The sequence below is a fragment of the Ambystoma mexicanum genome, chromosome 4p, assembly GCF_040938575.1.
Source record: "Ambystoma mexicanum isolate Mex_15411 chromosome 4p, UKY_AmexF1_1, whole genome shotgun sequence".
NCBI lineage: Eukaryota > Metazoa > Chordata > Amphibia > Caudata > Ambystomatidae > Ambystoma > Ambystoma mexicanum.
In genome coordinates this window covers 1255129017-1255201105 of record NC_090927.1, presented here as the reverse complement: position 1 = coordinate 1255201105, position 72089 = coordinate 1255129017, and the positions used below count along the sequence as shown (strand labels likewise).

Sequence of the window (72089 nt, the reverse complement as noted above, 5' to 3'; positions counted from 1 at the left end):
CTGCAAGCTGCGATAGTGTGTATGGAGGAGTGGTGTGGGAAATGGGGCTTTTTGGTGTCTGTGGACAAAAGTGTGAGTATGGTTTTCTCAAGGAGAAGAGTTCAGCAAGGGTTGCACTTAGTTTTGAAAGGTGAGAGGGTGAAAGGCGTGGAAGAGTTTCGGTACTTGGGGTGATCTTGGATAGGAAGTTAAACAGGAATTTGCAGGTGAATGGTATGGTGGAGAAGTGTAAACGTAGGTTGAATTTGCTGCGGGCGGTGACTGGGAAAGAGTGGGGTGCACAGAAGAAGTGTCTACGAATGTTGTATAAGGGGTTGATTCTGAGTGTGATGGATTTTGGATGCCAGGTGTCAGTGGGTTTCACGGCGAGTATGAAGTTGCGGTTGGATAGGGTACAGGCGAGGGCATTGAGGGTGTGTTCGGTTGTGATGAGGTCCTCTCCAGTGAATGCGGTTCAGGTGCTTGTGGGGGAGATGCCGTTAGGGTTGAGGAGGGATGCGTTGAATATGAGATGGTGGGTGAAGTGCAGTGCGAAGAATGTGGCTCAACCGGTGCGTGAATGTTTGAAGTATAATTGGAGGTTTGACTATTATAGGGACCGGTGGAGGAGGAAGGGGGGCACTTTTGGGTTCCACATGTGGGAGAAGGGAGTGCAGTGGGGTGTGGGCGATTTGATGACTGTGACGGGTACGGATTTGGAGAGATGGCCGAGGTGGATGATGGGGTCTCCAAAGGTGTGTTTGGGGTTGGCGTATGTGGCAGGAAAGGAAGGATGCAAGGTGTTAACGGATGGTTCGAAAGACCCTGTGTCTGGGAGAGTGGGTATGGCGTATTATCTGGAAAGCACTGGGGAGTATAAAGTGGGACGATTGACGAATGATGTGTCGATCTGTACGGCTGATTTGGTGGCGATTGCATTGGCGATTGATAGGGTGTGTGAGTTGGGGTATGAGAAGGTGTTGGTGTTCTGGGATTCATTGAGTGGGTTGCAGGCAATTGTGGCAGGGGATGGTGATAGGAAGGATGTGATTTTGGATATCAGGAGGAAGATTGATCGGTGTGTACGTGGGGGAATGGATTTGGAGTTGGCGTGGTTCCCCAGTCACAGTGGCATTTTGGGTAATGAGTTGGTGGATCTGGCGGTGGGTGAGGGTATGAAGAAGGGAGCGGTTGATGTGAGGTTGCCTTTGAGTGTGGATGAGGTGAAGGCTGTGATGGTGAGATGGGTCACGGATGAGTGGCAGGAGAGGTGGGTGAGTGGGGTGAAGGGCAGGTGGATGTTTGGTGTTCGTGGGAAAGTGTCGGTGAAGTTGGATGCGGGGAGTCTGGAATGGAGGAGGGGGGGAGGTGATGCTGAATCGGTTGATGATAGGGCATGTGGGGCTGAATGGCTGTCTGTTTCGAGTGGGGAAGCGTGAGTCGAGGGACTGTGCAGTGTGTGGGGTGCCTGAGACTGTGGGACATTTTTTGCTTAGGTGTGAGAGACATGTTGAAGAGAGAGAATTGATGAGGGTTTGGTTGACTGCGCTGGGTGGGGCTGAGCTGAGTGGGAGGGCTTTGCTGGGAGGTGACGGGGTGAGAGGCAGGAGGAGGAGCAGTGTGATGTTGGATTTTGTGAGGCAGATGGGGCGGTGGGAGGAGTTGTGAGTTTATGTGTGCTAAGTATTGATTGGTGGGTCTGGTGCACATCATCCTTTAGGATGGGGAAGCGCCTGCGTGGATCCGCCCAAGCCTCCAATAATTGAGAAGAAGAAGCACACTTGCAGAACAGGAGCATGGAGCTGACTGCCCGGCCCAGGCAAAAAGCAGGTTGAAGCCACCCCCTGGACAGGTGAGAAATACCTGTGTGCACCACAACACAGGAACATTGATGCCACAAGAGTAGTAAGAAGGGCAGAGCCCAACATACATTACCCCAAACAGGGACAACAGCACTAGAGAGTCGCCACAAAAGGGCCACAACCACAACTGCACCAGGCGACAAACTAAAGAGCCTGCAAGTAGACATCATGTCGGAAGGACAGCAGGCTGCTAGCTCCCCCAGCCCGAGGCCTCAGGAGAACCCCTGAGCTTGCAGGCTCCATAACCTGAGAGAAATACGTGGCATGACTCTGCCCAAGGAGCGTTCATGAAACCATTTGACCAATATGCGGAGGGTGCAGCCATTTGGTGGGAAATCTGGCTCCAACAATTTGAGCTACACATCAAATCCAAGAGAATCATCGCAGAGGAGGAGAAGCGCACCCTGTTCATGCTAAATCTTGCCATGCTTGCACTGCGGCTCTTCAACACACTGCCAACCAGGGGCCAGGAGGACGACTACCAGGCTGTGAAAAACGCACTGAATGGAAAATTCTGTCCACAACTGAATCCTGACTATGAGTGGTTTCAGCTGAGCTTAGCAAGGCAACGGCCTGCAGAAACAATCGACGACTTCCACTCGAGAATTAATTAAATGGCCATAGGCTGCGAGTTCCCAATGAAGAATTCTCTGTGAGACAGCAGATCATCCACAGAGTCCTGTCTGAGAAGCTCTGGAGAGACATTCTATCCGAAAGAAACATTCCACTTGATCGCATTCAGAGAGAGAGAACGAAAACCCATGCGGGGCCAGGAACAGCGGCCGTCACAGCAGTCGACACAAAAAGGCGTCCACCAGGGGGGAACCCCACTCTCCCAGTGTGGTCAGTGCACAATCAAAGATCATGTAAATGGTGCGGAGGAGCATGGCAACGCAATGAACCCTGCCAGGCGATCAGAGCCCTGTGCCGGTCGTGTGGAAAACTAAACCATTTGCCTCAGTCAGCCTTAGCGCAGGCCCCCGAAGAGAAGGCCCAGAAACCCCCTCGGATGAGCGACATCGACCAAGAGGCAGTCGACAAGCAAATTGCAAAGGCAAAGCAAGAACAGTCGAGTGGAGAGCGCGCACAAGCAGCAGTGAAAGTGAAGCGAACAAGGGTTCGGGTGCCAAAATGCCCCAGGGATGGCACACGGGGCCCCGCAAACAGCGCACCGAAAGGGTACCCCTAATTTCGCCAGTAGTGCCATACAAAAAGTCAAAGAGAACGACACTGAAATTCCAATCAACCTGCACGGTGCTCATGAATGGCATGCCGACCAGAGTTATCATCGACACTGGAGCAACAGTTAACGTCATACCGCTCACCAGACTCTCGACCATGCACATGAAACTCGTGTTGCAGCACAAGACAGTTTGCTTGTACGCATGTGGGAGCAAAACCCCCTCCCCGTATGAGGATCATTCAAGCGGGTCATTGTGTACAATGGCGAAGCCTGCAGAACCAGATTCTGCTTAGGGGATGCTGGCGTTGAGAATTTACTAAGCTGTAGAACAGCGAAGAAACTGCAGATCATCCATTTCGCCCTCCAGCTCTGTCAACCAGAGCTAGACAACATCATTGCAAAACACACAAAACTCTTCAACGGCATTGGCTGCCTGAAAAACAGGACGGTGACGCTCCACATTGACCCAACCATCGAGCCAAAAGGAGTACGGCATCGGAGGGTGCCGTTCCATCTATGTGCGCTGTTGAGGAGGAACTAAAAAGTCCCCCATATCATAGAAAACACTTCAGGACCGCACCACTGGGTCTCCCCGACGGTAGTTAAAAAAAAAACCTTAGCAGCCGAATGCAGTCTGGATTTGTATTGACATGAGACTCCCAAGCTTGGCCATCGGGAGTGAACGTCACATTACGCCAACAATCGATGAACTGATTGTCAACCTAACCGGGGCGACAATGTCAACTGAATCTCTGCTCTGGCTACAACCAAATCCGGCTGGCGAAGGAATCCAGATATATAACAACTTTTTGGTCACACCTCTGACTCAGACGATACCGCCGGCTGAACTTCGGCATCTCATCAGTGGCGGAAGTCTTCCAACATGGGATTCGAGAGTTCTGCAAGACCTGCCAGGGACAACAAACGTAAGCGATGATATCCTGGTTTACGGTGCCTCCGAAGAAGAGCACAACTCACAGCTAGCTGCTGTCCTGGCGTGCCTAGAGGAATCTGGCCTCACCCTACATGCCGAAAAATGTGAATTTGGCAAAACAGAACTCTCATTCTTCGGTTATTTCTTTAACGTGAGAGGAGTGTCCCCCAACCCAGCCAAAGTCAAGGATAACCAGAAGGCCTGCCCGCCGGCCACTGTGTTGGAAGTGCAGACTTTCATGGGGTTGTAGCCTATTGCAGCAGCTTCATCCCAGACCTGGCAACCATCGCAGCCCCACTTCGACAATTGACACAGAAGGACGTTCCCTGGACCTGGGTGCCAGAACTAGCAGAGGCATTCCAGAAAATCAAAGTGTCCCTGCTGTCCAACACCACAATGGCGTTCTTCAACACTGCATGCAAAACAGAACTGTTAGTCGCTGGCAGCCTGATAGAACTAGGGCCGTGCTCACCCAAATAGACCAAGAGGAGAACGCACACTGCATAGCATTTACTAGCCAGGCACTGACCAGCACGGAACAGAGGTGTGCCTGTATAGAGCGAAAGGCCTGGCCATCCTGTGGGGGTGCTGCCACTTCCAGGTATACTTGCTGGGGAACCGCGCAACAGTATACACAGACCACAAAACCCTTGTCCCCATATTCAAGGGTTCTGCCCTGCATCCACTAGCCAGACTCAAGCGCAGGATGCTATAACTTCAGCCCTTTGACATCGACGTAGCATACCGCTCAGGAAGGGACAACCCGGTGGACTACCTGAACCGGCACCCCCGGCCAGCAATGCCGGTGGAACAAGATTACACCCAGGAAACAGACAAGCACGTGTGCCACATAATCGCATTCGCCAGGACAAAACGGATGTAACTGGAAGAGATCATCAAAGAAATAGACCAGGACTCATGTCTCCAGCGAGTCAAGGTGTCCATCCTGTCAGAAAAGTGGAAGGACCTGCTAGCAGCAGCAACTAATCAGACAGCGGCAGCCCAAGAGATGCTGCAACACCTACTGGGGGTGCAGCACGAGCTGTCAGTGTCCGCAGAAGGAGTCATACTGAAGGGACACCCGAAAAGTGTTACCCTTAGCATTGGAGGAAAGAGCCCTGCAGCTAGCTCATGAAGGGTATCAGGGCATCACCAAGACTCAAGCCTTCCTCAAGTCAAGAGTGCGGCTGCCAAACACACAGAGGTAAGTAATAGCACTAGTAATTGCAAGTGCAGCCTGCCAAGCAGCGCTGTTAGCAAGTCTGTCGGAACCCATCGCCTGCCTCCCTTGGATCCAACAGAGGTGGGACACGATCAGTCTGGACTTCTGTCCAGTAGCCAATGAGGCGTATCTTCTGGTTGCCATCGATGAGCTCAGCAGATACCCCGAAGTCGAACAAGTCTGATCAACAAACGCAGCCTCAGTCATTACAGTAACGGAGAAAATGTTTGCCATGCATGGCATACCTAACAGAGTCAAAAGCAACAACAGGCCCCCATTCAAATGGCGAGAGCTGCCGAACTTTCTAGACAACCTAAACGTTCAACACCATCATGTCACTTCATACTGGCCTCAGGCAAATGGGGAAGTGGAACGCTTTATGGCAGAGGTCTTCAAACTGTGGGGCGCGCCCCCCAGGGCAGTGCGGCCGCAACCCAGGGGGGGCGCCAGAGCCCAGCATGAAATGTAAAAAAATGTTTTATTTTTTATTTTTTTAGATTGGAGGAAATGGGAAGGGGCAGCTCACATGGTCAGACTGGACCATAAAACGGTCTTAGGCACCAATGAAAAAATGGCCAGCAGTTGCAAATGGATATTCAGTCCTTTAGTCACAGACTGTTTGAATAGTACCCAATGGGTTGTTTTTTGTTCAAATGTAAACAAATGGTGATATTTAAAGAATATTTATTCAGCAACAACGGTCAAAACTACTAGCTGCATAGTGAAGTAACTCCTCAAAGTGGCCCACATTGGCCAAAAAAAGTGGCCCATTTTGACTGGCCTACATTAGCATTTTACATTTTTGGTACAGTCATCGCCCTATTGCCCTATAGGCCAGTCCAAGCCTGCCGGCTCATCCATTATGGGTGAAACACTGAGCACTCCCTCAGCTGCTTTTTCCAGCTGAGCAAGTGCTCCTGGGCTGGCTGAACTGTCAAAGGGAAACACTGTTTGCCTTTGACATTTCATTTCCCCAGCCGCACATGATCACTGAGCCATGCAAAGATGGGGGTGTTTTACTTCGCCAGCCTTGCATAGCTCACTGGAAATGCTGGCTGGGGCACTGCATGTGTGTATGTGCGATGGTGTGCTCCTGTGCCTCCTCGCACATACGGGCAGAGCAACCTGGAGCGGGGCATTTTAGCAACCACGCGCGTCCTTGCAGAAGGTACGTTTATGGCGATTTATTTTTTATTTAAATGTGTATGGATGTGTGTATGCTTGTGTTATGGGACTGTGGTGGGAGCAGGATGGGCGGCAGCACTGGGATAGTGGTGGGAGTAGGGTGGGGAGAGCCCAGGGTCTGTACTGGGAGTAGGGTGCGGTGATGGCACGCAAAAGTTCATAGCGATTTCTACATACTGTCCATCTGGCACGTTTGGGGGGGCCCGGCCTTCCCAGACTTTGCTCAGGGGTGGCCCAGGACAAAAAGGTTTGAAGACCACTGCTTTATGGCCTCTTTTAACAAAGTGATCTGCATCGCGAAGGAGCAATGGATCATGTGGTTGCCAGAAGTCTACAGTTCCTGCAGATGTACCGGCAGATGCATCACTCATACATCCAGGTCAGCCGAGCTGCCCTAATGTTTGGATTCCCATCGCAAGTAGGACTGCCAGCACACAACAGTTGGACTGCACCTCAGCCAGACCGGGAGCACATAGAGGAAGACTGGAGAGCTAGGATTGAAAGGGAAAGCCGCACCTGCAGAGCCATCACCAGTGACATCACTGCAGGGGACAGTGTATGGGTGAAGAACATAGAGCCCCGGACTAAGCTAGCACTCTCATATGAATCATACCCGTGGGTAGTCACGAAAAACGACCACGGAATGGTAAAAGCCCAACGAGATCAAGAGTCGGTAGCGAGGAACGTGTCCCACTACCGGCGAGTGCCGGCTACCATGTGTGAAGAAGGTAGCAGCGCCACCAGCCGCAGGCCAGGCCGACCCCCAGATGACACCACGGCAGTATAGCAGCCAGGAAAGGGATGAAGAGACTGTCGGCACAGCAAGGGAGTCTACAAGAATGGCCGGCCCTGAACCAGAGCATGTTGCGCCGTCCCCCACCTACCACGGGCACTGCATCAAAGTATGCGCTGAGAAAACGCCCGCAGGCATAGACGAGACTGGGAGGTTTTGTCCTGCATGGCGTCCACTATCGAAAAGTAAGCCTGAGTGCAATGCCACCTGACGTGACAGCAATAGTGCTTCATGCCACCTGCTTTATTTTCAGTTGTCATGTAAGTTGGGGAGAGGTTCGGTATGTTGAGAAAAGGCTCCAGAGGCATCCTGACATTGCAACGTGTCTGTCGTTTGTTCTCCCCAACACTCCATGCTGTGCCCAGCCGGCGCCTGCGCCTAACACAGTGATCACTACACATCCAAGGCCTGCATTCCCGGGAGTCAGGATGTGCAGAAAGGAAACTGGGGAGTCGAGAAATGGGGAGTGTGTGAGCAATTCACATTAACCTTGAAATCTCTGAGAAAATGTGCATGCAGGTTCCCCACCCAATATTCGACCAGTGCGGTACTACGCCAACCCGCCCCAGCCCCCAACTCCCACCTCTGTATTTTGGTGCCACTCACTGCAGCGGCTGGGTCCCACATGTGTTAGGGCAGAATGCAAGGACCACCCCCACCGCTACAACCAGTGGCGTACCGAGCGGGGGAACAGTGGGGGAAAGCTGCCCCCCGCCCACAGACTATTTTGAGAGCCTGAGCAGGACTTTTGTGAGTGGGACGCCTCTCCCGTTCGGCACCTCAATGAGGGTGCCCAATGGGAAAGCTGTCCCGCTGGGAGGACAATATGTGTTGAGCAATTCCTGCTCAGAACACGCATTGTCCTGGCAGCAGGACACCTTATCCTTTCCGAACAGGAGAGGTGTCCTGCTGCCAGGACAATGCCCCAAGGAGCTCCGGGCAGCAGAGGGGCTCTCACACGTTGATCTGTGTAAACAGAGCATTCGAATGTGAGCCATTAGGCACTGATGGGAGGTAGTTAGGGCTATTAGCAGGGACTTTTGTCCCTTCAGAAATGTGAATGGGAGGAAGGGATCAGCAGTGAGAAGGGTGCATAATTCTGCAGGCTTTATGAAATAATTATTATGGCTTTACCCAAGGGGGATTTGTTAGGGATTTGTTAGGCTCACATTAATCTGCATGATGCTATTGTGACTTTGCATGCAGGATGGGGAGAGTAACACTAAAGTCATCTTCTTATTGCTGAATATATTTCTATTATGTACATAATGTAAAGTTACTTATGAATGGATAGTTTATTGTGTTATGTGCTTTGCTGTGAAGGCATTGCTATAAATCAAGTATTAGTTGAAGCACATTAAATGCCACTGGAAACCTTAATAAATATCTATATAAACTAAACCCATGAAGATGTGCTCAGTTGCTTAAATTGTCCACATCCCAGTTTCACCATTTAACCAAAGTGTGTGATCCTAGGCAGATCATTTAATCACACTGTCTTATCTGCAGCTCTGTAAGTGTTTCACTTCAGAGTTTATGTTAATATATCATGCTGTTATTTAAAAAAAACCTGACTATAGAGTTGCTCCATATATAACTTTAGTACCCGGCGAGGGTCCATGAGCTTGTAAAATGCAAGCACAATGGCCCTCGCCTGGGCCTTACCTTCCCCAGAAGGCTCAGAGCTACGCGTGCCCAGAGTTCTTCCCGCGACTGCCCGCCATGGAAAGGGAGAAGGGACTATGTATAGTCCCATCTCCCTGTTCCATGGCAGCCATTTTTTATGTTTACTTTTTTTTTCAATATACTTCAATGGCTGCTGCATTTTCTTAGTTTACTATGGCCACCACAGAAAGAGAAAACGGACTGTGTTTTCTTTCTGCGGCAGGCATTTTTTTTACTTTTATTTTTTCAGGCTGTGAGACGGGAAAAAAAACATCAGTACCCCGGTCTAATGGGGCCTTCATTAAGACCCTTGCTACGCTCTGGCCTGTCACTAATGGCCCGGGGGCATTACCTTATGCGGTAATGGCCCGCAGTCTCAGGGCATGTTGCCTAATTAGTACCTGGCAAGGGACAATGAGATTGTAACATTCAATCTCATTGGCCCTCACAGGGGCGTTAGCCGACCGGGAATCTTTCTCCCCATAATGCTCCTTCCTTTCTGTCCCCAGCGGGGGTGAGAGTGGTGTGGCAGCCACTCAGCCAATGAGGAGGCTTGGAACAGAGTAATCTCCGCTCCGAGCCACCACACGGCTGGAGGCTGCCATCTTCCCCAGAGGTAAGTGTTGTTCCCTCCCCTCGCTCCCCCACCAATCCAAAGAATCCCCTCCCAACCCCATGTTCCTTTTTTTGTCCATTTCGGGAGCGGCCGCACTGGGAACACTTCTGTCTCCCTATTTTTTGATTGGCCGCCATGGAAAGGGAGAAGGGATTTCTTGTAGTCCCTTCAAATGCTCTTAGTACCTCAGGGCTTACGGGCCAGGGTACTAATAGCAATAGGCCCATTGCAGGGCCTGTAACTATGGCTCCCAGGGCATTACCTGAAGTGGTAATGCCCCCCCCCTGCTCGGGGCCTATTGCTTAAATAGTGCAATTTAGGTATTTTGTGCCACAAAGTTATTTGCCACTTGGATTACTTATGGCAACTTATTCTAAAGTCACTTCCATGGTGCCTCCAAGCATCAAAAACTGGTGATGCTCCTTGAAATGTCATTTTCTTTGAAGTCACTTCTGTTGGTGCAATCCATATGCACATTTGGACGTATGCATGTATTTTGCCACAGAGGGCCTCGTCAGAGCTGAAATAGATGAGTTTCCTGCATCTGTAATGATTCTGCAGTTTTCTTTTTTTTTGTTATGTGTTAAAATGCCATCTGCCACTAATGTTACTAAAAAGTCGATTGTAGCAGGGGTGGGTGGTTTGTGGGCACGAATGAGACCATATGGAATTGCGTGCACTGCATTTGGAGAGAAAGTAGCAGGACATTTTTCGTGGCTCGCTCCACACGATTGCAATGCTGAATACTCCCCTGCCTACAACTATGCCACGCACCCTCCAAGCTCTGCACGCCACCCACAGCCTGAACCACAAATGCACCTGGCAATAGTGTTTCATCGAGTTCCCCCCCAACATTACAGACTGCTTCCCAAGATCACATGACAACACAGAGCCACACGAATCGCACCGTGGGCAAATCCCCCCCCACGTCCAATGGCAAACTACAAGTCCCAGAATGCACGCCACTTCCAACCCGATAACTCCACTGTGGCCAGCACCCCCAGCAAACCCGACACGAGACCCACAAATTTACTCAACAAATTATGACCCCCCCACTGAATATTTAGCACTGTTTAAATCACCTCATGTTCCTCCTAACGTCGTCTTCCCTGCCCCCATTACAAACCTACACAGCTTCTACTCTGGATGTCGCGATGGAACTCGTGGCCTCATACGACCATTTTAAGCCCTCCAAACTCAACCCCAAACCCTGGGACCAACCACTAACCCGTTTGCGTGCCAGCAACTGAAGGTCCCAAGTTCCCTTCCTTGAATCACCGGCCCCCGGACAGCACAAGCATCCATCCCCTACACCGTACCTCGCACAAATTCTATGTCAAGACAGGAGGCTTCAAAATGTGCATTAATTCATTACTTCTGACACCACAGCATCAAAGAAAAAAAAAAAACTTTACAAACAAAAAAGTTTGTTCAACAGAAAACAGAAAACATAACTTAAGAGTCAATCAAGGGGGAAAAAAAAACAATCCAATATGGATGCCAGGCCATGCCCTGTAGCTAACCCATGGGCAGGGTAGTCTTTTACTCCAATCCCAACTCCTTTTCTTTGCTGCTAATGCCACCAGCTAAGTCACTCCTTCTAGTTGTGAACTTTATGGCTAGTCAGTAGTTTGTCAGTGCTTGGTAACATTGTAGGGCTGTATATTCTGTCATTACTAGTGACGCGATCACTTCATGCTTGCCTTTCTTTAGAATTCCCCATTGTTGTAACGGTTTATTGCAGTTACTTTGTTATAAATCATATTTCTGTTTAGCATGCGACCGCCACTTTAATTTTTCACAGCTGTATCGGTTGCACACTTGACGGGCTCCGCCTTCAGACGGGGACTCCTGTGGTGCAGGCGCAACGTGCGCAAGCCTGTTTTACTAATTCTATCATTCTGGCCCGATGCGCACAGGCCTATTATTGATATTCTGTTACGTTCAGCCCTCGCCTCAGAGGGACTTTACAGCATTGGCTGCCCACCCACGCTGCTAGCGTGCCAGAGCCTGCTCGGCCTCAGGCTTTGCCTGGTGATATTGCGAGGCATTTCCCTCATGTGCTGCTAGTGCCACACCCTGCTGGGGTGAGCCGCTTTCTGGAGTTCGCCTGCTCAGCATTTTTCTGTTACCGTATCGTGTATGCCGTGTCTCAAGTCTCCATTAACCCTTTGGCTGCTGGGTTGCAGTTAAATACATACTGAAAAATATTTTTCTGTCAAGTGTGATTTGGTGTTTTGTCTTACCCTTTCCCACATTGGATGCTTGCACTGCCATGGCTACTAGAGGGTCTGAAGGGCCCTCTTCCGCTGATGCCAGCACCCAGGTTAGGCCTTCCAAAAAAAGTGAGAGGTTGGGGGAGGATGCAGTTAACAGGCCTTCAAGGGATCCATCCCTTCCCAACAAGCCATCTGTGGCTCAAGTGATACAGACATCCTTAGATACTGCCCTTGAGGATTTCAATTTTACATTGGCCTCAGCCTTTGATAGGATTATTAAAAAGATTTCTGATTTTCACCCTTCACCTGAGAAGGGTTCTGAGATACCAGTACAGGTCCCCTGTAAGTGTACAAGAAAATCCAAACATTTACAAGGACAACTCAGTCCGTCTAGCCCCCCATTTCAGGTATCTCCCATGTGAAGGGGTCAGAAGCATAAGTTGAAGGGGTCCCATCAGTCCCAGTTAGTCCCCACTTGGTCGGGTAACTCTCAGCTTCCCACAAATGCCCCTTCAGTCCCCATTCCGTCGGAGGATAGTTCAGAGGATTCAGACTCTTCGCCAAAAAGGCGCAAGAGAAAGGGTGACCCTGTGGTTCCTTCCCAAGGTCCCCTGTTGAATTTTAGTTGGGTCCCGTTCTTCGACCCATCCCTGATTCAGCATCCAAGGTCAGCGGAGTGGCACTCCTCGGGTGCTGTGTCTGCCTTTTTGAATTATTGGGTTAGACGCCCCTTATCCAAAAAAGACAGGAACAAGTTAAGTTCTGAGTGCCCTAGACCTGTGGTTCCAGACAAGGTGGCCCTTACTCCTGACATCGACCAGTCTATGGTCTATTTTCTATCCCAGAAGGGGCAAGACCCCAAGAAGGGGGTGGATAAAGCCTGGAGGACCTGCCAGGACAAGTTGTTAGATGTATTGGGGCCGGTGACCCAGATTTTTGAATTGGCAGAGGAGGCAGCACTTTCCAATTCCCCTATTGATGTGCAAGCCCTTCGGGGCTGGATTCAGAGAACGGTTTGCCTGCTCGACAACACTCACGCTGCCAATTCTAGGGAGCGGTGCAAGTCCCTCCTTATGTGTCTTGATTCCAAGTTGGCGGACATGACAGAAGGGGAGGCGGGTCCTAAGGCCCAAGGTAACTTGTTTTGTGATCATTTCATCAAAGACCTATCTGCCTATGTGCACACTTTCACAGCCTTGGATAAGGCTCAGGTCAATATAAAGAATCCTTTCGCCCCCAAGATTTTTTATAGGGCCGGAAGAGGTAGAGCCTGCTCCTGTGGCCATTTCTCCGAGGGCTCTACCCGCCCCAACAATACGCATCAAGAGGTGCACACAATTCCTCCTATGCCCGAGGAGCACAAGCTGAGTTTTATCCCCAGCGGGGTTTCAACTGGAGAGGACGTACCGGCAGAGGTGCTGGTAGAGCGAGGGAAGCTCCAGGTAATGCCACACGTTTTAAATGTTTCTTCCCACAAAGGCTTAGGTGGCAGGTTGGCCAGGTTCTTTCCTTAATGGGAGGTACTCACCTCAGATCCCTGGGTGTTGCAAACGGTGAGGGGATTCCAAATAGAGTTTTATTCTCCCCCTTGTCAGCTTTCCTTACCCTTTCCCCTCGCATTCGACAAAGACAAGCAAAAATGGATAGATGCAGAGGTCAGCGACCTCATTTTCAAGGGAGCAGTTGTCCCGACTTCCTTCACAGCCTCCCAGTTCCTGAGCACGATATTTGTAGTCCCTAAGCCCAAAGAGGGTTTTTTCGCCCAGTCATAAACTTGCGAGCCCTCAACTCATTTATAGTGTATCATAACTTCAGGATGGAGGGAATTCACCTACTCAGGGACACCCTTCTCCCAGCAGATTGGATTGTCACGATAGACCTCGAGGATGCGTACCTGGTAGTACCAGTCTTTCCTCCCCATCAGGAGTTTCTACAGTTCCAATGGGAGTCTCGCACTTTGTAGTTCTCCTCCCTTCCATTTGGACTCTTGTCAGCACCATGGTGCTTCACGAAGTTAATGAAGCCAGTGATGGCTCACCTCAGGTCCCAAGGGATGCGCATAATAATGTATCTAGACAACATGCTTCTTCTGACTCAGAGTTCTTAGATTCTTCACACTCATCTGGATTTAACAGTGTCTCTGTAACAAGCAGTAGGCTTTGTTATAAATGTAAAGAAGTCCATATTCCAACCTACACAATGTATCCAATTTCTGGGCTTCAATATAGATTCCAAGCTGTGCATCCTTTTCCTCCCGGACTGCAGGCTCTTCAAGAAACGGAAGGAAATCTGTCTCCTCCTCAAGAGTTGGAGGGTCTCTCTCAGGCAACTAGCCAGGGTTGTGGAGATGTTGTCAGCCTCCATTCAGTCCATTTATCCAGCCCCCCTACATTACAACGCCTCAAGGCCAAACACCTTCGCAAAGGTCTGTCTTACTTGCAGTTAGTGGTTCTATCTCACAAGGCCAGGTTGGAACTCCTTTGGTCGCTCAGACACATGGATGCCTAGAATGGCAGAGCGATTTTTGGTCCCTCTCCGAATGTCATCCTGGAGTCAGATGTCAGCAGAGCGGGCTGGGTTGCCAGAATAGGGCAGGTGTCCACGGGCGGAAAGTATTCCACATTAGAGAAGAGGCTGCATATCAACTGTCTTGAGTTGTTAGTGGGCTCCTTTGCAGTCAAGAGTCTTCTCAAGGATCAGGGGAATTGATGTGTCCTTCTGCGGATGGACAATATTTAAGCAGTTTGATACATAAACCATCTTGGGGGCACTCAGTCCAAGGCTCTAGCAGATCTAGTGAGTGAATTCTGGCATTTTTGCCTTGAACAGGACATTGTGTTGAAAGTGGAGTATCTTCCGGGAGTCAACAACGCTGTCGCGGACTCGAATTCCAGACACCTCCAGGACAGGAGCGACTGGATGTTGGACAAAACTCTTTTTGCCAAGATCTTGTTCTCTGGTGTCCGATTCAGGTGGATCTCTTTGCCTCGAGACTCAACTGTCAAGTTCCCCAGTTCTACAGTTGGAGACCGGATCCCAGTGCGCTAGCAATCGACGTGTTCCTCCAGGATTAGTCGGGCCCCCTTTCCTGTGCCTTCCCTCCCTTTGCCATGATAGCCAGGGTCCTAGTTCAAGTGCGCAGACAGGTGGCGACGCTGGTGTTGGTATCCCCATTTTGGCCTTCCCAGGTGTGGTTGGAGTTGGATATTCCTCGTCTTATCCCTCTCCACCCATGGCTGCTGACGGGCCTGTCGGGTCTCCCTCACGAGGTGGTCCTAGAGGGGCATGTCTCCCTTATGGTTTGGAAGATTGCAGCTCTTCCTGGTGCTTCCAGGGACTTTCACAAGACTCTATCTGTGTTATCAAGGAAACCTGGACAGCCTCTACCAAGTCAGGTTACTCTTCAGCGTGGAACAGCTGGGTTAGCTGATGTGCGGCTCAACACTTCGATCCTGATTCCACCCATCCAGTAGAGATGGTTCATTTCTTAGTGGAGTTGTTTAAGGAGGTCGAGGCTTACAGAACTATAAATGGTTTTAGATCTGCTATTTCAGCTGGGCATGTGTTGGTAAAAGGTGAACCAGTGGTAGGCACTTCCTGGTGCGCATAGCCCTCAAATCTATACGCATCAAGTTTCCGCCTAAAGATAGGTATTCTATTTTATGGCATGTTAATATGATGCTGGATCTGTTTCGCTCTTGGCCTGCTTATGAAGATTTGTCTTTGCAACAACTATTTTCCAAATTAGCCATGTTATTATGCCTTGTTTATATTAAGAGGGCTTCTGATATTAGGGCTTTGGATGTGGATAACAAGGTGTTCACCCCACAGGGGGTTACCTTGTTTGTTTCCAGGAGAACTAAGTGTTTGATTGCCTCCATTTCTTATCCAGCTTTTCCAGAAGATTCCAAGCTGTGGGTGATACAATGCTTAAAATCTTTTGAGTTGAAGACAGAGGCTCTTCGGCCTCCTAATACCTCTACGCTGCTCATTTCCTATAGGAAACCCCACAAACCTGTGTCTCCAGCCACTTTAGCCAGATGGATCAAGTGGGTTATGAAAGAAGCGGGGGTGGACACTTCCTCTTTTGGTTCCCATTCAGTTGGAGCTATGGCCTCTAAGGCCGCTTTCCTGGGGGTAGCCTTCAACAAATTTTGAAAGCAGATGATTGGTCTAGGGAATCAACATTCAAAACAATTTATCACAGACTTATTGATCATGTTGCAATTAATGTGATGCAAGGGCTTTAAACTTGCATAATATGAAGCCTCCTGTCTTGAAATAGAATGGTTAATACCCCTCACTAACGTGAGAGGGGGTTTAGATTCTATTAAAGACATGGAGGCAAGTATTATCCCATCCGCCCACCCTTTGTCTTTTGTTTTGCATCCAGCTATGGGGTGAGGTGGTCCGTTCAAGTCAGGAAGAGTTCTCCACAGTTCCAGGTGCCACGGGGTTGAGATCCTCTGAACCACTCATGGATCCTGTCTCCGTGCTACAAAGTCTTGAGGGTTGGAGTCCGGTGCAATGCAGCTGCAGAAGAGGAGTTGGGATTGGAGTAAAGGACTTATATGGGGCGGGTCCCTGCCCTTTGGTTACCTACAGGGCATGACCTGGCCTCCATGTTGGATATGGGGTTTTTCCCCTTGATTGAGTCTTATGTTTTCTGTTGAACAAACTTTGTTTTTTGTAAAGTTTTTTTTCTTTGCTGCTGTGATGTCAGAAGTAAAGAATGAATGCATAATACTCGCCTCCTTATCTTTAACAGAATCTAAACCCCCTCTTGCGTTAATGAGGGGGATAACCATCATCCCTGGTGTCACTGTCACACAGGTGTTTTATGAGAGGGGGCAGGCGCCTAGAGTGTTATTTCTTTGTATCAGCAGACAGTTTATCTCTCTTACCCATCAATCTCTCTGGGATGTTTCCGAGATGAAGGGGAAATGGTGGGTGTGTCGTCTGGCCTGGAATTACTTCATGGAACCTGTAAAACTGCCCTTTGATAGCAATAAGATTAAGCTGTTATCTAGCGCTCCATTACAGCCTGTAGGCACTCGGATGGGACCGATTTACCAAGTGTTTTATTTTTGGGGAATTGCACCATTGAATTGCTTTTGTAAATCAGGCCCTGATACAGCTGATGTTATCTCCCCATTTAATGGCAATTGAGTTACCAACCTCATAAGGATGAAGGGCTGAGGTGGCTTTGCCAAGATTCTTGAAAATTATAGGCGTGCTGCATGTCAGAGGCCAGCACTTGAGCTATCACTCTCGTGGCAGTCCACTTATCAGAACTCAAAATGTATTGACAAAGTGATTCTATCAGTTCCCTTTCTTGCACTAACTGCCCTGCACAGCGCAAGCCTCTTCGTCCCCCACACCGGCCGGGTGACCCCCCCTGGTGCCACAGAGGCTGTGAATGATTCAGTTAAAAACGATCTTGTTATGATGAAGAGGCAGGGCCATGGCAGTGTGTGAAATGAGTGATGTCAGCACTTTGACACATAATAAAAACAAGTGCAACAATACGCCCTTCATTGGGCTAATATGCAGACAAAAACCACGGCAAGCGACCTCCAATTATTATAAGTGACTTTGGGGAAATAAAGCCCAAAGTCGCTTATGATAAGCGGATCTGGCAACATTGAAACGCATATATTATTACGATACTAGTTCCCATCCCAGAAACTGACCTTTGGTTGCTAGGGCCATTTCTCAGATGGGAAATAGCTGCTTCAATGTGAGTAGGCTAGTTCCCATTAGATAATTGGCCCTTTTTGCCCCTTGTGGCCAAGTCCTGCATAATAATGGGCTTTAGATTACTCACACTGAGAAGGCTAGTTCCCATTAGATAAATAGCCCTTTTTGCTCCCCTAGTGGTCAGGTCCTGCATAATAATGGGTTTTAGATTACTGTCACTAAGATGGCTAGTTCCCATTAGAGAAATTGCCCTTTTTACTTCTAGTGGTCAAGTCCTGCATAATGATGGGTTTTAGATTATTCTCACTGAGAAGGCTAGTTCCCATTAGACGAGAGGACCTTTCTGCCTCTCCAGGTCGGAGGGCCGTTTCTCTAATGGGGAATAGCTGCTTCAATGTGTGTGGGCTAGTTCCCATTAGACGAGAGGACCTTTCTGCCTCTCCAGGTCGGAGGGCCGTTTCTCTAATGGGGAATGGCTGCTTCAATGTGAGTAGGCTAGTTCCCATTAGATAATTGGCCCTTTTTGCCCCTTGTGGCCAAGTCCTGCATAATAATGGGCTTTAGATTACTCACACTGAGAAGGCTAGTTCCCATTAGATAAATAGCCCTTTTTGCTCCCCTAGTGGTCAGGTCCTGCATAATAATGGGTTTTAGATTACTGTCACTAAGACGGCTAGTTCCCATTAGAAAAATTGCCCTTTTTACTTCTAGTGGTCAAGTCCTGCATAATGATGGGTTTTAGATTATTCTCACTGAGAAGGCTAGTTCCCATTAGACGAGAGGACCTTTCTGCCTCTCCAGGTCGGAGGGCCGTTTCTCTAATGGGGAATAGCTGCTTCAATGTGCGTGGGCTAGTTCCCATTAGATAATTGGCCCTTTTTGCCCCTTGTGGCCATGTCCTGCATAATAATGGGCTTTAGATTACTCACACTGAGAAGGCTAGTTCCCATTAGATAAATAGCCCTTTTTGCTCCCCTAGTGGTCAGGTCCTGCATAATAATGGGTTTTAGATTACTGTCACTAAGAAGGCTAGTTCCCATTAGAAAAATTGCCCTTTTTACTTCTAGTGGTCAAGTCCTGCATAATGATGGGTTTTAGATTATTCTCACTGAGAAGGCTAGTTCCCATTAGACGAGAGGACCTTTCTGCCTCTCCAGGTCGGAGGGCCGTTTCTCTAATGGGGAATAGCTGCTTCAATGTGTGTGGGCTAGTTCCCATTAGACGAGAGGACCTTTCTGCCTCTCCAGGTCGGAGGGCCGTTTCTCTAATGGGAAATAGCTGCTTCAGTGTGAGTAGGCTAGTTCCCATTAGACGATAGGACCTTTCTGCCTCTCCAGGTTGGAGGGCCGTTTCTCTAATGGAAATAGCTGCTTCAGTGTGAGTAGGCTAGTTCCCATTAGACAATAGGACCTTTCTGCCTCTCCAGGTTGGAGGGCCGTTTCTCTAATGGAAATAGCTGCTTCAGTGTGAGTAGGCTAGTTCCCATTAGACAAGAGGACCTTTCTGCCTCTCCAGGTTGGAGGGCCGTTTCTCTAATGGGAAATAGCTGCTTCAGTGTGAGTCGACTAGTTCCCATTAGACAAGAGGACCTTTCTGCCTCTCCAGGTGGGAGGGCCTTTTCTCTAATGGGAAATAGCTGCTTCAGTGTGAGTAGGCTAGTTCCCATTAGATGAGGGGACCTTTCTGCCTTTCCAGTTCGGAGGGCCGTTTCTCTAATCGGAAATAGATGCTTCAGTGTGAGTAGGCCAGTTCCCATTAGACGTGAGGACATTTCTGCCTCTCCAGGTCGGAGGGCCGTTTCTCTAAAGGGAAATAGATGTTTCATTGTGAGTAAGCTAGTCCCTATTAGATGATAGGACCTTTCTGCCTCTCCAGGCCAAAGGGCAGTTTCTCTAATGGGAAATAGGTGCTTCAGTGTGAGTAGGCTAGTTCCCATTAGATGAGAGGACCTTCTGCCTCTCCAGTTTGGAGGGTCATTTCTCTAATGGGAAATAGCTGCTTCAGTGTGAGTAGGCTAGTTCCCATTTGACGAGGGGACCTTTCTGCCGCTCCAATGGGAAATAGCTGCTTCAGTGTGAGTAGGCTAGTTCCCATTAGACGAGAAGACCTTTCTGCCTCTCCAGGTCGGAGGGCTGTTTCTCTAATGGGAAATAGATGCTTCAGTGTGAGTAGGCTAGTTTCCATGAGATGAGAGGACCTTTCTGCCTCTCCAGGTCTGAGGGCCGTTTCTCTAATGGGAAATAGATGCTTCAGTTTGAGTAGGCTAGTTCACATTAGACAAGGGGACCTTTTTGCCTCTCCTGGTTGGAGGGCCGTTTCTCTAATGGGAAATAGATGCTTCAGTGTGAGTAGGCTAGTTCCCATTCAACGAGGGGACCACTTGCTCTCCTGTGGATCATCAACTTGTCCCGAATGTACTCCTTCTGATAATGTTCAAAACAACACTTTAGAGCCAACCCTCACAGTGCTGTAATAAACTCCTCAACGGTCTCACAATATTTCTGTTATCTGTTGGCAAATTGATAACAAGCCAAAATGTTATTCCCCTTCACCTCGTAACGCTTGTCCATCTTGGCTATGCATATATCAAACTGAGTCGGTTGCCCATCTCGATAAATTCAGGTAGTTTTAAGAAATTGTTGTCCAGCCCGACCTCGACAATGAAACAGTGCCTCTTTCTTTTTACTCAAATAATTAGGACCATATACTGCCAACATATACTTCAGGGATCTTGCTTTCCATTTAATAACCTAGGAATAACCCAGTGCCTGGTATATTTGCCATAATCTTTGAATTTGTTTATGTTGCTCGGTATTTGTCAGCTTGTTCACAGGGAACAATTTCTGTGATCTCCCTTTTAAGGTCCAAAAAGAAAACTATGAGGAGGCCCCCTTTCTTCCTCTAGCCACTTTCCGTTCTAATATTATTCAACTAGAGTTGTATTGCCAAGTGTGAATGGTTCAGTTAGTCCCACTCTAGTGCTCTATATGAACATGGGTTGACCAACCTAGGATTGACGACGCATTGGCCCTATTAGGCATGAAGATTTGTTTGCTCTCCTGTCCAGAAAGACCATTTGTCTGTCCTGAGCTTGAAGACGTGCTGGCACTCCTAGGCTTGAAGACAAAGATAGGCCCTTCCAGGGGCCAGAAACTGATGATGTGATGCATCAGCAGGGCCAGAAACCGAAGAGAGGCACCACCCACCTTGGTGATGAGAGTTAAACAACAGTCACGTTGGTTTACTGAGGGTACTGCACTCCTCCTCGTCCTTCCACTACCCCTCTCTACTTTTGATGGGCTAGTTATTAGGTTAAGATGTACAACCAGGTGCCAGCTAGCACATTTCTTAATGGACACAGGCCTTCTTCCATAGTATTTACCTTATTTTCAGGGTCCACCTTCTGCACTTCTTCCTTCCTCCACCTCGCTTTTCTTCCTCAGTACCTCTCCCAAAATGTTCCTCCATCGGTGGCCCTCATCTTCCTACACCGATTTTGTCTGTACCTTTCAAACCGTTCTCCAAGTAATTTCCTCCTTTCTCTTGTCTCACTGTTAGGGAGAATTATCATAAATGGCTGATTTCCCTTACCTAATGAGTCCCTCCGCAGCTTTGCTGGATTTCTAGGATTTATTTTTTTCACCTGGTAAGAGTGTGAGCCTTTTTCCCACTCTTACATGTGTTTTGCTGTGTGTGGTTTTTACCATTTCTGTGTTCTTGGGCTCTGGAGCCTCACCTACTCCATGAGCACCACATTTTGTGTGTGTTACACAGCACCTTCAGTGCAGTGACACAGGGTTGTCTTTAAGACTTCCCATTGACTCAATGTTTCTGGGACTGACTACTGTCCCCCAGAAACATGTAAAGTTGCCATTAACTTTATATAGTCACTTTAAACCACAGACCCAGTACACCCCATCTTACATGGAGTATTGGAAAGGGTTAACTCTTACCCCTTTTTGTCTGTGCCTCTTAGAGCATTGTTTCGCTCCCTTTACATTAAGACTTGGCTGGTGGCAGTGGTATCTACCCTAACTTTTCTACCGCGATTATCTTATATAAACGTGGTAAAGTTTTAGGCTATTATATTAGCCTCGAACATAAACCCGCTTGGCCAAATACATTTTATTTTGGCTCCGGCTGGGTTTATTTGCCATTTCTTTTTATTAAAGTCTTCTCATGTTTTTCTCTGCCCGCCAAACCGGGGATGATTCCTTTGTTCGCTGTCTTTTCGCAGTCTTCTGCACAGAAGCCCTCCTTAAGGCGCCTGAAAGTCTAGGTAGGCAGGATGTGAGGGAGGGATCTTCAGAACGCTGCCATGGGTTCCCTTGGTAACCCAAGTCACACTCCTATTTGATTGGCTGAGGGGACTGTCCTTGCCAGTACAGCCGCCCTGCTGTGTGATTGACAGCCAGGCTGTATGAATGGGAGAAAACTGCATAAAAAGTAGGTCTCTGGGACTGGAAAGGCAGAGTCGCCACTGGAACAAAAGAACCAATGAGGAACTGGAAGAAGAGGACCCCTACAACGACTGAACTGCCCGGTGAAGCCCTGCTGCAGGAACGAATCTTCAGAATCCGACGACAGAGAAGATCCTCCAGGAAACTTCTTCCCTTGAGCTGGTGGGACCAACAAGTTCGCCTAAACTACAAGCCAGAACGCCTCCTCTGGCCGAATTCGCTGCACAGAGCTACAGTGGGCCGGATAGCCAGGAAGGTTGGATACTGCTTGGGTTTTAAGGAGTGCACCTTTTATCTGTTGTTTTGCTCTGCTGCTGGCTTCTCCCCTGGGTGGCGCAGGACCCTCCAGTCTTTTTACTTCGTGTCAGTCCGACAGTCGCTACAGGAACCGTGAGCCTGCAGGAACCACCAGGAACGTCCGCCTCAGCTACAGCTCCCACTCCATTTTAAGGTACTGTGCAAATCCGGTTGTCCGTTTCATTCAGCCGCGGTGAAAGTGTTTGAAATCTTTCTCCAATCCGAGGGCTTGTCCTCCTCTTCTCTTTGACCTAACTTTTCTCTCAACCAACCTCATCCGGAATCCGTGCCACGAACTTTACCGCGAACTACCCTGAACTGTGTGATCTTGAGCAAAAGACTTTTGAACCATTGACTTTGGCCTTAAGCCTTTTCTAGCTGATCTCCTCTCTGAAGTTCCTCTTGTTCAATTGCCCTGAGTACTTACCTGTTGGGTTTGAGTTCATTTCTAATAACTTTGTCTTCCCCTCCCTTTTAAATTGCTGGAGTGCCATTCTGCTCCCACTTCATTTTGGGAGCTTAACTTGTCTGAAATTTAAGGGAAGTGGTGTTGTGTATTTATGACTGTGATTTTTAACCTGCTTATAACAGTGAAATGTTATACAACTGTTGAGTAAATAAATATATATTTATACTTCGAAACCTTGAGTCAGTGTTTGCCTGAACCATAGTAATTGCTGTCCTTTGTGTAGCTGTTTGATACTGCTCACTTACTATTGAGATAAGTCTGGCTGCTCTGCTACTGCTACCACTTTAACTGTGTAGTACAGGCTTGTACCAAAGGTGAAATTGTACTGTCACTTGTAGTCCTAATTGTGTGTGGTGTTCCAAAAGGGTAATGCATATAATTCTGCCTAACACTGGTGTACAGCGGTGGGATAAAAGTATAGTGATTACACTTAGAGTGCTGCTATTACCTTGGATCAACTAACCACAAGGTTAACATCACTAAAAAGCAAAAATAATCATGTCTGATATGGATAGCCACAGCCAGGAGACCCTCCTGAGTTACACTGCTGATTACTTAAGAAACGTGTAAAGAAAGGAAACTCTCTGCCAAAGGCAAAAATATTGAATTAGTTGAAACGTTGTTAAAGAACCAAAGTCTGGGGGGTGGGTCTGAAATTCCTGACTTCCTAGCAAATGTGGAAAGTATTGAGGATGATAACATGTCTGTTTATGATGAGTTGGAAGAAGTTAATGTGTCTCCCAATGTAGGCCTCACTACTCCCTTGCCTGCTCACCAACCTCAGCCCTTGTCCACTGGGACCCCCACAGGTCCTACACTCAGTCCTGAATTCATTGCTCTAGAGAAAAAGAGGCTTGAACTGGAATTCAAATGTTTAAATGCTCAAACTGAACAAAAACACCAAGAACTTAAGCTCAGAGGAATGGGGTTGAATCATGAACTTGAAATGAAGAAATTGTCTCTTGAAAATGCTTCTCTCCCAGAGTCTTCTAGGTCCTCCAGTCCTAAGAGACCCTGTATGCCTAAAGAAATTATGGGTATGTATGAGGTTAAGCTTGATATTCTGGATTGGTTAGCAATGTTTGAATATAACCATGGTATTCAAGGTCTTTAAGGGAATCAATTTCTTCCCTGGCTATTCTCTAGGCTACCCACTGTTGCATCTGATGTTGTGATGGAGTTGTGAGAGGTGGATAGGATGGATTATGAGTGTGTGAAGCTAGCTTTAATTGCTAAATTTGGGAAGATCCCTTCCCAGTACCTTAAGAGGTTTAGGACCCTCAAAAAGCATGATGGTACCCCTTGGGCTACCTGGGTATGTGAGTGTTTGAAAAACTTAGATGGTTGGATTAAGGGTTACAGAGTAAACACTTATGAAGGAATGAGAAATGTTGTTATGTTGGAGTCTATTTTTGATGTCTGCTCTCCTGAGCTCAGACAGCATTTGGCTGATTCTAAGGAGATAGATCCAAAGAAGCTTGCTAAGGCTACTGACTTGTGGGTTGCTAACAGGGCTACTCACAAGGATTCTGGGGCTACTCGGAAAAAGGATGAGGGGAAACAGCCAAAGAAAGAAAACAAGTAGAATTCCAATACCTCCAATCCAAAAGAGGGCCACAAACAGCAACATAAGGGTAAACCACAAGGGAAACCAAATCAGGCTAGTGTACCACCTGGACCCAAACCAGATGGAGGTCAGAACAAACCCCCATCCATCAAACCATTTGGGAAATGTTATGTTTGTGGGTAAACTGACCATGTGAAAGGGGATCCCAGATGTAAGGGTAAACCTTAAGGGGCCCACACTGTCTCCTTAGCCTTCTCCCCAGAGGAAGAAGTACCTGTGGCAAGTGGAAACTTTCACCTACTTGCTGATGAACCCATGAGAGTCTCAGCCAGTGTTTCTTTAGTGTCCCTGGGCTTGTGGGAACAACAGAATTTAGATGTCTATAATTGAATCCCAGATAATACGAAAGAGTATTATAAAGATAGTGTTCTTGTGAATGGTCAGGAAACCCCTGCCATCAGAAACACTGGAGCCAGCATAACTGTGGTGGATGAATCATTCTTCAAAGTGGTGAAAGAGGCCCCTAGGGGTCTCTCGTGCTATGGAAACAAGGCAATAACCATACACGAAAAGATGCGCCAGACACGAGGTTCAAATTCCCAATGCTAGGGTTTATTGCAAGCAAAAAATAGTATCAATTGGCCAATTCTGATCTCACGCCGCGCGACGTGAGTTTCCTAGACCTCGAGGGACGCAAGAGAGCGAATTACGTACATCAGTTACATATATACAAAATGCATATCATACAATCAGCAATGTCATGTTTAACACCCCTCTTTATTAAGTTCCTTTGAACTCAGGATGACAATGGACATATCCGACGAGTATGACGATTATGACATTTTCGATGTCTATTCTAGTAACAATGTGCAATTAGAAAGTGCGGAGGCATCTTTTAGTTGTTGAACAGAACACGGTGGTTCTGTTCTGTTCTTGGAAGCAAGCTGCACACGGGGGAGAGCCACATTCCAAGCTTTGCTATCTATGAGGTACTATTCGTGTCCTGGGAGCAGACACGTTCTAAAGGGTTTTGCGAAGGGGGGCCGTAGGAAGAGCATAATTCAAGCCTTTAGCTGTTTTATTCTAACATATACTACCATCGTACGAGACTGGCTGGCAGCTGTGAAGTGATTAAATGCCCTGCAGCTCTCTCCCAAGGCTACAGAGAGGGAGCGTGGGCATTCCTCTCTGGGCTACTCATGAGGAGTTTCAACAAACTCTTCAGTCCCACGACCTTGTCCTTTCATATTCAGACAACAATGTTAACAGTTGAGCAGAGTAAGCAGAATCCACAAGAATTGCAAGCTGCAAAGCAGTTTTCAGACAGAAAGCAATTAGCAATGGTTAACAAGCAAAATGGCGATTCTTGCTACATTTAAAATGGCCGCTCGTTGGTCATGCATAGCAGTTTATATTTCTATAATTCGGTGCATAAGAAGGTTGGCCCACAGCCATTAAGTTACGTCTATCATTCAAATGAAGGGTATTCATTTTTCCAGATTGACAGTGGAGTTTGTTGCTAAGGCACCCAAACGCCTCACCAAGTTAGCTCGAGGCCCTGTGCAAATGCTTCCCCAGTTACCAGCTCTCATCCAGTGTAATGATATGACTGTCAAAATACCTGTAAGTGTGCAGGGTGAAGTGCCTGGGAGAGTCCTGTTGGGTAATGACCTTAAAACACTTGGAGTTGTGTCAAGCACCCCCAGTCCTCCCAGTAAAAGGAGACAGGAGCTAACGAGGTCTGCAAGGGAGAGAACCTTGAGAGGCTCTCCAGAGGAGCTGATTGAGGAAACTATCACTTCCACTCCACAGGAGTTGCTCACTGCTATTTCTAGGAAAACAGAGGCAAAGGGGAACCCAAGACCTCCAAGAAAAAGTCAGACAGCACCCTTGTGCTACCAACAAGGACATCACCAAGACTGTCCAAAATCACTCCTGTGACTTCTCCACCTGCTGAGACAGAGTGTGAGGTGCAACCTTGTGTGGTTGAGCCAGCATCTGAAGAGTCAGATCTGGAAGAAGACACTGTTTTAGTTGGAGATCTTGACCTTGTTGACCATCCTGAGCTGCAGTCTTTACTGGCAGAAGGTGGGCCCAACAGGGCAGACTTTAGCAAAGGTCAGAGAGAGTTTCCTACTCTTGAAGGTCTTCGACAACAGGCTGCTAACCAACTTGATGGGCAAGAAGTTGGGAAGCACAGGTTGAGCTGGGAAGATGGCCTCTTCTACAGTGAACCGACTGAGTCTACCCCTGGGGATTGAAAAAGAATTGTAGTGCCCCTTGCTAACAGACTCCAGTTCCTACAGGTAGCCCATGAGATACCTTTGGCTGGTCACTTGAGTTTCAAGAAGACCAAGGCTCTCTCTCTACTTCTACTAGCCTAAGATGGGTTCAGAAGTGGACAAATTCTGCAGGAGCTGTCACACTTGCCAAACCTCTGGCAAGAGTGGGGCCAAGAATGTGGCACCCTTGGTGCCTCTCCCAGTGGTGGGAGTTCCTTTTGAGAGGGTGGGCATTGACATTGTTGGTCCCATTGACCCTCCCACATCTTCAGGGAACATGTTTATCCTGGTTGTAGTAGACCATGCTACAAGATACCCAGAAGCCATACCTATGAGAACTGTTACGGCTTAGGCTGTGGCTAAGGCTCTACTTAGTATTTTTACCAGAGTAGGGTTTCCTAAGGAAGTTATGTCCGACAGGGGATCCAACTTTATGTCCCACTACATGCAGGCCATGTGGAAAAACTGTGGTGTCACTTACAAGTTCTCTACTGCCTACCATCCAAAGCCAAATGGACTGGTAGAGAGGTTTAATCGTACTATGAAGAGCATGATAGGTGCTTTAGAAGAACCCCTTAAAAGAAAGTGGGACCTTCTACTGCCATGCCTTCTCTTTGCATAAAGAGAAGTCCCTCAGGAGGGAGTACGTTATAGTCCCTTTGAATTTCTCTCTGGACATCCAGTCAGAGGTCCACTGGCCCTGATCAAGGAGGGGTTGGAGAGTGCTCCTTCCCCCAAGCCAGTCAGAGTGACTGCCTATGTGATAGGTCTCCGGAGGAAATGTCACACATGATGGCAGAAGCAAGTGATAACTTAAAAGCAGGTCAGGCTCTGGTCAGACATTGGCATGACCAGAAGGCCAACATGGTTGAATTTACTCAAGACCAGCTGGTATTAGTTATGGTGCCAACAAGGGAGAGGGCCTTGCAGGACAAGTGGATAGGACCCTTCAAGGTTGGGGGCAAACTTGGAGAGGTGAACTATTTGGTGGATTTAGGCAGACCTAAGGAGGCTCCCAGAGTCTTTCACACCAACTGTTTAAACGCGTATGTCTCGAGACCAGAAGTGGGAGCTTTGCTTCTAGCTGCAGCTCAAGAGGAAGAGGAGAGTGAACCTGTACCTGACCTCCTCAGAGGCCAACCTTTAGATGAATAGATAGAAGGAGTTCATCTCTCTTCTCAGCTGACTTCTGAACAACAGGAGTAGTGCAAAGTTCTGTTGAATCAGTTTGTCTCCCTGTTTTCACTATCACCAGGCTTGCCCCTTGGGGCCAGCATGATATTATCACTGGTGACTGTTTACCTGTCAAAAGCAGGGGGTACAGAATGTCAGAACATGTGAGATCCCACATCAAAGGAGAGGTCAACAAGATGCTTGATCTCGGGGTTATAGAGCCCTCTACAAGTCCATGGTCTAGTCCAGTTGTTCTAGTACCAAAGGCAGGATCAATGGAGTTGAGATTCTGTGTGGACTGTACAGCTCTAAATGCAGTCACTAAGACTGATGCCCATCCTTTGCCAAGGACAGATGAACTGGTGGATAGACTTGGTTCAGCCAAGTACCTCAGTACATTTGATCTAACCTCAGGCTATTGGCAAATGGCCCTGACAGACCATGCCAAGGAGAAAACTGCATTCTCCACCCCAGCAGGCCTCTGCCAGTTTAGAGTAATGCCGTTTGGACTAAAGAATGCACCTGCTACATTTCACAGGATGGTTGATCTAGTTCTGAATGGGATGGAGGACTTCTGCATGGCATACTTGGATGACATTGCAGTGTTCAGCCCTACATGGAAAGAACATATTGATCACCTGGGATATGTTTTGCAGGCTCTTGAGCAGGCCCATCTGACCATAAAGGCAAGCAAATGTCACATTGGTCAGAGTAAAGTGGTCTAACTTGGTCATGAGGTAGGAGGAGGTGAGATAAGGCCATTGCCCAGCAAAGTACAAGCTGTGCAAAACTGGGACACCCCTTTTACTCAAACCCAAGTGAGAGCTTTCCTAGGTCTCACTGGGTACTACAGGAACTTCATAGAGAACTATGGGACCATAGCTTCTCATTTGAATGTGATCTCCTCTCCAAAATTCCCTAAAAAGGTTAGATGGAATGAGGAGTGCACTCAAGCCTTTGAAAGCCTGAAGAAAGCCCTTTGTCAAGCTCCAGTCCTAAGAGCTCCTGATTATCACCAACCCTTCATTGTGCAGACAGATGCCTCCGAAAGTGAAGGAACCAGAAACAAGGTGGGCAACCATAGAGCGTGAATGTTTTGCCATTGTGTGGTCTTTGAAGAAGTTTAGACCATACTTTTATGGATATACTTTTGTGATTCAAACTGACCACCAACCCTTGAGATGGTTAATGCAAATGAAAGGGGAGAACCCAAAACTTCTAAGATGGTCAATCTGCCTGCAAGGGTTTGATTTTACCATTGAGCACAGAGCAGAATGTCACCACCAAAATATTGATGGTCTCTCTAGGATGTTTATAACCGACTAGAGGTAGAGATTCATCCAGGAGTGGATTAAATCCTCCTGTCCCTTAGTCTGGGGGGGGGAGGGCGAGTGTTAGGGAGAATGCACATAAATGGCTGATTTCCCTTACCTAATGAGTCCCTCAGCAGCTTTGCTGGATTTCTAGGATTTATTTTTTTCACCTGGGAAGAGTGTCAGCCTTTTTCCCACTCTTACATGTGTTTTGCTGTGTGTGGTTTTTACCATTTGTGTGTTCTTGGGCTCTGGAGCCCCACCTACTCCATGAGCACCACATGTTTTTGTGTGTTACACAGCACCTTCAGTGCAGTGAGACAGGGTTGTCTTTAAGACTTCCCACTGACTACATTTTTCTGTGGCTGACTACTGTCCCCCAGAAACATGTAAAGTTGCCATTAACTTTATGTAGTCACTTTAAACCACAGACCCAGTACACACCATCTTACATGGAGTATTGGAAAGGGTTAACTCTTACCTCTTTTCGTCTGTGCCTCTTGGAGCATTGTTTTGCTCCCTTTACATTAAGACTTGGCTGGTGGCAGTGGTATCTATCCTAACTTTTCTACCGCGATTATCTTATATAAGTTTCAGGCTAGTATATTAGCCTTGAACATAAACTCGCTTGACCAAATACATTTTATTTTGGCTCCGGCTGGGTTTATTTGCCATTTCTTTTTGTTAAAGTCTTCTCATGTTTTTCTCTGCGCGCCAAACCGGGGATGATTCCTTTGTTCGCTGTCTTTTCGCAGTCTTCTGCACAGAAGCCCTCCTTAAGGCGCCTGAAAGTCTAGGTAGGCAGGATGTGAGGGAGGGGTCTTCAGAACCCTGCCATGGGTTCCCTTGGTAACCCAAGTCACACTCCTATTTGATTGGCTGAGGGGACTGTCCTTGCCAGTACAGCCGCCCTGCTGTGTGATTGACAGCCAGGCTGTATGAATGGGAGAAAACTGCATAAAAAGTAGGTCTCTGGGACTGGAAAGGCAAAGTCGCCGAAAGAACCAAAGAACGAACGAAAGAACCAACGAGGAACTGGAAGAAGAGGACCCCTACAATGACTGAATTGCCCGGTGAAGCCCTGCTGCCAGTCCGAATCTTCAGAATCCGACGACAGAGAAGATCCTCCAGGAAACTTCTTCCCTTGAGCTGGTGGGACCAACCAGTTCGCCCAAACTACAAGCCAGAACACCTCCTCTGGCCGAATTCATTGTATAGAGCTACAGTGGGCCGGATAGCCAGGAATGTCGGACCCTGCTTGGGTTTTAAGGATATATTCTTTTACTTAGAAACCTTGAGTCAGTGTTTGCCTGAACCATAGTAATTGCTGTCCTTTGTGTAACTATTTGATACTGCTCACTTACTCTTGAGATACGTCTGGCTGCTCTGCTACTACTACCAGTATAACTGTGTAGTACAGGCTTGTACCAAAGGTGAAATTGTACTGTCGCTTGTAGTCCTAATTGTGTGTGGTGTTCCCAAAGGGTACTGCATATAATTCTGCCTAACAGTCTCACCTGGTCTAGGCCAATTGTACCAAAAATAAAGGGTTGCACTGACCAAAAGTTCTAAAAATGCTACCATCGAAGGTTCGAACACCAAATGTTTGAATATTTGGTGGTAGCATTGTAAAAAAAAAACGGGGGTTGCGGGGGTGTCCCCCGCATCGCCCCGCTCACTATACTTCATGGTATAGTGAGCGAAGGTTGCGGGGGACACCCCCGCAGCCTTCCAATTAAAAAAATTAAAATTAAAAAAAATAAAACGGGGGCTGCGAGGGTCTCACCCGCATCGCCCGCTCACTATACTTTATGGTATAGTGAGCGGGGGCTGCAGGGGACACGCCTGCATCCTTCCGTTTAAAAAAGAAAAGAAAAGGACCGTGCAGCGCCGGTTCCCGATCACAGAAGTTAAAGGGAACTGGCGCTGCAGGAACCCAGCGTGAAGATGAAGGTAAGTGGGGTTTGTTTATGTTGGGGCTGTTGGTGGGGGCGTGTAATGGGTGTGTTGTGGGTGTGGGTGGGGGTGTGGGTATGTAAGTGTGCCCGCATGAGAAAGGTGCAAACTTTTGGTAGTTTGCACATTTCTCATGCAAACGTTTTGCCGCTGTAGTTTCAGCCGCGGCCAAATCACTTAGATTTGTGTCACCTTCCATATCACTCCTTTTCCCCTTGCTAGTTTTCCCCTCTTCACGCTGCTCCCCTTTCCCTTCATTTGTCTGATCTTCACCTTCCTCTCCCATCCACCTCTCTTTAAGTCTTACTCTCCTTTCAATCCCTTCGCCTTCCTTCTTCCTCTTTTACTCCGCTCTTTACTGCAACGCTTGTTTCCAAACTCCCATACTAGTCCTTCTACCCAAGCCTCCCTGTATAGTCCTGACACTTCTGAAACTGAAAAAGGAAGGGTGTTAATGAATGTGCCCAAGTCCTTGTGTGTACTTGACAGTAACTCATCATCTTCAGATCTAGTGATTTGTATCAGTTATAATTTGTCAGCTGCCAACTTGAAGTCAAGCAGCGCTGTCATGGTAGCTGCCTGACCCCACCATGGTGCCTCTTGCAGGCAGCTGCACAATAACTCTGCCAACCTTGAACCTCCTCATCTGCCAACTTCATTGCATACCCTCAAACTAATGTAGGTCTTTTTCACAGTTCATCCTGCAGACTGTGTATTCAAATGTACTTTTAGTTGGATCAAAGATGATACCCACAGACCTTTTGGCCTTGTAATGCAGAGTTGTTCTTTCTTCAAAACTCTACCAGGCCTTGAACTACAGACTGGCACCTGGCAAAGGATAAAGTTGATAGGGTAGATGCCTTGGGAATACCTTATATACTGGCTATTATCTTTCTGAAGGTACAGGCCCCCATAGCTCCATTCCCATGTGTCCACCTAGAAGCATGGTCACAGTTCTCTCCTTTTTTATACTGTCACCCAGTTCATTGTTGTACTCAATATGTAATTCTTTTCATTGACGGTTTCATATTTTCAGTCATATATATTCCATGAAAGTATTTTTATTGTTAAAGTAGGCCTTATTTTCATTTATTATATTACTCGAGTTATCAGTTCATGGTTCTTACATATTTATCATATTCAAGATTTATTATAACCATTTAATTGGACCAAAGTGTAAAATATCTTAGCCATTGGCATAATTATGGATCAATATGTTCCAATTGAACCTGAACTAGTTGCATTTTTTCCAAATGTTTTGTACCTAGTTTTTTTAAATGTCAGATTGTGGGGTTGTTCGCCGCTCCACCACCCACCTCCCCCCTTACACAATCCAATAAGGCCTGACCCCAACCCACCATCTACCTTTGGTGGTATAAAAAATGTCAAGAAATTGAGGGGGGGGGGATTTCACCCATTTTGCGGGTGAAGGGGTCGACCAAAATCCATAAGCCTATAATTATACTGTTAACTGGTGTTATAGTCACTAATATTCTTAATACAAATCTACATAACTTTAACCCCTTAAGTGGCAAGGACGGGGTATCTCGTCCTTAGCATTATGTTTGCATTTCCAGGGACGAGATAGCTTGTTCGTTTTGGCACTGCTGTTTGTGCGATCATTGCAAAGCAGCAATCGCACAAAACTTAAATCCAACCACTGTGCTATGTGAGGAGGAGGTTCCTCCTCACGGCCCGGGGGTTTGATTTCCCTCAGTTTCACGTCAGTGTGCGTAATGCACACTGACGTGAAACTGAAAGTGAATGTCACTGCCGCAGCCATTTTCGGCTGCGGCGGTGAAAGTGAAGGTAGGTTTGCACCTTCTTCTCCCTCGATCTCCGGCATTATTGTGCTGTTGAGATCAAGGGACGTGTCATTAGAAAGGGGAGACTCTCCCCTTTCCAACGACACCTTCCTTGAAGCGTTGCTGCACGCGAATCTCTCGATCTGCGCCCAGCAATGCCACTAGACCACCAGGGATCTGTTTTTGAAGTGAGGGGGTAAGGGGGCCGCTTACATAGTAAACAGCCCCCCTTCCATCCCCCAAAGCATGGGGCAGTACATTTTATCCACCCTACGGGCAGATGGGCAGACTAATGTGCCCATCTGCCACTAGGGAAGGGGCAAAACAAAACAAAAATAAAAAGAAATAAACATGTTTTTGGTGGGGGGCAGCCTAAACCACCAGTGATGTTTCTAATGTAAAGGGGGGTGATCCTCCCCCCACCCCAAATGGATAGGGGGAATCTCATGTAGCCCCCTATCCATTTCTGCCCCTAGGAAGGGGTATATGAGATGCCCCCACCATCCATTTAGGGTGGAGGGAGAGGGCCAACAGAAAAGTTTGCAATGGCCCCACAAAGCATGGAGGAGTAGGTTTTCCCCACCCTGGGAGCAGATGGGCACACTAATGTGCCCATATGCCCCTAGGGAAGGGGCAAAACCAAACAAAAATAAAACAAATAAACATGTTTTGGTGGGGGGGGGCACTAAACCACCATGGATGTTTTTAGTGGAAAGGGGGTGGCCCTCAACCCCCCCACCCCAAATGGATAGGAGGCATCTCATGTAGCCCTCCCTGGGGGCAGATTGCTTGTGCAATCTGCCCCAAGGAAGGAGCAAATGTGTATTTACTGAGGTGTGGGGGCCTGAGGGGGGAAGGGGAGGGGGGCGTGCCTCCCCCGCCCCAAATGGATGGGGCATGTATTTTAGACCTCCCTGCGGGCAGATTGGCAGTGTAATCTGCCAATCTGCCCATCGGAAGGGTCAAATGTGTTTTTACTGGGGGGTTGAGGGTCACTAGACCACCAGGGATGGTGTGAAAGGGGGTTGGTGATCGGAGCGTGGTAGTTATGATTTGTTTTTGCTGGGCTGACCATAGGTAATGAATGTTTTTTGTTTTGTTTACAGGTTTTTGTATGCGAGGAGCTGCAACGTTATGCAAGTCGTTTTTTATTCTACGGTCTGGACCCATTGTCAGTGGGGTGGTTGGGACTGTATCGTTGGTGGTGTGGGCGGGAGTAGGCACTATGGGGAAATATTCTTGTGGGCTGGAACACAAATGCAGGGTCAGGTCACAAATTGCCCCCGTGCTAGAAAAACATTGGTGTTTCCCTGGGAGCAGCTGTCTTCATGTGGGTTGACCATCCGCAAGCCCAGGCTGCACCTCTGGCTGTGCTGTGTTACAGATATCACTTCCGAGGAGGAATATGGGTATGCTATGCTATGCCACAAACACATGTAATGATGGAACCTTTTCTTTTCTCTTTGTTCTCGCATTTTTGTTAAATATCTGTTTGTCCTTGTGGGCGCCCTGTTTGATTTTGCATAATTTGTGTTCTCTTGACGTACGGTGCACTGTTGAACTCTAACCTGATAATGTGACGTACTCTATTGAATGTTGATATCGCAATAATTACAATATGTGCAACACAGTAATACCCTGGCTCTGAAGAAGGAAAACTCTGAAATGCATTAGCCATACGGGTTTCACATTTTGCCTCATCCTTCAGCAATAACTTCATTGGTGAAGTTTAAACCAATGAAGTACAAAACTTTTTTTTAATTTTAAGAAGCTCTAATTTTGACAATTTAATTAAGAATATTTTTTGACAAATCATCAAAGTGTGTCTTTCAACTTATTGTAAATAGAAAGAAATTGACTAAATCCCAAGTGGGAAACTGGAGTGTGCGGCCCACACCGAAGGCATACATGCCTAGGTCTTTTCTCTCCATGTTCATTTTCTGTGCCCTACACGGTGGCACAATACAGTGGGCTGCACCCCACTAAAAAATATATAATCCATAGGATCAAGAATTATCAGATTAAAAGGAAAAGACCAGCTAAAAAAGCTGTGCACTCTCGACTCTCTCTCTTTATCATTGTTTTCACTTCTGTGTAACATTGAGAGTTAGCACACAAATATGTCATATGAGGAAATTGAAAAACTAACTGACACAAGAGCAACTACTTTAGGCTTCTCAGCAGAGGAGGTAAATGAAATCCTGGGGTTGATCAAGGAAACCAGCAGCACACTAAAGGACACAGATCCAAACAGAAGGATAAAACAACTTGAATACACCATCAGGAAAACAATAAATCGCAAATTGCATGCAGTGACATTAGGTTCTTATTACAAAGCACAAAGGATCCCAAGAGGCTTAAGAATTGGACTGAAGCCAACTCTATGCAAGGAAAGCAAGGAATTTGTGCAGAAATGGGAGCAGATCCTCAATAAATGTTCACTCGATCTGATTTTACTCACAATTAAAGAACTGTCTGTGAATTTACAGTCTCTGGAACAAGAGATACAAACTTTATCTGCAGAAATCACAGCACTTACAAGTAAGGAGTCATTGGAAGAAATACTCGTGGACATTAACACAAAGCTAGAGGGATACAAAACAGATTTAGAAGCAAGAAAAATAAGGAAATTCAGAAGGGATACGTTTGACTACCTACGAGACGAAGTCTACACTTGGGCAGACAAATTTCAAAATCAACCTCAAAGATCACGCAATCCCAACCCTAACTCGGATAACACCAGCTCAGATACAGACTCCAATAGAGACGAACAGTCTGCACAAACCCAGCCCCAAAGAGCAGAAGGAGGGAGTGCCTCTAGTGGGGCTACTCCCAGCACCAGTGCACCATCACGCCAAACGTCGTTTTTAGACAACCAGCATGGAAGAAACGAACGAGGTGGGGCAAGAGGAAAGGGCACCAGAGTACAAACGAGATTCCAAGCACGAACAACTTAGTAGTGAATATTTCAAACAGAACACTTACAAAACAAGAGGAAGAAGTTCTACAAAAAGGTTTAAAATTTGTACCGACATAACACCAATCTATTCAATGCTAAAGTGGAGCTGCATAAATTGACCAGAAAGCTAAAACTCAACGTTTTTTTCACAGAAATGGAGAATAGTGACTTTACACCAGAACCACCAGACTTAGTTGAATTCAAACCAAAGAGCACATTTTCGCCACCAATTAGTGTTCCAGCGATAGATATCTTTGAGAAAATGGTCACAGCAGATCTAAAAAAAATCAAATATGGAGCACCAAAGAACAGGAACCTTAGTAGGGGAGAGATGTCAATTGTCCAAAATCTATATTCTGATGAAACGATCACTGTAAAACCAGCCGATAAAGGTGGGTCATTAGTGTTATTAAACACCTCAGATTACGAAAAAGAATACAAGAGACAATTGGACAACCATAATGTTTACTCAAAAATAGATCACGACCCGACTATGGAAATACTAAAAGATCTAGATAAGCTCCTAACAAGAGCAGAGGAAAGGGAGATGATCACAAGCAAAACTAAGGCATTTTTACTTAATTTGAAACCCAACATACCTCATTTCGATTTGTTGCCCAAAATCCATAAGAGTCTAATCAACCCACCGGGAAGACCAATAGTAGCCGCGACAGGCGGGATACTGCAACCACTAGGGACATATATAGACTTCTTTCTTAAACCTCTAATACAGAAAACATCAACATACGTGAAAGATAGCACACACTTTCTCAACATCATAGAAGAAGTTCAACTGACAGAACATGACATCCTTTTCACCATAGATGTGGTAAACCTCTACACGAGTATCCCCCACGATCTGGGACAAGAACCCGTCGAGTGGCTCCTTTTACAGGAAGAAGAGATAGGAGCCGTAAAATAATTCATCTTGTCACTTCTTTCCTTTATCTCAATGAACTCTTACTTTGAATACAAGAAAGAATTTTATATTCAAACCTCCGGCACGGCTATGTGTGCCACAATGGCACCAGCGTACGCAAATACATTTATGTATCAATTTGTCATGACCCATATTTTGCAAAAACCTGAATGGCAGAATAAGTTGAAAAAATGGGTACGCTACATAGACGACATTTTTGGCATCTGGCAGGGAACAAGAGAATCACTTGATGACTTTATGATTTACCTGAATGGTATTGATCCTCGGATTCAATTTACCTCAGAGATTGGAAACCCGGGCATACATTATCTGGACATTAAGGTTAATGTACATAACCAACAGATCACTACTTCACTGTTCACCAAACCCGCCGACAGAAATAACTTATTACACCGCATGAGTTTCCATCCACAGACACCTTGAAGAACTTACCTTATGGACAAATGCTGTGACTTAAAAGAATCATCAGTGATGAAAGAGAATATGAACAAGAACTAGAGAAACTAAGTAACAAACTAAAGGAAAGAGGATATCCGAATGAAGATATACAAGCAGCAAAACAGAAGGTTCAAAGTAAAACAAGAGCCAGTACACTTGTCCCAAAGGACACAAAACAATCTCCAACACTGGCATATGTGTCAAAATATTCTTCTCAAAGTATGCAGATTAAAAGATGTATAAACAAGCACTGGACAATACTCAAGAGTGATGAAAGAACTAGAAATCTCTTTATAGAGACTCCAATGTTTGCTTACCAAAGATCGAGTAACCTAAGAGATCTACTTGTAAACACAAGGGACATCATAACCAAAAGGAGTAAGCCAAAGAGAACAGGAACTTTCCCATGTTTAAATTGCAGCAATTGCAACAACATCATCAAAGGGGGACTAGTCCCGCACCCACATACAGGTGAAAAGATTGCAATAAAAAGCTATGGAACTTGTAACACTGAAAAATGCATTTACTGCATACGCTGTCCATGCGGACTCTACTATGTCAGAGAAACTGGACGGAAATAGAGAATCCGGATCAATGAGCACAAGTCGTGTATCAGAAACAGAAACACTAACTCAGATGTGGCAAGACACTTTAAGAGAAACAACATAATATCTCTCAAGTCAAGTTTCAAGTCTTGGAAACTTTAGAAAATACACATGCAGACTCGAAAAGGAGAAGACAACAAAGAGAAGCCTACTGGATAGATCGCCTAGAAGCCTTGGCACCGCGAGGACTCAATGAAGAGTTTGATCTTAATTGTTTTCTGTAATAATAATGTAACGATGCATGCTCACCAAATCATGTAAAATACAACAAGGTTGCAAAGTTATACGTTCATCATGTCACAAATATATTATCAGCATGTTTACCATGTTTAGCAAAGGGGTTGTTTTAGACTCCAACATCTCAGTCTGGAGAAGACTGTAAAGGACATTGAGGAATAAGAGTTACCCTTTCCATTCCACTCTTTTTTGCTACACACACGTACTGAGTATGGACAGTGTATTAAGATATATCTTTATTATTTCATGATTTTATCAAGAAGAACACAGATTTGACACATGTACCTCTAGCAAAATACTCTTCAAAATATTGGTTAGTTTACAGCCTCACGCATTAGCTAGCCATTATACATCTACAACATGTGTTAGCTATTTGTCTTTGATAGTGTGTAAGCCTAATGGCTTAACTGTAATCTAAAGCCACATTACATGTCATCATGTTCTACTTACTGGTAGTTTCACTTGCTATAATTCGAATATCCACAGACACGGCAGCTTATTACATTAAATTACAGCTCGTGGCTCTAAAATGTAACACAAGGAATACCTACGCGTATTTACAATGTAGACCTATTGCCCCAACCAACATGGCCGACACGTGAGTGTACGTGCGGCCATATTGTTTATTTCACGTTGCTAAGGACAACCACACGAACCGCGAGCAGCATACGCCGTTCGCAGTAGACACAGCAGGATGCTGAAGCTGCACTCCAGGTAAGCCGTATAGATAGAACAGGCACACGCGATCCAAGATCGCAAGATACACTAAGTGAATTAGTAAGATTAATGAGAGCAGGAGCTAATACAATTGCTCTCTTCATGCTAGGCAGCGTTCTCTTGAAGATAACAACACGCACACAGACCGCGTGCATTTCGAAACTTGGCAATCAGGTTAGTGACAAAAAGCACATCACTTTAAGCATAGGCAAAAGACTTTTGAATGTATTTAATGTTGTGAAGAATCATTTTTGGCACAATACGGGTGACATTGCGCATGAAAATGAGGTTATACTGCAACTGAATGCGATGGTGCCATGCAGTTATTTATTGAAGCACATATGTCATTACACAAATTAGAATTTATTGAAGTAAATATGCGATTAATCAAAGTAGAATGTCATGGCCTATAAGGTATAACCATTATCATCTTAAGTAAAGTATGGGTATGCTATGCTATGCCACAAACACATGTAATGATGGAACTTTTTCTTTTCTCTTTGTTCTCGCATTTTTGTTAAATATCTGTTTGTCCTTGTGGGCGCCCTGTTTGATTTTGCATAATTTGTGTTCTCTTGACGTACGGTGCACTGTTGAACTCTAACCTGATAATGTGATGTACTCTATTAAATGTTGATATCGCAATAATTACAATGTGTGCAGCACAGTAATACCCAGGCTCTGAAGAAGGAAAACTCCGAAATGCATTAGCCATACGGGTTTCACATTTTACCTCATCCTTCAGCAATAACTTCATTGGTGAAGTTTAAACCAATGAAGTACAAAACTTTTTTTGAATTTTAAGAATCTCTTATTTTGAAAATTAAATTAAGAATATTTTTTGACAAATCATCAAAGTGTGTCTTTCAACTTATTGTAAATAGAAAGAAATTGACTAAATCCCACGTGGGAAACTGGGGTGTGCGGCCCACACCGAAGGCATACATGCCTAGGTCTTTTCTCTCCACTGCTGGGGCTCCCCGGAACTGCCGCTGGACTTGGGGACGGTCGATCCACATTGGAGACAGGTGCTGTAGGCATCCCCTCCGACCATCCTGGAGCTCTGGCTGGCCTGCGTTACAGCTTTACCCCTCTGGGAAAGGACAAGGACCCTGCTGGGGCTCCCTGGAACTCCTGCCGGGCTTGGGGACTGTCAACCTACATGGGAGACAACCAGCCAAGGCCAGGGACATCACCCCCCACCTTCCCGGAGATCTGGCTGGCCTGCGTTACAGCTTCTCCCTCCGGGAAAGGACGGGGAGCATGCCAGGGCTCCCTGAGACAGCCGCTGTGCTTGGGTACGGAAGACCCACATGGGAAACGAATGCCCAAGGCCAGGGACAGCACCCGTAACCATGCTGGAGCTCTGGCTGGGTTGCATTACAGCTTGCCCCTCTGGGAAGGACGCAGACCCTGCCTAGGCTCCTTGGAACCGCTGCTGGGTTTGTGGATGGTCAAACCATATGAGGGCCAGCAGCCCAAGGCCAGGGACAGCACCCCTGACCATCCTGGAGCTCTCGGCTGGCCTGCATTATACAATTTCACTCCGGGAAGGGGACCCTGCCAGGCTCCCTGCGGCTGCCGCTGCACTTGGGGATGGTGGACCCACATGGGAGAGAGATGCCAAAGGCCGGGGACATCACCTCCAGCCCTCCTGGCATTTTGGCTGTGCTGCATTACAGCTTTTCCCTCCGGGGAGATATTGTCACACTGGTGTGGAAAAGCCATAACGCAGGTGAGCCAGAGCTCCGAGATGGTCGGGGGTGATGTCCCCAGCCTTGGGCGTCTCTCTCCCATGTGGGTCGACCATCTCCAAGCACAGGAGCAGTTCCAAGGAGCCCCGACAGGGTCCCTGACTTTTCCCAGTGGGAGAAGCTGTAACGTAGGGCTGTCATAGCTCCAGGATAGTCGGGGGTAATTTCCCTGGCCTTGGACAACTGTCTCCCATATGGGGCAACCATTCCCAAGTTCAGCGGCTGTCCCAGGAAGCCCGGGCATGGTCCCCATCCCTCCCCCAAGGGAAATTCTGTAACGCAGCCAGCAAACACTCCAGGATGGTTGAGGTGATGTCCCTGGCCTTTGGACGGCTGTCTCCCATGTGGGTTGACTGTCCCCAACCCCAGCAGCGGTTCCAGGGAACCCTGGCAGGTTCCAGGTCCTTTCCCAGAGGGAAAAGCTGTAAAGGAGGCCAACCGGAATTCCAGGATGGTTGGAGGTGATGTCCCTGGCTTGGGCACCTGTCTCCCATGTGGGTCGACTGTCCCCAAGTCCAGCGGCAGTTCCGGTGAACTCTAGCAGGGTCCCCATTCTTCCTCAGAGGGAAAAGCTGTAACGCAGCCCTGCCAGAGCTCCAGGATGGTCTGGGTGATATCCCTGGCCTTGGGTGGCTGTCTCCCATTTGGTTTTACCGTCCCGCAGCCCAACAGCGGTTCCAGGAAGCCCCGGCAGGGTCACACTCCCTCAGGGAAGGGGACCCCTGCCGGGGCTCCCTGGTACAGCCACTGCACTTGGAGATGGTCGCCTCATATGGGAGACAGCTGCCCAAGGCCAAGAACTTTACCCCCAATTATCCTGGAGCTCTGGTTGGCTTGTGTTACAGCTTCTCCCTCCAGGAAAGGTTGGGGACCCTGCCGGGGCTCCCTGGGAGTGCTGCTGCACTTGGGGATGGTGGACCCACATGGTAGAGTCGTCCAAGACCGGGGACATCACCCCCGACCATCCTGGAGCTCTGGCTAGGCAGCATTACAGAACTTCCCTCGGGGAACCGATGGGGACCCTGCCGGGGCTCCTTGGGACTGTCGTTGGACTTGGGGACTGTCAACACCTTTTCTTTTTCGCCCAGGTAGGTGCTCCCACACACAAGGTACTGTTTTCATCAGGACACCTGTGGGAATGTGGGAAGGTAAGACATGTGTTGTTGGCAGTATGTATCAATAGTTTCCTGGTGGGAAATGTCTGGAGTTGTCTGTTTTTTCCCCTAAATTTGAGATTTACTGGGCTTTTGAGTAATAACTTCTAGGGCGATTTAAGCAAGTCAGACCTCTGTGAGTTCCCATGGGAGTCTTCTTTTCAGAAATGCATGGGGTTCCCTATTTTCCTTGGTGGCTGCGACACCCCAGGACCAAATCTGCAGGTTGTGCACAAGAGCAAATTCCTGAAAAATCTGCTCTCCCAACTTGGGTTACCAGTGGTTTAGCCTTTTCCCTTTGTGCCCAGGTAGGTGCAACCCCACATGTGAGGTACTGTTTTCATTGGGACACCTGTGGGAAGGTAGGACATTTGTCTTCTTTTGGTTTTCATAACGTTTTCATACATTTGCTCCTGCACTTTGTTACACAACCCTTTCATTTCCCAAACGTGACCTACATTTAGTTGCTGATTTAGGCACTGTGCGCTTTGTAACCTGCACAAGTCACCTACCCTTCAAAAGATCTGCCTGTGCTCTTACAAAAATGGCATGCTTGTCATTCCTCACATTTGTTTTCCTTATTTACACATGCTAAGTACATCTGTTTAGGCCGTCAGCATAAACATCCTGTGTACCATGGCTCATTTTCTGGCTTGCGTTATTCCTTGCTTTGTGAAACAATCCAAAACGTGTGATTTCCTAACTGGAAGAGTCAGGGGAATGTAGCGGGGCATTGCTTTTCTCAATATTCACAGAAGCCATTACCTTACAGGTCCAACCATGTCCAGGACATACCTTTTTTATCTGTAATTTTTCCAATTGTTCCCCAAACTATGGGAATTTTCCCTACATAGTTTTTGGCTGACCTGCGCAAATCACCTTTTCCTAAACTTGGAATTTTGTATACTTTACGGAAATGTATGCCTCTCTTTTTTCCCATTCAGCTTTCCTACCCTCCTCTTCCATTCCGTCCACGCATGGACTATTGGGGAAAAAAGTGGAAAATCGCCTACTTCTCACAAAACTGATGGTAACCTTATAAAAATGTTTTTATTTGGTTTCCACTCAACCTGTTCTTGAAAGCCTGGAAAATGGCGAACTCTGTGCAGCAAACCATTTGTTCCTAGCTCTTAAAAGGAAAACACCACAGGCTTCTTCGTACATCATTTTATTGGCATCTTCTGAAAAATCACAAAATGTGCTCCCTTTTTGGTTATTTTCTCTCACCGCCCATACAGCAAACTAGGATTCCCTGGTGGCGTTCTGACCGGCTACATGTGGCAAGAAAGGGGGCCTAATTTAACCGAGATATCACATGTAGCAAAAAAGTTACAAGAGATTGAATGGCGACATACCGAAACCACCAAAAAAGGGCTTGGTGTCGGGGGACCATTGGCAGTTAATGGGTTAAAAACGAATAACACATTAGCTTAAAGAAACAAATAGACAATTGGGTAATGGAAGTGTTTTTATTATGGCAAGTGCTTACACTGTAAAACAACAAATAGTACATATACATGTGTAGACTGGATACATACTACACATAACACAGTATATTTGGCAATTACCTTTTTAAAGCCAAAGATCGAATTGGTGGAGCCATATGGAGTGAACCTGCTTTACCTGGGGAGATTGGAAGAAAAAGAAGCTAAATAGTGAGACATTTCTGGAAAAACTGCTCTCATAACTGCACATGAAAAGCTGCAAGAATTTGCTAACAGAAAAAGTCAACTTTATTATTGAAAATGTTAACAATCTTTTGTCACAATAATTCCTGTAAGGGCTCAACAGATATCATGACTTCACACCTTCAGCAGGGGCACACTGATACGCAGTGCCAGAGGTTTGTGATGTAATTATCGATCTATACATTATTTGCTTTGCATAATGGTGCTGTAGTGTGAACAAGTACGGGTAAACTATATACAACTAAAGATCTCACAAAGAACATTTCCAAGTTAAAAATGTACCTCGAAATATGGGTTTATAGGACAGTGAGTTAAAATAACATGAAAAGCAACTCACACTGCCTAAAATTAAAAAATGTGATTAGAGTGGGAGAAACTCAGAAACACTTGACAATTTTCTGAAGCGCACCTGGCACTTTTTGAATCTGTTATACTCTTTGCACTTTAACCAGGCATTTCCAATATTTACGATTTGCCTTCGTGAAGTAATATGGTTCTACGTTGACTTTATGACACATTTTGCACTCAGCACTTTTATATGGATGTATAATGGATTTGTATGTATAAGGCAGTTTTGTCAGTATTTAACATCAGGCATTCGCCAAGCGGAGTGTCCGAGCAGGAATGTACGGACAGAATTTGGCCTGTAGATATTCTGCCCCAGTTCCATAAAAGGCATGATGAACTAGACATTAGCCCTTGACCTGAAAGCGCTTGGCCATGGGTAGCCAATGAAGATGGTGCACAACTGGAGTAATGTGAGCACAACTAGGGGCCTCATTACAAATCAGGCAGTCCGGAAATAACGGTGGCGGTAAACCCGCTGCCACAGTTGTTTCCGGACCGCCTGATCCCGACTCCTGCAGGCAGGAGGTGATGTTCCCACCAGGTTTGACCTGGCGGGTTTAACACCGCCCGCCTGCAGGCGGCCGAGGAAACACCGGCAGCATTACGAGATGCTGCCGGTGTTTCCATGATCCCCATTCCCATTGAGTCCTATAGGACTCAATGGGAATGAGGATTAACACCATTCCGCCTCTGTGATTCCCGGGAAACCGGGGTTGTAATGCCCCAGTAATTCCGGGAATCACGGAGGCGGAATGGTTATACGAGTCCAGCGGTAACCAGGCAGTTTTACCACCTCGGTTACCGCCGGACTCGTAATGAGGCCCAAGGTGTGGAAGAGGCTACTCTGGCTGCCGAGTTCTGCAGGACCTGAAGGTGCCATAAGAGGTAGACAGGTTGTGCCAAAAATAGGGCGTTGCAGTGGTCCATGGAGGACATAACAAGTGAGGACACCACAGGGGCACGTAAATGAGAAAGGAGTAAACAAAGAACCCTACTAAGGGGTAGTTGAAGTAGCCCCTTTGACATACTGGACTTATTTGAGATTCCACAGACAGAAAAGCTAATATACTTACACCTAAAGATGGCCAAAAAGAGCGGGTCCAAAATGCAGTAGAGGAAGGAGGGCCCACCACCAACACCTCCATTTTTTCCCCCTTCAACTTGAGCCAGCTATTACACATCCATACACCCACAGCTTCGAGGCAGGCCCTAAATCTGGTCGCTGTCTCGACAAGAGAGAGATCTAAACGGACCAGAATGTGTGTCATCTGTTAAGAATAACATTGGAAGCTTTGAGAACAGATACACTTGGTAAGAGGTTGTATCTACATGTTAAACAAAACCTGGAAGATAGAGGAAACCTGAGGGACTACACATGTCAAGGCAGTGGGCACAGAGTGAAAGGGGGGGGGGATTGACTGTTGGTCAGAGAGAAATGAAGAAAACCAGGAAAGAACGGCACCAGAGAGGCCGGCCCGGACTAGCAAGACGTCATGGTCAATGGTATCAAAGGCGGCAGATAAGTCAAGTAACAATAGAGTACCAATGCCGCCCGAGTTGTCTAGCCGAACCACATCGTCAGCGTTAGAGACCAGCACCCCCTGTGCCACGTCCTGAATGAAATCCGGATTGGGAAGTGTGGAAGAAGAAAGATTACTCAAGAAAGGGCAGACAAAGGCTTCAAAAAGCTTCATAAGAAATTGAAGAAGGAAAATGGGACGAAAGGGTCTAAAGAAGGCTTTTTCAAAAGTGGAACAACCAATGCGTGTTTGAGAGAAGCTGAGATATGACCTGTGAGCAAGTATTAATAGCATGCGTGACCCGAGGACCAAACAGCGGACACAAGATAGAGTGCCCCCAGCAAGCCAGTCTCTGCTGGGGCATTGAATGGGGCACAGCCCCCGGGCGGCTGGGATATTTTCACCATGGCGCCGGGTTGGACAGCGAGTACCAAGTGGAGCAGAGACAGGTCCCTCAGACCCTGCCCATAGTAATCTGGAGGAAGGCGACTAAGCTTTCTTGTAATCTGTGTACCAAAAGTGACAGAGGGGGACCTGTTGGTAAAAGCGTTCAGGCTCCTTATAGACCCAACTAGAAAAGAAATGTCTAATTGACGTCCATACAGACTTCCAGAGCAGCCCGGTCATCTGGTCCTTGCATTCAATCTATGGCCAACTACCAGATGGCAGGGCTCGCAGATAGGGTGGCCAACTGTCCCACATACTGCAGGACGGTCCCATTTTGGAGGGCTCTGTCCCATGCTGGATGGATAAAAGTCCCACCTCCTTTCGGTTAGCTAAATGAGCTAAATGCTTTGTTTGTGGTGCTGTGGGAGCCCGTCCCCCACATGTGTCTACCGTCCCCAAGCCTCGCTGCAGTTGTTGAGAGCCCCAGCGGGGTCCCCTCTAGAGCTCTGGTGGGCCTGGCCTTGGGCGCCTTTCTCCCGCATGGGTCGTCCACCCCAGAGCCCAGCAGCGGTCCTGGGGAGCCCCGGCGGAGGTCCCGGTCCAGAGGGAAAAGCTCCAAGGTGGAGGGGAAAGCTCTAAGTCAGCCCGGCCAGAGCTCCAGGGCGCCACGGGTGCTGCCCCCGGCCACCTGCCTGTCATGTGGGTCGTCCATCCCCAAGTCCAGCGGCCGTCCCGGGGAGCCCCAGAAGGGTCCCCATCCCTGCCTGGAGGGAAAAAGTCAAAAGGCCCCACCCCCAGCCTCCGTCTAGAGCTCCAGGATGACCGGGGTGGGGTGTTGCCACCCCCTGCCCATGGGCACCTGCCAGTGGGGGCCAAAGGCCCATCCCATCAGGGCCCATTAGAAAGCATTGTACAACCAGATGGCTCTCTGCGAGTAGGGTGGCCAACTTTCTGAAATCATTTTACAGGACACTTGCCCACAAGGCGGGGGAACTTTTCCATCCAGGGAGGCACAGAGACCATGCCGGGCTCCCTGCGACTGCTGCTGGACTTGGGGACTTGTTCACACACAGGTGACACTTGCCACCGGGACTAACCCATGAATGCCACGGAACTCAGGGCGGCCACTCTTCACAGTTCTAGTACCACAGAGGAAAGGGGCACGCTCGGGACACCCTTTGACACCAGCATTGCCTTTCGGACTTGGTCTCACATGGGTGACATTACACCAAGGATGGGGAAGGTGCCACGGCTGCCCCGGGGCTCTGGCCAGGCCGCGTTACCAGCCTCTACCCGTGCATAGGTACGGGAACCACGCAGGGTCGCTAATTCTGTTACTTGCACTTTGACTTAGCTCTGCTGAAACTTTAGTCGGAAACAGGGGCTGGAATTTCCATTTCTGCATCCATCTGTGCGTTCGGTGGAAGTTCTGCACTCAGAAACAACGTTGCTGGGGCCGGAACTGAAGGCACAGCCTCCATGCACTAAGCCACCACCGGCAAACCAAGGCCCAGAGTCTCTTCCCTGCATCGGTCCAGATGTGGAGCAGGTGTCTACCACCTGCGCGACTTAGCCGCCCTGCAGGGAGTCACTTCCAAACAGACAATTAAGCCCCCACATAGTGGGGGCTTATGGAACCTGACCGGAGACAAATGTAGGAGTCAGCCGGGCCAGCTGCCACTGGGGCGACCTGGTCCGACTGCCCCGGCCCCTCGACCAGATGGCCGGTCGGGCCCTCAACCAGATGGTCTGGCAGTCGTCAGGTCATTCCCGTCCTGATGCCACCGCCCGGGGCCGGGGCTTAAGGCACTACCGCCTCCACATGCTGGGGCTTACGCTGCCACGCCTCTTCCCCGCCTGCCTCTCAAGGGCTGGGTAGAGCCACTCCGCCTATCGCCGGCTGGGCCAGGGCCATCTGGTCTGCCAGGCTGACTGAGAAGGGAGGAGAGCGCCCCCCCCCACCCAGCCGCACACCCCCAGGGTGGGAGTTTCCTGTGCACCCTGAGGCACAGCGGGTGGAAGCCCTTCTAGCACCACCGCGGGTCGCTTTTTGACAAAAGCCTAGCTCAGAGGAAGACTTCCAATAGATCGTAGCGAGGTAGCTGATGTGCTACTTAGGAAACCCTGACCCAGAATCAGGTAGTCTACGAATTATTTAGCACCAGGTTCCCCACGAACATGCGGTGCACTATGGGCGAAAGAGGTGGTCCCCTTCTGTTCACACTGGAGTCCTGAGGCAAGCGGCTCTGCGCACAGGCCCAGAGGTCGGCTATCCTAGGCCAACCGAGGCTCCACAGCGCTGCAGTACTGTTACGGTTACGAGGGATTCTGACTTTGAGGCGTTCAGTCATTATCCCACAGTGTCAGAGAGAGAGCTACGCACATCAGACAAATTGATAAACAGAATTTTAACTGAAACAAGACAGGGCCCGAGGAGTGAAACGAAACAGACTACGACAGTAGCTGTCACTCAACCCCCTCCCGTTGCTCAGCTCCTCCCAATGCCAGCACAATCACAGGCTGCATCAGACACTGCACTGCCCACTAGCCAGTCAGATCAGAGTGTTTTTGCAATTACCACAGCCCCAACTGACGAGCCCCCCTCTCACTGCCCCTCCACACCTTCCGATCAAGAGGGTGCCACTGTTCCGACAGCCCCTCCCATGAGTGGAATTGAGCAGAATGAATGTATGAGAGTAACTCGTAGCGCGATCAGCAAGGAAAGAAAGCGTGAGCTGCAAGAACAAGTGGAGATATATATAGACGAGCATGATGAGGGATCCACGCTAGCGTCACTGTGTGACTTCAGAAGGAACAATGAAATGCAGGTACTGTTGGAATGCATGGGGGAATATTTGGCGGGACAATGGAAAAAGTTAATTGGAAAGTTACCACCGCAACGATTGTTGGATTTGAATGCATTAGCCCGTTGTCGAGGGAGAGATGAGGAGATAAAAGAGCATGTAGATAGACTGTTTGAATTGAAGAATGAACTTGATGAAGAATATTCTGAAGTATTCGCCACACCGGGGAATAAGAGAAAAAATATTGAGAGAGGCAGGAAGAAAGCGTCAGGATTGTATACGCAGAGATCCTTGCCGCCACCGGGACAGATAGGTGATAGACGAAGATTGCAGGTGTGTGTGCGGGAAGCGATGAGATGTATGTCAAGTCCTAGGACTTCGGTAGGAGAGATAAATGAGATATGTAATGAGTATCCTTTGCGAATAAGAATAGAAGCGCTGCGGACGATAGTGGGGTGTTGCTCCAGCAGGTAGCAGGACACAACAGGGGAAGGGGAAATGCACAGAACAGGGGAAATTCGAGTATGCATGGAGGGCCTTTGGGATTAAACCAATGTGCATATTGCAGGGAGGAAGGACACTGGCGGGCACAATGTCCGCACTTGCAAAATAGAGGTGGAAATGGCCAGAGAAGGCCTCATAGAGAGCACACAGGAACAAATGGTCATAACAGACATCATATGCAGCAGCATCAGAATGATCAAGGGAATGGTGCACAAAATCAAGGCCAGGCTCCGAATCAAAATATACAGAATCAAAATCAGCAAGGTGCACAAATGGGAAATAGAGGAAGAGGGGGGAACATTTATGATACTCAGACAGGTGCATACTATAATAACAGTGGTGATTACACATCAGATGACATGTTGTTACCCCAATAGGACAGCCCAGGACAGGGGTCGGAACCAGTGTCTATTACCGTGAATCAGAAAGGACCCTACGTAGAAATGAAGATCGGGAATAAAGAGCATAGATTCCTCGTAGATACGGCGGCACAAAAGTGCTCGATAGATCATCATTTGGTTCCAGACATACCTCTGTCAGGGCGACAGAATATCTCAGTAGGGTTCGCAGGTACCCCAGTAATGAACCCCGAGTCAAAATCAGTAGCAGTGACAATAGGGCCTTTTACTGAACATTGTCCATTTCTTTTAACAGAGCATTGTGGAGAGAATCTTTTAGGATTAAATCTATTGAAAAAACTGAGTACATTATCCATTGTACACCAGATAGGGTATTATTGATTATTTCTCCCCAGATTATGTTGACTTCAGAATTTATGACAGAACCTTTAACAGGAGAATTGAGTAGAATGCCAACTTGTATTTGGGCCGTGAATGACAATGAAGTGGGTTGTTTGAAAATAGAGCCAGTAAAAATTACATTGAAAGAAGGAATAACGCTACTGCGTATTCCACAGTATAAAATTTCAGCAGAAGGAGAAAAAGGTTTGAAAAGTATTGTTTTTTGATTTGGTGAAACTGTGAGTGATTGAAGAAATTACAGGTAGCGTGTGTAACAGCCCCATTCTTCCGGTGTACAAGAAAGGGGGTAATGAGGTACCGTATCGGTTTATTATTGATCTCCGTGCACTGAACAAAGTGGTGGATCCCCAATTCCCGTTAGTGCCAGCCGTCACTACGATCTTGACAATGATCCCTGCATCAGCAGAATATTTTAGTGTGTTAAATTTAAAAACGCCTTCTTCAGCATTCCAGTACACAAAGAAAGCAGGTATTTATTCGCTTTCACTTTAGGAGGATGATCATTCACATTTACATTGCATACCACAAGGCTATACTGAAATCCGAGCATATATAGTAGAGCATTGAAAGAAAAGTTGGGCATGTTAGAATTACCAGCAGACTGTGTATTGCTACAATACATTGACGATTTATTAATCGCTGTTGACACGGAAGAGATGTGTAAAAAAGGTACTATTTTACTATTGACCCATCTAGCTGCGCAGGGCCATAAAACGAGCTTAAAGAAATTCCAATACTGTCAGAAAGAAGTAGCTTACTTTGTGGATATATTTTTTCTATGTTTAATTCATCGTGCCGCCTTGCCTTTCTCAAGCTGTTACTCCACTCGTCCTCCTCCTTCTCCTCAGCTTTCTCCATCTTTGACTTATGCCTACGTGCATGTATCTGAGCATTGCTTCCCTTCTCCAGTCCCTGTTCGGGCGCCATTCTGAAGGGGCCCCTGAGGGACGCTTGAATGTGGAAACAAGACACAGTCACCACACACGAATAGATAGGCCAAACACAAGGTTCTGTTCCCAAAATCTAGGTTTTATTGCAATACAAATGGTCCCAATTGGCCAAGTGGTCCCACGCCCCGCGATGTGTATCTAACAGACCTCGGGGACGCAAGCAAAAAAGAGTCGTACATAAGTTACATATATACAAAAGGAGCACCTTACAATCAGCAATGACACAATTGATGCCGCTCCCAATTAATTTCCCTTTGAATTAGAGGCGAGATTGACCATCATGATAAATATGACACTTCAGACCACCATATTTAGTAACAGGTTGCAATCTCCATTTTTAAAGACACCATTCTTTGTTTGCAAGAACACAGCATTTCTGTTTTTCATAGGCAAGCTGTGCGTAGGAGACTGGCACATACCAGGCCTCCCTATATCTCAGTTTCAATTCTCGCTCTAGAAGTCAGCCCGCTCTCCAGGGCCTCACTGGGCTCAGAACGGGGGGCCGTAAAGAAGATCATAATTCAACTATTTAAATGCTAGTTTCGTACATTGCTATTCTTTCAGGAGACTCTATGGCATTTGTGTACTGATTATATGCCTTGCTCCCTGTCTTCAAGGATACGTGAGGGAGGGAATCGGGCATTCCTGTCTGACTCTCCAGTGTAATGTTTCAACATATTTCTTAGCCTTGGACCATTGAAGCGAAATAATATAGACAGCAAAGCAGTTTTACATGAGGCAAAGTGGCAACGTTAGAGAGAGCAGAGAGAGAAAACAAAATGGTGATTCTGGTCATCTTAAAATGGCTTCACTCTAGTTAAACTAATAGCTACGTAATAACTAATGACTAATGAATATATATTCTTACACTGTAAATGAGGCAGTTGGTCTTCAGCCAACCAATTATCATTCATTTCCGGACCCTCAAGGGGTGCTTAGTTTTTCTGGACTGACAAACCCTCCTCTTGGCCGTAAGCCAAACGTCTCATCCATTTATTGCATCCTCCTCCGACCAAGTATTTGGATTAGATTCGGAATCTGATTCAAATTCGGACTCATGTACACTTGTTGTCTCCTCGTTATTATTAATAATATCAATTGCCATGAATTCTTTAATGGTTTCAGATTCGTTACTATGGTGAGAGCTTAGTTTAGTAATGTTCTTTTGTTTCATCATTTGTACACACTCTTTGCTAATTTCAGTACATATTATGAGGAGACAATGTATGCAACAACAACATGTCACGAATATTCCTAGGATTGCTACTAGAATTGCCAATAGTTTCCATCCCCAGGATCGTGTCATGCACCAGCCCTGGAGAATTGCTAGTCGTTGGAGATACTACTAAGATGGCGGCCTGTTCCATTCTATCGGTCTAGTTTATTCCAACATGGCCGACATATTCTATAACCAGCGGCCCATAGCAACGCTCTGCGCGTTGTATCGTTTCCGTTACGTGCCCAGCAAGTCGCTCTCAGCGTCTAGCTTTTCAACATTGCCTTGCGTTCAAAGTCTTTAATTACCTACCTATCATTTCCCTACACAGGAGGTTTTTTCAGGTTTTCAGGTAAGGTGATTAGGGTCTTATCTTCTGTCCTTTCTTACACAACGCACTCTACCCCGCGTTTTCCATGTAAGTATTTTTCCTGACTTTTTCACTCAGCCGGCGCTTCAGCGTTTGTATATTCGCTGTGAGCGTTTTCGACTGACCATACTTTCCTGTCCTTTTCCTTACCTCTTCCTTTCCTCCTTCGTTTCTTCCGTTCGTAACGCCTCTTCGGTGTTCCGACGGGCCGAGACCTCCCTCCTATCACGACTCAGCCGATACTACAGTTGAGCAAGGTGTGGACATTCATACTACGTGTCCGGAGCTCTGCGACTACAGGAATCAAGATCTCCATGTAATTGCCGGACATCAGTATTCCACGGACACCTGAATACTGATCGGGGTTTTTTGCCAGGAGGCTTTTTCCCCATTCTTTAGGGCGTGCTCCTCAGGTATTCCCTTGGTCTGTTATCAGCCAGATCACGGAGGCTACCGAGGGAGCGCGTCCTTACCTTCGACAAAAGAAAAAGGAGAAGAAACCCACCGAAGGAGAAAAAGAGAAGAAGAAGAAGGCTGTAATAAGGACGGAAGAAGTACCGGAGAAGACAGGTGAGGAGGAGTTGGGGAAGGCTGAGACGATACGTGACAGATCGCAACACTTCCCAGAACCAGGAGCTTATGTTCAATTGCCAACCGCCTTCAGGGGGATGAAGATCGGAACTTACCACATGCAATTTTCTTATGGCCTCAAATCGCCTCAAAAATCATGGGGGAGGAGTCACTTACAAATACGCAGCACGCTGATCCCACGATTTTGCAAACACCGCCGCGATCAACTAAGATTATATCAAGGGCCATTCTATTTTGTAGTGACATTAATCTAATTCCTTTTTCTTCAAGCGTCAAATTATATAATATATCATTGGTTCCATTTATTGTTTCTTCTAATGTCCTACACAGTCGTCTTATGTTATAAGAGTTTATCGCCTGGCCCCAAGAGAGCTACGCACGAGATTGCGGAATTGCGAAACAGACTGCGACTGACTTGAATACAAAAATGTTGACAGTACAATCGGAGGAAGTGCCCCGCATGATAGAAAATGGAATTGTAACTGTTAGAGAAATGCAGGCGGAAGCTACCTCCGACGAAATACAGGGATGGGCCAAGGGCTCTGCAGAATTGGATTTGGAGGGGTGTTGGGTGGACAGGAAAAGCGGGAATTGGATGTTGCCAAATGCTTACGTAAATGCAATGGTTACAATGACTGACAGTCCCACACACATCTGTGTGAAGAAAATAGTCCAACATTTAGCCACAGTTTGGGAAAATACCCTTATAAAAAAGAATGCAGAGAGGTTGGTCCAAAACTGCATTACGTGCTAACAGCACAATGTGGGAAAAGGAACAGTGACTCCAACGGGAAGTTTTGGACCTCCCTCTATGCCATTCGAAGTAATTCACTTTGTCTTTATAGAAATGGAAAGGTGCCAAAATCTGAAGTACGTTCTAGTGATCATATGTGCATTTAGCAAATGGGTGGAAGCATATCCTTTGAAAGATTGCACAGCAATGAGCACAGCGAAAGTAATGCTAAAAGAGTATTTCTTTCGCTTTGGTCTGCCCCGTGTCATATGGTCGGACAATGGTCCGCACTTTGTGGCTGCAGTGATATTACAGATTTGTGCCGGATTACAGATCGATAAGAGATTCCACAGTTCAAGACATCCGAGTTCGGCCGGTCTTATTGAACGTCATAACAGAATTCTAAAGTCCAAGATCAGTAAGATCTGTGCGAGCAGCAAATTGAGTTGGGTAGATGCATTGCCAATAGCGTTACTATGCATGCGAACGTCCGTGCAGGCCAGAACTGGGCTCTCCCCTTATGAGATCATAATGAGGAGACCAGTGAATGTGTGGTGCGCACCTCAGCCGAGGAAAATGAGTGAGATCGAATACCCTGTACTCAGCATTTACTGTAATTTGTTAGTAAAAAAACTGCATTTGATTCATCAGCAGGTGCAGGAGGCATTGCCGGTGCGGTATACTGGCCCAGGACATGCATTGGAGCCAGGCACCTGGGTGCTGATAAGAAACTTTAAACGGAAAACATTGCTAGCACCCAGGTGGCGTGGGCTGTATCAGGTACTATTAACCACGCAGACAGCACTATGCGTGGATGTACGCAAGGCGTGGATTCATGCCACGCACGCCAAGAAAGTCCCATCACCATTCGACACGTCAACTGATTGGGACAAAGACCAGAAAGAGACAACAGCGGTTCCAGAAACGGAAAATGCCATTACCAGTACTTTGCTACGGAAGTTACCTACTCCTGGAACAGAGCCTGATGAGATTGCCATGAAAACAGAAGAGCAAAGAGTGCCTCAACGTTGTCCAGCAAATTCTGCATCACTGCTGGCCGACTTCAAGCGCATACCTCTGTGGCGCCCACCATTTTCTGTTGCGCCACAGCCTGCATTGTCGCCTGGGCACCTATCATCATCTGCCATTGTGTCCCAGGCTGACTCCAAGCTTGAGACCGGAAGTGCACCAGCACTATTTGTTGATTACACGTTACCAGGAGCAAATCGGTACAACTTGCGGAGCAGGAAGAAGGAGTGATCACATTTTTCATCTCTTGGTGAATTTCTTGTCTCTGTTTCCTATTTTCGGATGAAGTGGGAACCGGAGGCCTAGAGGAGGGTGGCGTAAGAGTTGTGCAAATTAGACAGGTCACAAAACGCAACTCCTCGGTGCTAAATCCATGTGTCAGGAACCCGAGTGAACAAGCGGGGCGCATGTTATACAAAGGGAGCTGCTCTGAAATTCTACAGCAATGTGCAAAATGCACAGAGGCCTTGCTAGATGTGTAGGAAATCCAGGCAGACGGAAAACTGGCATAAAAAGATTGTAGACATTGATTGAACTATTTCAACATCCGGAGAAGCACAAGAGCAAACAATATTCACGTCGAGCACAGCGGAAGAAGAAGGACGAGAGAAGAATGTCAGAACCTGCAAATGCCTCCTCTTGCACCAATGCTGATAGCGAGTTAAACGTAGTACATAATAAGGTGAAAAAAGGACATGGTCAAAAGAATTGTACGTTGGGTCTAACCATAGTAATGTGCATAATGAGTATATTAGCCCCAGTGTTGACCATAACGGTGTTATGGTACCTAGAGGAAATGCACCCTCTTGAAGTACTTTTGCCCATGATGAACATTTCCACAACGGAAAGCCCAGTCCATGTGATTTCCTATACCTTGTCCCCAATGGAAGAGAAACATAGGGAAGGATATGGGAACAACACATTGCTGTTAATAATGAATATGACACACTCAATCCTAAGAAAAAATAATTGTTGGGTTTGTGCCCAACTTCCGCAGCATGGTGGTCAGGGAATAGGATGGCATGTACAGCCCCTGCCCTTAACTTCTGCGTGTTATGCTTCTCTGAGTGCCTTATATTATGGGAAATGGAACGAAAGTGAAACTGATCAACTGGATAAAACAAATATGAATGCATTCGAAGAAGTAATTATGAAACCGGTGGGTTGCTCCGTGTTCCAAAAAAGACGATTAATTGCACCAGCAATAATGCCACACGATAGATTGTCTGTACCTTATAAAACTTCTGTGATCACCTTCCACATGAACCCACATGGGAATAAGGATGCGGAACCCCCTTCATATACAGTGAATTATAACCCTCATTCTGTCCCATTCTGTCTAAAGAAAAAGGGTTCTTTCCAGGTAGGAAGATTTACCAGATGCAGGAATATAGCATTCCTTGATAAAGAAGTGGAACCAATATATGTGGGAGATCCTGTGTATTTCATATGTGGAGAAAAAGCATATCCTTGGTTACCTAGGAACTGGGGAGGTATGTGTTATTTGGGATTTCTGTTCCCTGGGGTGTTTCTTTTAAAAACATCAGACATAACCAAATTGACTAGGTCACGACCTCGCCGTAATATTGAAGACGGGTTGATTGTAGAGGACATAGCAAAATCATTCATACCGTTTTGGGGCCAGGCGATAAACTCTTATAACATAAGACGACTGTCTAGGATATTAGAAGAAACAATAAATGGAACCACTGGTATATTATATAATATGACGCTTGAAGAAAAAGGAATTCGATTAATGTCACTACAAAATAGAATGGTCCTTGATATAATCTTAGTTGATCGCGGCGGTGTTTGCAAAATCGTGGGATCAGCGTGCTGCGTATTTGTAAGTGACTCCTCCCCCACGATTTTTGAGGCGATAAGAAAATTACATGTGTTAAGTTCCGATCTTCATCCCCCTGAAGGCGGTTGGCAATTGAACATAAGCTCCTGGTTCTGGGAAGTGTTGCGATCCTGGGGATGGAAAATATTTGCAATCCTAGTAGCAATCCTAGGAATATTCGTGACATGTTGTTGTTGCATACATTGTCTCCCCATAATATGTACTGAAATTAGCGAAGAGTGTGTACAAATGATGAAACAAAAGAACATTACTAAACTAAACACTTGCCATAGTAACGAATCTGAAACCATTAAAGAATTCATGGCAATTGATATTATTAATATTAACGAGGAGGCAACAAGTGTAGATTAGTCTGAATTTGGATCAGATTCTGAAATCTAATCCAAATACTTGGTCGGAGGAGGAGGCAATATATGGATGAGACGTTTGGCTTATGGCCAAGAGGAGGGTTTGTCAGTCCAGAAAAACTAAGCACCCCTTGAGGGTCCGGAAATGAATGATAATTGGTTGGCCGAAGACCAACCGCCTCATTTACAGTGTAAGAATATATATTCATTAGTCATTAGTTATTACGTAGCTATTAGTTTAACTAGAGTGAAGCCATTTTAAGATGACCATAATCATCATTTTGTTTTCTCTCTCTGCTCTCTCTAACGTTGCCACTTTGCCTCATGTAAAACTGATTTGCTGTCGATATTATTTCGCTTCAATGGCCCAAGGCTAAGAAACATGTTGAAACATTACACTGGAGAGCCAGACAGGAATGCACAATTCCCTCCCTCACATATCCTTGAAGACAGGTAGCAAAGCATATAATCAGTACACGAATGCCAGCGAGTCTCCTGAAAGAATAGCAATGTACGAAATTAGCATTTAAAGAGTTGAATTATGATCTTCTTTATGGCCCCCCTTTCTGAGCCCAGTGAGGCCCCAGAGAGCGGGCTGACTTCTAGAGCGAGAATTGAAACTTAGAGATAGGAAGGCCTGGTATGTGCCAGTCTCCTACGCACAGCTTGCCTATGAAAAACAGAAATGCTGTGTTCTCGCAAACTAAGAATGGTGTCTGTAAAAATGGAGATTGCAACCTGTTACTAAATATGGTGGTTTGAAGTGTCATATTTATCATGATGGTCAATCATCGCCTCTAATTCAAAGGGAAATGAATTGGGGGCGGCATCAATTGTGTCATTGCTGATTGTAAGGTGCTCCTTTTGTATATATGTAACTGATGTACGACTCTTTTTTGCTTGCCTCCCCCGAGGTCTGTTAGACACACGTCGCGGGGCGTGGGACCACTTGGCCAATTGGGACTATTTGTATTGCAATAAACCCTAAATTTTGGGAACAGAACCTCGTGTTTGCCGTATCTATTCGTGTGTGGTGACTGTGCCTTGTTTCCACATTCGAGGGTCCCTCAGGGACCCCTTCAAGATGGCACCCGAATAGGGGCCCTCCCCCACTTGTTCCATCGTGTACGTTGCAAAATAAGGAAGGCGACAAGAACGGCAAGGACGGGGGCGATCGAACCGGGATCGAAAGGTTTTTGGGGCGCCCTGCATAAGTGATGAGACTCCTTTCTGCAGATCTGCACACCGCTGATCCCTGATCGACGTCCCCAGCCAGCGAACAAAGAGGCGAGGGTCCCGAAACGAGGCAGAGCCGAGATACGCAGACACAACGTCATTGGTTGCGTCAGTATACGGACGAATTGTGTCTTGGAAAGACAAATTGGTTGATCAGGTGAGTCGTACCCCGATTAATCCTTATATTGGATGAGAGTTGATTTTGCAAAATCAAACACTCAGGGTAAGTTTTATTAGCCAAGGGTAAGGTCAAAACATGCCTGGGGTATTGTCCACGTTAGTGGGATTTTTCCGCTGCGGTGAACAATCTTTGGAAACTGGCCAGGAAGCACCACCGGGAGGAACGCCGGCTTATGAGATGTACATAAAGTATGGTATGGGAGCGATAATGTTGTGTGAGACTTGGCATAAGCAAAGCAGAAAACAGGAAAATCTTCAGTGGCCGATTGATGGGAGTTTTGGTTGGGACGTATAGATAACCTGGAAAAGGTGTTGATTAGTAAAAGAGCACGCCCTGGGGCACTTGACACCCTTAAGGACTGGAGAAGGGAAGCAATGCTCAGATACAGAAGTAGAGAGAAACATGCATGTAGGCATAAGTCAAAGATGGAGAAAGCTGAGGAGAAGGAGGAGGAGGAGTGGAGTAACAGCTTGAGAAAGGAAAGGCGGCGCAATGAATTAACATAGAAAAAATATATCCACAACAGATGGTGGCTTTGCCCCATTGTCTCCGCAGCCAAGCACAAACACCAATTGTCTGAATTTGCGGTTCCTCTCGTACTGAGCAGGATTACTATTGCAACAATACATCATTAGTAGGGTAAAACAAACCTGTCTCACAACTGTCTAAACCAACCTCATATTCCCTATTAGCAGGTGAACAATCCAACGCTTGGTGAATTCTGCTTCACAGTGATAGGAAGAGCCGACATCGAAGGATCAAAAAGCGACGTCGCTATGAACACTTGGCCGTCACAAGCCAGTTATCCCTCTTGTAACTTTTCTGACACCTCATGCTTGAAACCCAAAAAGTCAGAGGCTGTGCTTTTACGGTCTGTATTCATACTGAAAATCGAGATCAAGCAAGCTTTTGCCCTTCTGCTCCGTGGGAGATTTCTGTCCTCCCTGAGCTCGCTTTAGGAACCCCGCGTTATGGTTTGCCAGGTGTACCGCCCCAGTAAAACTCCCTACCTGCCACTGTCCCGGGAGCGGGTCGCGCCCGCTGGGCGCTTGGAGCCAGAAGCAAGAGTCCCACAGGGCTCCCTCAATGGGTAAGTGAAAAAACGATGACTAGTGGTATTTCACCGGCGGCCCAAGGGCCTCCCACTTATCCTACACCTCTCATCTCATGTCTCTTCACAGTGCCAGACAAGAGTGAATCTCAAAGGGGTCTTCTGTCCCCGCTGATTCTGCCAAGCCCGTTCCCTTGGTTGTGGTTTCGCTAAATAGTAGGTAGGGACAGTGGGAATCTCATTCATCCATTCATGTGTGTCACTAATTAGATGACAAGGCATTTGGCTACCTTAAGAGAGTCATAGTTACTCTCGCTGTTTACCTGCGCTTCATTGAATTTCTTCACTTGGACATTCAAAGCACTGGGTAGAAATCGTGTCAACACCCACTGTGGGCCTTACACAATGCTTTGTTTTGTTTTAATTTAACAGTCGGATTCCCCTGGTCCGCACCAGTTCTGAGTCAGCTGCTAGGCTTCGGCCGAGGCCAAACGCCGGCCCGATCCCCGGGAGGGGAATAGCGAGAGGTGACCACCGCAGCTGGGGCGATTCACAGGAAGGGCCTGGCTCACATCCAGAGTCGGTGCGGCCCTCGGGGAAGAGACAGCTCGTCCAGCCACAGCGCGTGCCCAGCCCGCTTCGCACACCAGCCTGACCAACCCAGCCCTTCCCGAAGTTATCGATCCGACTTGCCAACTTCCCTTACCTAAATTGTTCCAACATGCCAGAGGCTGTTCACCTTGGAGAACTGCTGCGGATATGGGTACGGCCTGGCGTGAGATTTACACCATCTCCTCCGGATTTTCAAGGACCAGCGAGAGCTCATCGGGCGCCGCCGGAACTGCAACGCTTTCCAAGGGTATGGCCCCTCTCTCGGGGCAACCCATTCCAGGGTGCCCAGCCCTTCACAAAGAAAGCAGAACTCGCCCTGAGGATCCCGCCAGCTTCTCTGTGATCGTTTGTGTTAACGCACTGGATGCCGCGAGGGCGCCCATCTCCGCCACTCTGGGTTCAGGGATCTGAACCTGACACCTTTTCGATCGGCTGAGGGCAACGGAGGCGATCGCCCATCCTTGCGCTCGACCATTTCTTAAGACCGACTGACCCATGTTCAACTGCTGTTCACATGAAACCCTTCTCCACATAGACCTTCAAAGTTCTTGTTTGAATATTTGCTACTACCACCAACACCTGCAGCGGCTCCACCCGGGCACTCACCCCAGGCTTCCGTGCAGGGTTGGATTGTCCCCTCGGCCTTTTTCGCCCCGTGGATGGGCCGAAATCGTTCCTGGGGAGTGGGGCCGGTTTCTGGCCATACCTGGGCCAGTTTGGAAATAAAAAAGTGAAAAAAGAATTCTTTTTAAAAATGTTTTTTTTTTCAAAAAGCCTTTCATCCTTCTTAGGTCGATAAATGAGTACCAAGACAGGTTGGGTGATATTGTATGCATATTTTTTCTATAAAAAAGAGCTTAAGCCTAAGTGCTATACAATAACATATTATCATTTGGCCTTGGACATCTGCTTGCATTCACAGTAATTTAACAGTATGGATCTATACCACAGATATTAATGATACATATGGTGATCCATTCTTGTATGAAATGTATATCACATTAGTGAAATCATAAACATTTTTTTCGTAGTGTCCTTAGGAACAATGCCATTTGATGACACTTCCTGTTTTGTGAAGGGGTGGAAGGTTGTGTTTCATCGCTTCCCGGGATGTCACTTTGCAGTGGGGTCAAATGACATCACTTCCGGTGATGTCATCAGAGGTCAAGGGTGTGAGGCGACGGGTGGGCCACTTTTTTGAGGCAAGGGGTGAGCCACTTTTATTTGGGTGACCGGGCCTATTTCTTGTCCCAGTCCGACCCTGCTTCCATGCGCACCGCAACGTTCGTCCTACTAGACCTGGCTTAGGCCTTGCGGCTCTCAGCGCTGGCTGGGTATGGCCCAGACGTTCCAGCACCATCCATTTTCAGGGCTAGTTGATTCATCAGGTGAGTTGTTACACACTTATTAGCAGAGTCCGACTTCCATGGTCACCGTCCTGCTGTCTATATCAACCAACACCTTTTCTGCGGTCTGATGAGCGTCAGCATCAGGCGCCTTACCCTAGCATTCGGTTCATCCCACTGCGTCAGTTCTGCTTACCAAGACCTCTAATCAATCGCTTTACCAGATAAAACTCAGTTTTCCGTGCACTAGCTACCCTGAGGGAAACTTCAGAGGGAACCCGCTACTAAATGGTTCAATTAGTCTTTTGCCCTTATACCCAGGTCAGATGACCGATTTACACATCAGGAGCACTATGGACCTCCACCAGGCCTAGTTCACCATCGTTCGGGTCCTATCACACACGCTCATGCTCCATCCGCTGACAGAGCAGGCGAGACGGGTCGAAGTGCGCCCACCGTGACGGGTTCCCACTGCAATCATGCGTGCCGGCCCTCACCTTCATTGCACCACAGGGTTTAATTTGGGCCATCGACTCGCGCACGTGTTAGACTCCTTGGTCTGTGTTTCAAGACAGGTTGGGTGGTTAACCGACATCACCTCAGACCCCTGGCGCCTTTTGTGGGCCTCCCCGCCCGGGGGAACAACGTGGATGGGGCGCATTGAGGGCCGTCCACCATAATTGCACCGGGAGTCCTGCCTCCCGTCGCCGCCCCGGCGACCCCCAAGAGGGGCCAGGACGACTGCCGGAGAAGGGCACAGCGGACACAGCAAAACTGCTGTCAGGGGGCTGTAACACGCTCTTCCTTCCGCATTGAATACTGCGGGTGGACTGCAAGGACCCCATCAGTTTACCTCTTGACAGTTTCACGCCCTCGTGAACTCTCTCTTCAAAGTTCTTTTCAACTTTCCCTTATGGTACTTGTTGGCCACCGGTCTCGCGCCGGGTTTAGCCTTAGATGGAGTTTACCACACACTTTGTGCTGCATTCCCAAGCTACTTGACCCCAAGAAGACCTGATCCCGGCGTGCCAGAGGTCGTTACCGGCCTAACACCATTCACAGGGTGAGACTCGATCAGAAAGACTTCAGCCCCCTGAGCAATGCCGGCATTCGGTCTTCTGTATGCCACATTCCCTACGCCTGCAGCTGAACAGGGATTCGGCACTGGGCTCTTCCCTCTTCACTGACCGTTACTTTGTTTCTTTTCCTCTGCTTAGTAATATGCTTAAATTCAGCGGGTCGCCACGTCTGATCTGAGGCCGTAGTCGGGGGAGCACAAAGCTCGGGGCAGCTGGCCTCGGGCATGTACGGGGGGTTGCCCCAGCACCTTGCCTCTGGCACAGCCGAGTGTGCGCGAGGCCCACACTCCATGGCCATCCTGCGCCAGCAGCCGTGGGACACCACAGACAGCCACAAAAAGCACGGCCAGGTGCCCCGGTATAGGGTGAAGGTAAGCCATGCTTTTTTAAGGCCCGCTTCCGCTGCCACCACATCCGGGGCGCGCAGGCCACTTGGCCCTCCTGAAACCTGCATGAGGCGGGGAAACTGGGGAGGCCGGGATGCATCGGCAATGAGCCTGCGCACTAGGTCCAGGGATCCTGCGATGGTGCTGATCAGGGTCTGACCTAAGGGGGACAAAGGGAACAGGGGAACAGGGTCCCTGCGACAGCCCCAGCCACGTCCCTGGGAGGGAATCAAAGGGCAATTGATATACAAGCGACACTCAGACAGGCGTAGCCCTAGGAGGAACCCGGGGCCGCATGGTATGTTCGAAGTGTTGATAAATGTGTCCTGCAATTCACACTAATTCTCGCAGCTAGCTACGTTCTTCATTGACGTGCAAGCCTAGTGTTCCACTGCCAAGAGTCACAGGCAACTTTCTTTTTTGTTTTGTACCAGACGTCGGCCTGTCCCTGCCGGTGCAGGAGAGGCCATGGGGAGGCAGCGTCGCCTGTGGCAAGACAGCCCAGCACCCTGTCTATCTCGTCTGAGACCATTGTGATTTAAAAGAAAATAATCCATGCAGGAAGCCGGCCCGCCACTTGCTGCAGCACGCTGTTTCCCAGGGGGATGGAGGCAGGCCGCTCCTTGAGGTTCTTCCAGGATCTCTGAGAAATGCATGCAGGGGCCCTCTTCTTATCCTAAAAGCCAGGTAGGAGTCGAAACTCCCACTAGCCAATGGCAGAACTAGCCCCCACACACACCCCACAGTGGTCCAATCAGGACCACTGGTGGGAACACTCATGCATACCACTCAGACACACCGAAACCAGGATGTGTATTAGGGTCAGACTGACCCAGACCACATCCTCCCTGAAAACACACAAAGCCCTCCAGTAGCCCACCAAAAGCTGCTGCTTTCCTGGGCACTGGAAGTCCTTATAAGGATCTTTCTGACTTCGGAGGCCAGGAAGAAGGCTAAACAACAAGATGCAAAAAGAATGGGCGAAAAACCTTGTGGCATGGCCATGTTTGACCAGTAGCCACAGTAAGTAGCCAAACGCGGTAAACGCGGTTAAGCTAAAACGAAATTCCCCAAAAAGTAGGGAAAAGTCACTGCTGCCACCAGCCCATCTTTTAAGCACCTCTAGAGTAACCAAAAAATCCTTTGAGTTTTAGTCTAGGGCAAAACAAAAAATTAACCCTATTGCACTGCAGTGTAAGCTGCTGTGTGCAATGATAAAAAGTTACCACATGTGATACAAAAGTAACCACAACTGGCAACATAGTCACAAGACTAACGGAAACACTGTTTCCCAGTACTGATAGCCTTAAGGGCATATCAGTTTCCCCATAACATGTGAGTAAAGGCCAGTACAGTGAAGCTTAAGGCTTCACTGCACTGCAAAAAGTACAGGTCAGATTGAAAAATAAAAGCAAAAAGTTTGGGGGTTCTATAAAGATGGAAGGAAAGGTGCAGTAAAGAGAATCTTTCCTAACAGCCTGCTGCGCCATGGCGCAGGGCTCGTGCCTGGCGTGCTGGGCCCCTGTCTGTCTGGGGAGGCGCTGCTCGAGAGTATTCAGATTTCCCCCGGCTCTTGGCTGCCCCCACTCGGGGCTTCCCTGCTGACCGGGGTGCGTCCATCAATGCCCACCCGCTGGCGGGTCAGAGAAAGTGCGTGCCCCCGGCCAGCTCAGCGGCTGGCTCAGTGAGGACAGGGTGCAACGCGGGTCTCCCTTTCCGGTGCGTGGTTAGGAACATCCCCAGCGGGTAAACCCAACCCTGCCAGGCGTCCCCGTCCATCTGCTGTGTCACGGACCCCCCTACGGTGGAAGGGAATCCCCGCTCCCTGGAGCCTGGTTTCCCGCGTGCCCCGGACCGCTCTGCGAGAGGTGCCCCAGGCTGTAGGTCTGCGCGTCTGGGATGCAACCGAGGTGGGGCCTGCGGCTCTCCCTCTGGCTGCTCCGCTGTTAATGATCCTTCAGGCCCCCACTCACAAGCAGATACCCCAGCCCTACATGTCCCAATTCACACTCAAATGCCCCATTTATCCTTCCAATCACACGTTCCAGATTCAAATGCCACCTGTCTCCTGACCCACATGCCACCATCCCTCCCTCCGAACCAACCCAAAGACACCAACATCTGTCCCTCCACACCTACATTAAGATGCTCCACTCCTCAGAGCCACACCCATATGCTTCACCTCTACCTCCAGACTCACACTCAGATGGCGCCATCCGCCCTCTCACTATACCCACACCCAGCCCTACAGATAAGGTGTGTATTGTCCACTTTTACTCACTACAAATTTGCAAATACTCCCACAAAATAAAACTAGGGAGTACAAATACTCCCAACAAAAAGTAGGAAACAGACACATAGGACCTGGTGCTCTTGTCTTGTTTTCACTCACAAAGCTGCATGGATAGGTTTTGACCAGAAGTGCGCTTAGTACCACACAAAGAAACTATTACTGCCTGATATGAAGATGAAAAATATCTCTTAATGTGAATAAACTAGGTGCAAAGAAGTATTTATTACAAAAACATTTCCTTTTTACAGTTGAAATATATTTTTACTCGCTCATGAAATACTCCCTTTGGGAATGCAATTTAATTTTTTACTCTCTAAAAATAAATTCTACTCCCAACTTCAAAAAATAGGGAGTAAAGTACTCCCACTTCAAAATCTTATCTGGAGCACTGCCCACACCAGATTACCCCATGCCTTCGACACACACATGCTCCCACCCCTCACAACATCCTTCTCTCCAGACATACATACACCATCCCTCCATTCACACTGATGCCCCGCTTCCTTCCCACCAGAGTGCCCCAGCACTCACTCAGACCCACATGCTCTACCATTCCCTGACATGCCCCCATCATAAACCCTGTCCCTCCATTCCAGTTCAACAATGCCCCCCTCCGATCCAGACTCCACCGAGCTGCCCAATCCCTTCCTCAAGCCTCATGCCATGTTGCCCCATCCTCCCTCCATATAGCAAGATGCCCCTATTCCTCCCGACCAATGAGCCCCCATCCCTCCCTCCAGACCCACACCAATGTGCCCCATCCCTCCCTCCAGACCCACACCAATGTGTCCTATGCCTCCCTTCACACCCACACCAATGTCCCCATCCCTCCCTCCAACCCACACCCATGTGCCCCATCCCTCTCTTTCAGACCCACACCAATATGCCCCATACCTCCCTCTCAGACGCACACCAATATGCCCCATCACTCCCTCTCAGACCCATACCAAGATGTCCCATACCTCCCTCTCAGACCCACACCAATGTGCCACCATGCCTCTAGACCCACACAAAGATGCCAACATGCCTCTAGACTCACACCACAATGCCCAATCCCTCCATTACAGAGCCCACCGAGATGACACCAACTCTCCATACCAGATCGCACCAAGATGCCACCAATCCCTCCTCCAGACCCATACCATGATGCCCCATCCTTCCTCCACACAGGAAGAAGCCCCCATCCTGCCCTCCAGACTCAAAAAACAAGATATCCATCTCCACACACCAAGATGCCCTATCCCACCCTTCAGACCCATACAAATGTGTCCCATCCCTCCCAGACCCACACCAAGATGCCGCCATCCCTCCGTCCAGACCCACACAAAGATACCCATCCCACTCTCCAGATGCACACAGATGTCCCCATCCCTCCCACACTAAGATGTCCCATACCACCCTCTCAACCAACACCTAGATGATCCATGCCAACGTCCAGAACAGATGCCCCAAACCTGTTCCAAACGACACTAATGTGCCCTTGTCCATTGCAGAACCCCCACCTCAAGATGCCACCATCAGTCCCTCCACACAGCAAGATGGCCCCATCCTACCCACCAGACCCACACCTAGATGATCCATCCCCCAGACCCACACCATACCCCCATAACTCCCCCCAGACCCACACCGATATGCCCCGTCTCTCCCATCAAACCCACACCAATGTGCCCCCATTCCCACCCTCCAGATGCATAGATGTCCCCAACCCACCCACACCAGGATTACCCATCCCACCCTCCAGACCAACAGAAGCCCCATACCTGTTCAGACTGATGCCAACGTGCCCATCCATTGCAGATCACACCAAGATGCCACCATCCCTCCGTGCACATCAAGATGCCCCCATCCTGCCCTCCAGGCCCACACCTAGATGACCATCCCTCTGACAGACCCACAATGTGCCCTTATCCCTCCCCCAGACACAGACCAATGTCTGCCATCCCCTCCAACCAGACCCACACCGATGACCCCATCCAACCCAAACCAGGATGCCTCATCTTTCCCTGCAGACCCATACCAATGTTCCCCGTCCCTCCCCAGACCCACACCAATGTGCTTCCATCCACTCCTTCCAGAGCCACAGCAAGATGCCCCATCCCACCCTCCAGATGCACACAGATGTCCCCATCCCAGCCACACCAGGATGCCCCAATCCACCCTCCAGACCAACAGATGCCCCATACCTGTTCCAGATCAACACCAATGTGCCACCATCCATTGCAGACCTCACCAAGATCCCACAATCCCTCCATCTACACAGCAAGATGCCTCCATCCCGCCATCCAGACCCACACAGAGATGAACTTTCCCTCCCCAGACACAGACCAATGTCTCCAATCCCTCCCATCATACCCACACCAATGTGCCTCCTGGCCCTCACTACAGGCCCACACTGATGTCCCCATGCCTCATGCAAACCCACACCAATGTGCCCTGTCCCTGCCCATACCCACACTAATGTGCCCGATCCCTCCCCCACACCAATGTGCCCCATCCCTCCCATCAAACTGACACTAATGTGCCTCCATTCACTCCCTTACAGAGCCACACCAAGATGTCCCATCCCACCCTCTAAAAGGAAACAGATGTCCCCATCCCACCCACACCAGGATGCCCCATCCCACCCTCCAGCCCAACAGATGCCCCATGCCTGTTTCAGACCAACACCAATGTGCCCCCATGTCATGCCTGCTGGACATATCTCTGGATCAAGAACAACCTCTCCATACAGAATGAGTTACGCCCATAGAACCGCTAGACCGTTCTATTTGAAATGAAGGTTGTTCGATGCATTGCCAGGAAAACGACGTCTGCATTTTTCACGTCGTTAAATTCACGTGACTTAGTTCCGTCACGTGTGTCACGGCAGTACGTACATAAGCAGCGTGGAAACGTCGATCGCTGCTTCTGATTAATTCAATTTTGGCGTTTTGTAGCTGAACTCTGCACCTGCGTCCTCGCATTCCCTTCAGCAACTTCTTTGGCCTTTTGTAGCGTGTTTTCCGCCACATGCTAATTTCTGGTGCCGTGTATCCTGTTCGCGTGCCAAATCTCCACGAGGACGCTGTCTCCAAGCGTGGCTGTCCTGCGCTGCGTGTATGCTGTTCGCGTGCCAAATCTCCACGCGGACAATGTCTCCAAGCGCGGCTGCTCTGGGCTGCCTGTATCCTGTTTGCGTGCTAAATCTCCACGCGGACGCTGTCTCCAAGCGCGGCTGTCCTGGGCTGCGTGTATCATTTTCGCATGCCAAATCTCCATGCGGACGCTGTCTCCAAGCGCGGCTGTCCTGGACTGCGTGTATCCTGTTTTTTGTGCTAAATCTCCACGCAGACGCTGTCTCCAAGCGCGGCTGTAGTGGGCTGCGTGTATCCTGTTCGCGTGCTAAATCTCCACCCAGACGCTGTCTCCAAGCGTGGTTGTCCTGGGCTGTGTGTATCCTGTTCGCGTGCCAAATCTCCACGCGGACGCTGTCTGCAAGCGCGGCTGTCCTGGGCTGCGTGTATTCTGTCCGCGTGCCAAATCTCCACACGCGGACGCTGTCTTCAAGCGCGGCTGTCCTGGGCTGCGTGTATCCTGTTCGCATGCCAAATCTCCACGCAGAAACGCTGTCTCCAAGCGCGGCTGTCCTGGCTGCGTGTACACTGTCGCGTGCAATCCTGCACGTGGTTTTCTGAACTTCTTTGAACCTTTGGTACCTGTGATAGTTAACAGGTGAACTTCTATTTTTGTTCTTCGTGGGAAAGGAAGTATTTCATCAACTATTGGAAGGTGATTGTGCACAGTACTTTGGACGCTATCCTGTGGTGCACCAACCCGGTAGCAAGCATGAGCCTCGTGCCATTCGGGATAAGTCTCCCTTACTAATCTTCCCCTCCTTTGTTGTTGGTTCAACTTCTGGTTTTCTTCAAGAGACTTTCGTTGAATACTTCAGTTTTTGCCATAAGGTCAGTGTTTTGAATTTATGCTAATACTGTGCGATCATAGTGAGTTGAGTTTGGGACAGTTTCTTATGGTACTTAATCTATCCTAGGCTGACTTCTGTTACAATACCCACGCCCTTTCCAGTGATCCATCTCTCTGCCTGTTTCATCAGTCAGAGAGTTGTATCATTTGGAAGGTCTAATTTGACTTAACTACAATCAAGTCGTGTGAAAAAGGATCCGGAAGAGCCCTACCAATTGTATCCTTTTTTGGTTACCGTATCCTTTTCAATTGATACATTGGTGATTTATGACACCCCATCCATTGCAGACCCCAACAAGATGCCACCATCCCTCCCACCAGACCAACACCAATATGCCCTCATCCTTCCCCAGACCAATGTGCCTGTCCCTCCCATCAAACCCACATCAATGTGCTCCATTCCCTCCCTCCAGACCCACACCGATGTCCCAATCCAACCCAAACCAGGATGCCCCATCCCTCCCTGCAAACCAACACCAATGTATCCCCATCCATTGCAGACCCCACCAAGATGCCACCATCCCTCCATCCACACAGCAAGATACCCCCATCCTGCCCTCCAGACCCACACCTGGATGAACCATCCCTCCCACAGACACAGACCAATGTCCCCCATCCCTCCCATCAAACCCACACCAATGTGCCCCCATCCCTCCCTCATGACCCAGATCAATATCCCCCATCCCTCCCCAGACGAATGTACCCTGTCCCTCCCATCAAACCCACACCAATGTGCCCTGCCGATCACATTAAACCCACACCAATGTACCCAATCCCTCCCATCACACCCACACCAATGTGCCTACATCCACTCCCTCCAGAGCCACACCAGAATGTCCCATTCATGCCCACACCAAGATGCCCCATCCCCACCCTCCAGAACAGATGCCCCACACCTGTTCCAGATCAACACCAATGGGCCCCCATCCATTGCAGATCCCACTATCCCTCCATCCAAACAGCAAGATGCCCCATCCTGCCATCCAGACCCACACGTAGATAAATCATCCATCCCCACACACACACCAATGTCCCCATCCCTCCCATCAAACCCACACCAATGTGCCCCATCGCCTTCCTCCAGACCCACATCAATATGCCCCATCCCACCTTCAGATTACCCACACTACCCTCCAGTCCAACAGAGGCCCCATACCTGTTTCAGACTGACCCCAATGTGCTCCCATACATTGCAGACCCCACCAAGATGCCAGCATCCATCCCTCCAGACCCACACCAATATGCCCCCATCAAACCCAGACCAATGTGCCCCATCCCTCCCTCCAGACCCACACTGATGCCCCAATCCAACCCAAACCAAGATGCCCCATCCCTCCCTGAAAACCCACACCAATCCTCCCCGTCCCTGCCCAGCCCCACACCAATGTGCCCCCATCCTTCCCCCCCACCAATGTGCCCCATCCCTCCCATCAAACCGACACCAATGTGCTTCAATCCACTCCCTCCAGAGCCACACCAAGATGCCCCATCCCACCCTCCAGATGCACACAGATGTCCCCTTCCCACCCACACCAGGATGCCCCATGCACCCTTCAGACCAACAGATGCCCCATACCTGTTCCAGACCAACACCAATGTGCCCCATCCATTGCAGACCCCACCAAGATGCCACCATCCCTCCCATCAAACCCACACCAATGTGCCCCCTGGCCCGCACTCCAGGCCGACACTGATGTCCCCATGCCTCCATGCAAACCCACACCAATGTGCCCTGTCTCTGCCCATACTCACACTAATGTGCCTCATCCCTCCCCCACACCAATGTGTTCCATCCCTCCCATCAAACTGACACCAATATGCCTCCATTCACTATCTTACAGAGCCACACCAAGATGCCCCATCCCACCCTCCAGATGCACACAGATGTCCCCATCCCACCCACACCAGGATGCCACATCCCACCCTCTGGCCCAACAGATGCCCCATGCCTGTTTCAGACCAACACCAATGTGCCCCCATCCATTGCAGACCCCAACAAGATGCCACCATCCCTCCCTCCAGACCCACACCAATATGCCCTCATCCCTCCCCAGACCAATGTCCTCCGTCCCTCCCATCAAACTCACACCAATGTGCCCTGCCCATCACATTAAACCCACACCAATGTGACCGATCCCTCCCATCAAACCCACACCAATGTGCCTACATCCATTCCCCCCAGAGCCACATCAAAATGGCCCAATCACACCCACACCAGGATGCCCCATCCCCACCCTCCAGAACAGATGCCCCATACCTGTTCCAGATCAACACCAATGGGCCCCCATCCATTGCAGATCCCACCATCCCTCCATCCACACAGCAAGATGCCCCATCCCGCCATCCAGAGCCACATGTAGATAAACCATCCATCCCCACACACAGACCAATGTACCCATCCCTCCCATCAAACCCACACCAATGTGCCCCATCCTCTCCCTCCAGACCCACACCAATATGCCCCATCCCACCCTCAGATGACCCACACCACCCTCCAGTCCAACGGAGGCCCCATGCCTGTTTCAGACCGACCCCAATGTGCTCCCATCCATTGCAGACCCCACCAAGATGCCAGCATCCATCCCTCCAGACCCACACCAATATGGCCCATCAAACCCAGACCAATGTGCCCCATCCCTCCCTCCAGACCCACACTGATGCCCCAATCCAACCCAAACCAAGATGCCCCATCCCTCTCTGAAAACCCACACTAATGCTCCCCGTCCATGTCCAGGCCCACACCAATGTGCCCCCATCCTCCCCCCCACCAATGTGCCCCATCCCTCCCATCAAACCGACACCAATGTGCCTCAATCCACTCCCTCCAGAGCAACACCAGGATGCCCCATGCCACCCTTCAGACCAACAGATGCCCTGTACCTGTTCCAGACCAACACCAATGTGCCCCATCCATTGCAGGCCCCACCAAGATGCCACCATCCCTCCCCCAGACCCACACCAATATGCCCCATCCTGCCTTCCAGACCCACACCTAGATGAAACATCCCTCCCCAGACACAGACCAATGTCCCCCATCCCTCCCATCAAAGCCACACCAATTTCCCCCCAACCTCTCCCTCCAGACCCACACCAAGATGCCCCATCCCACCCTGAGATGACCCATGCCACACTCCAGACCAACAGATGCATCATACCTGTTTCAGACGGACACTGTTAGGCAGAATCCTGTGCAGTTCCCTTAGGGAGCACTACAGAAGATTAATACTACAGGTATATGCAATAAATCCCCTTTGGTATCAGTCTGTACCACAAAGATTTAGTTGGTAGCTGTGGCTGAGCAGTCCAACTTATCTCAAGAGGGAGATGAGCAGTATTCAGGGTTTAC

General features: G+C 48.2%; 1 non-coding gene and 1 pseudogene across 1 annotated transcript; both read right to left on the bottom strand.

The window, feature by feature from the left end:
• Nucleotides 1-58360: 58360 nt before the first annotated feature.
• Nucleotides 58361-62284, bottom strand: LOC138460513 (28S ribosomal RNA; annotated as a pseudogene).
• A 455-nt stretch (nt 62285-62739) lies between these two features.
• On the bottom strand, nt 62740-62890 carry LOC138459966 (5.8S ribosomal RNA). The gene has a single exon (XR_011262745.1). It is a non-coding gene; the product is annotated as a 5.8S ribosomal RNA (ribosomal RNA).
• Nucleotides 62891-72089: the final 9199 nt, after the last annotated feature.